The sequence below is a fragment of the Schistocerca serialis genome, chromosome 4 (genome assembly GCF_023864345.2).
Source record: "Schistocerca serialis cubense isolate TAMUIC-IGC-003099 chromosome 4, iqSchSeri2.2, whole genome shotgun sequence".
Lineage (NCBI taxonomy): Eukaryota > Metazoa > Arthropoda > Insecta > Orthoptera > Acrididae > Schistocerca > Schistocerca serialis.
The window spans coordinates 790,203,581-790,275,669 of record NC_064641.1 but is presented as its reverse complement, the minus strand read 5'-3'; the positions used below and the strand labels follow the sequence as shown (position 1 = coordinate 790,275,669).

The following is a 72,089-nucleotide window of genomic DNA, read 5'->3' as shown; positions in this document are numbered from 1 at the left end:
GTTGCTAGAGGCGTTCGCAATCACAAATGCTGCGTTGGGGCGCATCCTGTCGTACAGGGTCCGGCAAAAAGATCTCCCGTATTTCAAAACGTATTTAATTGCAAATAAACCAACAAAAATAAAGAGAAAATACTTTTATTTGTGAACAATAAATATTATGCAATTTTACATTAGTTTGTTTTAAACTTATGCCCAGTGAATGGCGTCCTGCATTGTTCACACATTCCTGGAAATTTTCCTTAGGTCTCCGTGTCATTTTCGGTGGAGTGGCAGCCACATCCTGGGTGATTGGCTCCTTACTTGCTAGCAAGATTGAGGAATGATGTTTGTAAACTTCAGCCTTTTAAAAGTCCCCAAAGAAAAAATAACAAGGTTATAAATAAGGTGACTTTGGTGTCCAGATGATGTCTCCTCACGAAGAGAGAAGACGTCCAGGAAACAATTGTCTCAAAATTTCTGGATAATACCGAGAAGTGTAAGCTGTGGTTCTGTCTCTCATGCAACAGTAGCAATTTGAATTAACCATTACCGTCACGATATGTTCTTCGAAAAAGTAAGGATTCCACACACCTGACCCAGCAACAGTGCAACAAACTGTCCCACGATGTCTTGTTTACCTGCTTGGAACTACCTTAACAAAAAGACATAATAATAGTCTCAACATCGTTTAGAACTGTACTTGATAATGGCACAAAGGGCAAAATCTAGATAGTACAGAAGATAAATATAGTAAAACGTTTACTCTTTTAAACTTTGGATTTTGCTGGACGGGTAGTCTCACACGTGCCACACTTCCTGACTTTTTTACAGTCCGAGGTCAGCCAGCAGATTTTCTTTACGGTGAAGAACCCGAAGCTCTAAAGTTTGATACCCAAACTAGAATAGATTTACTATCAGGAACAGAATCATGTCGGCCAAGTTCGAACCGAGCGCGAAATGCTCACTCTGTACCTATCACTGAACCACCATTTCAAATATAGTCCTTCAAAAGAAACGCATGATGCTCATCTAATGGAGTCAACGCACCTGCTGAAAATGGTACGTACACTGCAATCGATTGATACCTCCTCCGCTTCAGTAACTCCACCACAACTTACGCAGTGGCTTCTCCAAATACGGGAGGTCTTTTTGCTGGACGCTGTACCTTCATGTTAAGACATCACTTGCATTTCTCTTCCAAAGATAAGCTACTCTAACAGACGGATAAGTGACTAAGGCTCTTTGAGCCAGAAAGGTGTTTATCGATTTATCGATACGCGCATGGATGCATAGCACGAAAATTGTCTAACAGCAGAAAAGACTTTTGTCGTGCCATGTATGAAAGGCCGGTATTACACTATCATATTTCTTTGACAATGAAATATGATCGAATATTCGTCAAATGTCTTTGACAAAGATCTTTGACGTGGCACTAAAAGGGGTATTACATTCTCGTTATATTTTAGTCAGATTTCAAGATGGCGAACAGCAAGTACATGTTTTTATGCGCTGCAGTCGGTTGTACCACAATTACGTTGTGCGTGCATTGGGTGCATAACGGTGGAAAAACATGAAATATAATTGGGTGAAGGCATGGGTATTACGTCTAGATAACAAAAGCATTCAGCAAAATTTGTTGCGACAGCTGCAAGTGGAGCACGTCATGTCTTTCATAAATTACTTACGGATGAATGAGAGTGAATTTCAGTATTTACTCAGTAAAGTGGCTTCTCATATTACAAAACATAACACTAACTTGAGAAATGCTGTAAGTGCAGAAGACAGGCTTCCCGTGACACTTCCAGTTCTTGATACAGGAGAGAGCTACTCTAGTAGCACTCGAGAACCACACTGCACTTTAAACAAAACAATTCCAGAAACGTGTGAAGCGATTTATAAAGAACTGAAGGGGGAATATCAGAAGGTAAATAAATGTTTAGTACACTTTAACGGCAAAGGGAACTATTTTTAATTTTAAATAATTTAATTAATAGGATTTGTGTTCCAACAACTACAAATGAATAAAACGTACGAAACAGACGAAGCGCTTTTTAACTTGTGGAATCCAGAGTTCAAAAATATGGAAAGTAAAATGGAGAACAAAGAAATTTCTTTTAAATTTTAGAGTGTGACCACTTCGTCTGTTCTAGCTCTCTGGAAAGCTCCTTGGACGTTTCCAGATGTAGGGGTGAATGGCTGTAGCTGTGGTTATGGATGTCAAGTCGCCTGCAGTGTATTCCACCTGCCCATCAGCACATGATCAATATACAGTAGAATGCTTCGTGCCCCGTGCTCACCCCCTCCCCCCTCCCTCGTCCCTGCAGTCGAAGCAAGGTTATTAAAAAGAGTTCCAACGATCATTGGTCCCAAGTTCGAAGCCATGTTTACAAACACACTACAGAGATGTCCAATATCTGTAGCGATGCCAGCGCTCCAAGCGGTTACATTTCACATTGCAGTGAACAGAAGACAAACGAGTTTTATCATCAAATGCGTGGTGAAACTCTAGATTTGATCATATTTCTTTGGCGTAAGGCGAGATTTGACAAAGTTCCCTATTATACTGTCAAATTTCTTTGACATAAATATTTCCCATATTAAAGACAAAGAAATTTTATTTAGTAAAATTGCAGCCATATAGCTATGTACAGTTTCCTTGCTTAACATTTTACATTTACATTTTACATTTTTGCATATTCATTTATCGATTTCACTCTTTTAATGCACAGTTCTCTGTGATATCGTTCACAGGCTTCGTTACACAGTTCACATACACATGTTGTGGTTGGGTCGTGATAAGTTTTGTTTTTGCAGATTAGATGATGAAAGCCATGAATAGAAAGTCTAGTTACGACATGTCGCTGTTCGAAGTTTGGTGCTGTCCATGAGCGGTTCGTCATTGCTTCGGTGCCATACAACTCGGGCCATCTTTTTTCTCGTTTGTCCTCCGTGATCTTCAGTTGCTTTCTGGAAGCCCTGGTGTGTGGCATCATATATCGAAGTCTGATGTCTTCAATTAGGAATGTCTCTCTCGCTAGCAGGTACACTAGTCTAGATCTTGTTGTCTTTGAGAGACCTAGTGCTCTTTTTAGATAGGTCGATTTCACCTTTTCTAGTGTTTCTAAGTTTTTTTCTGTCAGGTGGTCCCATTGGCAAGATTTTTGTGTTGAATAATTTCATGGCTGTTTCTAGAGTAGGCGGATGTTTTTGATGTCCTGTATTGCTATATTGCTTGGGTTGCACGTTCTCTTGTATGTTTTGTGAAGTATTTGGCTGTTGGTTGCAATGTCACTCCTAGGTATTTAAAGTCTCATGAGATGTTTATTTTTTGTCCTCTGAGCCGGCCGCGGTGGTCTAGCGGTTCTAGGCGCTCAGTCAGGAACCGCGCGACTGCTACGGTCGCAGGTTCGAATCCAGCCTCGGACATGGATGTGTGTGATGTCTTTAGGTTCGTTCTCTTGTATGTTTTGTGAAGTATTTGGCTGTTGGTTGCAATGTCACTCCTAGGTATTTAAAGTCTCATGAGATGTTTATTTTTTGTCCTCTGAGCCGGCCGCGGTGGTCTAGCGGTTCTAGGCGCTCAGTCAGGAACCGCGCGACTGCTACGGTCGCAGGTTCGAATCCAGCCTCGGGCATGGATGTGTGTGATGTCTTTAGGTTAGTTAGGCTTAAGTAGTTCTAAGTTCTAGGGGACTGATGACCAAAGATGTTAAGTCCCATAGTGCTCAGAGTCATTTGAACCATTTTGTCCTCTGATGCTGATTTCCGCATTCTTGAGTGTTTTGCCCCATTTTCTGAAAATTACCATTTCTGTCTTTGTTATGTTTATGTGTAGTTTGTGTACACTGCACCATTTGTCTATTTTCTCAATGATTCTCTGCAGCTTCTGTACATCTGTTGAAGCTACGGCAAAGAAATATACCGGTCTAAGGATAGACACGTCGCTGGCTGCGTCCACACAGCCGGACTGCATGCAGAGAGGTGACGAGGCCGGCCGATACGACACAGAGCCCGGCTGTCTGATGCCTGCGCGCAGCTGCGCCCGGGACGGCGGAGCGAGGCGTTGTCGGCGCGGCCATCTGCCCGGCGGGCACCTGCGCCGATCGGCGATGGCGGGCGCGAGCGCCGATTGGGCGGGCGGCGCGCCGTATGCTAATGCCGGCCCGAAATTTGCAAACAATATGGCCAGCACGTGTCGTCGCGCGCCGGAATGCGCCCGTAATTGGCAGCCGTCGCTTCCCTTCGTTAGGTCCGGTCCTCGGCCCGCGAGTAATTCTATTGTCTCGCCGCCGCTGGTCATCCGTCGTCGGACGCTCCTGCTGGGAGGCTGCGTGGTCTCCCCTGCCCCCCTTCCCCGCCCCCTTCCTCCCCCTTTCCCTAGCGGGAGGCTACACACGTTCGGAACGCGTTTAGGGACTGTAGCGCCGAGTATACGCACTTGTCGCCAGCGCTGTGGAGCGCGGAATGCCAGGCCCTCAACCATTACCATATGACGTGTCTCAAGATCGCTTTCACGGTCTGAAACAGACGCCAGCAAACGTTTCAGTACCCGGCGGGCCACGCTGACAAAGCCAGAATCTTATGGGCCGCACCCACCATAGACTCTATCAAAAGTTAATAAAAGTAGTCGTATGCATCATTTCGCAATCGAAATATCTACATCTACAAACACATTCTACACGGCACCACACGACGCATGATGGAAGATAACTTGTACCACTATTAGTCATTACCTTTCCTGTCCGCCCCCGGTAGCTGAGTGGACACCGGCACGGTAGCTCAGCGTGTTCGGTCAGAGGGTTAGCTGCCCTCCGTAATAAAGAAACTGAGTGAACGGATCAATGAACAACCTGAACGGCTGTCATGAGACATCCGCCCCGAACATATACAACGAACAAAATAGAACAAAAATGAGATCAACAAAAATTAAAAAAAAAAAAAAAGTGGTCAGCGCAACAGCATGTCAGTCCTAAGGGCTGGGTCGGAGATTTTCTCCGCTCAGGGACTGGGTGTTGTGTTGTCCTAATCATCATCGTTTCATCCCCATCGACGCGCAAGTCGCCGAAGTGGAATCAGTGAAAGACCAGCGATGGCGAGGCATGACAGAATCTCTGACCAGAGAGTTATTTATCGTTGCTAGTCTGCGCTTGACCGCGCGAGTGTTCAGTTGTACTCTGTCAGTAGTACCATGTAGCGAGTCGCCAGGTGCAGTTGTACTCTGTCTGTAGTAGTAGTCAGTCGGATACGGTAGTAGCGAGTGGACGGTTGTACTGAGCAGGCGTCGGCATGCGTCGACGGCGTGCTCTTCTCGCGACTCTGATCAGGATTGTGGTGGACGATGAGTATGGTTGTAGAAGGTAAAGAAGCAGCATTGCGCACATGTAATAATGTATGTTAATTGTAATTAATTTCTTCAAAAAAATGCCCGAATAATAATTTCTTTTATAAAGTAACTCATTTAAAGAAAAACAATCATTTCAATTTAAAGAATATTTCCTATGCATTTCCTCCAAGAATCAAAATTAAATATACGCCAGCATTGCACGAAGCTGTGTCGATAAATAAGAGCAGATATAGATGCAGTTTTTATTGAGGTAAGAATTTTTTGGTTTTTGTTATTCAGAATACAGGGCCGAAGGTCAGCGCAGCTGTCCTTATAAAATTTATCAGGTTTCATTATTTCACAGGGCCGAAGGTCAGAGCTGCTGCCCTTGTAAAATTTATCAGGTTTAATTATTTCTGTTGAGATGTTACATCCAGTTCATGGTCCATTATTTAATTAATATTATTGTGTGGTTTATGGTCAATTTTCATTCTTTGATTTCTGCTGAGAGGTTCCATTTGGGTCATGGTTCACTATTTAATTAATATTGTTGTTGGTTTATGGTCAATTTTCATTCCTTAATTTTTGCTGGGAGGTTACACTTGGCTCCAATTTGCATTTTTTATTTAATTATTTGTGCGGGGAGGTTACAATAGAAAGACTTGCACCCGGCGACCGGTCTACCCGACGGGAGGCACTAGTCACACGACATTTATTTATTCCCTTTCCTGATAAACTTGCAAACGGGTTGAGGAAAAACCTACTGTCTGTACGGCTCCCTACGAGCCCTAATTTCTCTTATCTTCTTTTCGCGGTCCTTACGCGAAACGTACGTTGGGAGAAATACAGCTGTTCAACACTCAGCTTCAAACGCCTGCCCTCTAAGTTTTCTCGCTTCGCGAATCTGAAGATTGCTGCTGCAGCATTTTTTTTTTACGTAAATATATTTTCTCAGATATTAGTATATCATACAGTATTTTGATTTTTCACATTTACATAGCCGAAATTACAGTGTTCGAAAAAAAATACAAAAATACGTCCGATCATATCAAGGGTGTCCTTATGACTCCCCCACTCTGCGGATATAACAATATTTCAAAGGACTTACAATTTTTCTTAACAAATGAGTTTCCGCTAGTTACCGTCACATTATTAATTTCTATTATTATTTCAAAACTGAATCCACACATAAATATACAAACATCAAAAAAAGTTTTGCATCACCCCGGTTTCCATAACTTCTGAAGATAGACGTTCACTGTGGATATTTTATCACAGACACAGTTCCTTTGACTGTTCGGAGATGTCACTAAACCCGCCCAAAGATGTAAACAACCATCCATGAGCAGCACCTATTAGACGGAGGGGGTACCACAGCCGATAAGTTAGAATCATTCCACCAGGAAGGAGGTACACGACTCGTATTGTCTGTAGTTCAACCATGCCTGGACGGTCTATATCGCGGTTCGGTCGCGTCCGCATTGTTACTTTGTGACAGGAAGGGCTGTTAACAAGTATCCAGGCGTCTCGGAGTGAACCAAAGCGATGTTGTCCGGGCATGGAGGAGATACAAAGGAACTGTCGATGACATGCCTCTCTCAGGCTGCCCAAGCGCTAGTACTGCAGTGGATGACCGCTACCTAGGGATTATGGCTCGCAGGAACCCTGACAGCAAAGCCACCATGTTGAATAATGCTTTTCGTGCAGCCACTGGACATCGTTTGACGAGTCAAACTGTGCGTAATAGGCTGCATGATGCGAAACTTCACTCCCGACGTCCATGCAGCGCGGTACAGATGGGCCCAACAACATGCCGAATGGACCGCTCGGGATTGGCATCACGTTCTCTTCACCGATGAGGGTGGAATATGCCTTCAACCCGACAATTGTCGGAGACGTGTTTGGAGGCAACCCGGTCAGGCTGAACGCCTTAGACACTGTCCAGCGAGTGCAGCAATGTGGGGGTTCCCTGCTGTTTTGGTGTGGCAGTGCAATCATATCGGCAGCATATTGGCTAGTCATTCGTCCTCATGGACGACAATTCGCGGCCCCATCGGGCACATCTTGCGAATGACTTCCTTCAGGATAACGACATCGTTCGACTAGAGTGGCCAGCATGTTCGCCAGACATGAACCGTATTGAACATGCCTGGGATAAATTTAAGCCGGCCGGAGTGGCCGAGTGGTTCTAGGCCACTACGGTCGCTGGTTCTAATCCAACCTTGGGCATGGATATGTGTGTGATGTCCTTGGGTTAGTTAGGTTTAATTAGTTCTAAGTTCTAGGGGACTGATGACCGCAGACCTTGTCCCATAGTGCTCAGAGCCATTTGAACCATTTTTTTTGATAAATTTAAAAAGGCTTTTTATAGATGACGCGACCCACCAACGACTCTGAGGAATCTACCCCGACTGGCCGTTTAGGAGTGGGACAATCTGGACCTTGCCTTGATGAACTTGTGGATAGTATGCCAGGATGGATACAGGCATGTGTCAATGCAAGAGGACGTACTACAGGGTATTAGAGGTACCGGTGTGTACAGCATCTGGACCACCACCACTGAAGGTTTCGCTGTATGGTGGTACAACATGCAATGAGTGGTTTTCATGAGCAATAAAAAGGGCGGAAATGATGTTTATGTCTATCTCTGTTCCAATTTTCTGTACAGGTTCCGAAACTCTCGGAACCGAGGTGATGCAAAACATTTTTTGATGTTTGTAGTTAACAGTACGGTATTGTGCCATTAATAATAGAAATTTTTAGCGTACCAATAATTCGTAATTTCAGATGTTTCCACAAAGAATAATTTTAAAGTTTACATGCAGAATTAATACTTATGAGTTATAACATCGAAACTAAAATATTTTATAAAGTAATTCCTTTTTATAAATTTTAGCTTGAAATATAACATTATGAAATTATACGAAAGTTTTCAGAAAAACATCTGAGATAACTCTTATCTGTCCCAAATTCGAAAAATGATAATGGTATCTACACGTACTACTGAGGAAAAGTATTGCTAGAGGACTATGTCCCGTTACACCCTAACTCCATGGGTTGCCAATTGGGTTCACGAAGCATCTCCATAATACTCGCGTGCTGATAGAACAAATCTAGCAGCCCGTCTCTGAGTTGTTTCTACGTCTTCCTTTGATCCGACCTGGTGGCAACCCAAACACTCGAATAGTACTCAAGAATGAATTGTACTAGTGTTCTATACACGGTTTCGTTTATCAGCGAGCTACACTTTTCTAGAATTCTCCCAGTAATCGTAGGTCAACCATTCGCCTTCCCTACTATCGACCTTTACGTGCTCATTCCATTTTATATAGCTTCGCAGCGCTACAGCCAAATGATCGACGTCGCTATGTCAAGCAGCATACATTTATACCGTATTCGAACATTACAGGATTGTTTTTCCTGTTCACCTGGGTTCACTTACATTTATCTACATTTAGAGCAAGCTGCACATTCATGACACCAAATAGATATTGTGACAAGGGGTGTCCACGACGTTGGGATACTTTGTACACCTTTGTTAGACCGTTAAAACAAATATGGTGCACTACTCTGGCAATTTCGAGAAACTCGCAAGAGAAGTTTCACGCGTCTATTATGTAATTGATGTATCTACGCGTAGGTACCAGACGTCAGAATTCCTAGTGGGCGATTAGTTAGCGTTAGATCTACATTAAACGAACGTGTATGAAACAACGGTTCGACTCCGGCTCAGACATAATTTTTTAACTGTACTTTTTTCATCACTGGCCATATTATTTAACTTATATGACATTTGAGAGGTAATATAATTTTTAAAAACCACGTGTATTTGCATGGACTTTTAGTGAATTTCATGTTATGTGACTGCTGCCGCTCGGGATTAGCCGAGCGGTCTAAGGCGCTGCAGCCATAGACTGTGCGGCTGGTCCCAGCGGAGGTTCGAGTCCTCCCTCGGGCATGGGTGTGTGTGTTTGTCCTTAGGATAATTTAGGTTAAGTAGTGTGTAAGCTTAGGGACTGATTACCTTAACAGTTAAGTCCCATAAGAACACATTTGAACATTTTTTTGACTGCTGACTATTTTTAATTAAATTTAACTACTAGAACAAACATATTTATAGCTGTCGAGATGTAAATGAAGAAAAGCATAGAGTTTTCCTGAAAACGTATACCTTTCGTGATTTGCGAAATCCCTTATACACGCAAACTGATAATGTACCTGGAACTGCTTTGCACCTCGTCGCATCGTGCTGCAAACACAGGGGCAGGCCCCATTTGGCTGTTGACCTGCGAAGCGGTGAAACGTTGCTAATGTAGCAAGAACGAATAGTGTAGTTGCAAATTTTTTGCATATCACAGCATTTACACAAGAACGTAGGTTTGAATGGGAGTCGAACCACCGCCTCATACACGTTCGTGTTACGAAACTCGAAGCCTAACCACTTCATCAACATGAACTCTAACATATGGCACCTATGCACAGATACATCAGTTAAACATTTTTTTGAGATTTTCCCGGAATTGCCAGAATGTTGCACCTTACTACTTGTACATTACGTTATTTTAATGGTCTATTAAAGGTGTACAAAGTTCGAAGTAAATCGGTGACGGCAACGTCCTGGCTCCCCTTATAAGTTGCGCTTTATCCTTCTAGTCCCTCAACGACGACACTTTCCCATCCACTACAGTGTCATCAGCAAACGTCATAGGTTGCTGCCCACCCTGTTCGCAGATCGTTTATATATGGGGAACAAGAGTGGTTCTGTCACTCTTCCGTTGGGGAACTCCTCCGATACCCTTGCGGCTCAGCAGTTAACAAAGGACGTCAGATAATCAGGGTGTAAATTTTAAGTTGACAAACCAGAATAACTCGAAAAATAAGCGTCACACGAAAAAATGTGTAAAATCCAGAGCCGATTATTTTCGGGGAGGACATCTGATGGTGCTAAAATTAGCCCGCCACCCCAGCCCTATGGGGGTGGAGCTGGAGGCAACCTTAAAATTTCAAATGGGAACCCCTATTTTTTATTGCAGAATCAGATTCTACATAAAAAACTATGTACATTTTGCCTTAAACATTTGTTTTGATTCTTGCTAGTTGGCGCTGTAATTCAAGAAAATGCATGCTCTCATTTTTGCATGGAAAATGGCTACGGATAAATAAAAAAATACTTAAATAAGTTAGTAAGTAGGATGTTTGGTTAGTTAGTTAGTTAGTCACATGATTTGTTTGATAATTAAAAGTTGTGTGGCCTCATGACGACGAAACAAACAAAACTTATCCGAATCGGCGGAAAAAATTAATATTTGGGTCAACATTTGTATAACTCTAATTCCTCTCTCTCAAACCCAAACCTATGGGGAGAGATGGAGGGTTTTAGTTTTAGCGAATCAAAATTTACGAAGTAAATAAGTATTTTTTATCCATCCGCTATCATTTTCCACGCAAAAATGAGAACATGGATTTTATTGAATTACAGCGCCAACTACCAAGAATCAGAACAAATGTTTAAGACAAAATGTACGTCGTTTTTTTTTTTTTTTGTAGAATCTGATTCTGCAATAAAAATGGGGGTTCTCATTTGTAATTTTTAATTTGCCTCTCGCCCCACGCCCAGGGTGCTAAGGTGGCGGGCTAATTTTAGCACCAGCAGATGTCCCCCTCGAAAATAATTGACTTTGGATCCTACACATTTTTTCGTGTGAAGCTTATTTTTCGAGTTATTCTGGTTTGTCGACTTAAAATTTACACCCTGTATAGTGGGTGAATCACCAAAAACTTACACCGTTAATAATGCAGAAATTGAAAGTGCTGTTGTGCAGTTATCACAGAATGGCTCATACTGTTAGCCAATAAACAGATTGTATTAACACTTAGGAAGTGTATTTTTGGTACAGACATAAGGAACAAGGAAATCAAACAATGTCTATTGACATTAACAAACTAAAAATACAATACCAGAATGTCAGTGGTGCTTGTTGCAGGATTCTACTGCGAGTCGTTTACGAGATATTGTATTCTGAAAATTTCCTGCGCCGACACTTGTACAATATCTGTGGTAGTACACATTTCTCTCTCCCGAGAGAAGTGGTGCAAGTGGTAAGACAATGGACTCGTGTTCAGTAGAACGACAGTTGAAATACTCATGCGTATGTCGAGAATTAGTTCCCCCATGAGTTCCTTCAGTCCCTTAAGGCAAACCCCAAAATCGTTCTCTTGAGAGTGCCTGGCTGATTTCTTTCTCCACCCTTCCCGAATACGTGTTTTTGCACCGTCTCTAACGACATCATCGTCTACGGGACGTTAAACACTAATCTTCCTTCTTTCTTCTTGTTGTTACAAGGCTTTAAAATGCGACATTTAAATCCCATGTAGAACAGGTGACGAAATAAATATACATTACTGATTTCGATAATCCGATCATACATAAAATACGTAAATATTATAAACTTATTTACATCAGCCTGTACGGTATCTTCCAGAAGTACAATTAAATGTTGTTCTGCGTCACTGAAGCTGCCTTTGAAAGTAACACACAAGTATTTTTAGAACCGACTTTTTTTCGAAATTTTTCAATCTTTGTGGCATCGCAAGCAAAAATATATCACTGTATGTCCGTATTTTCAGAGATGGTTGCGGGACTCGGCTGTTCGATAGACTATGTTAAATAAAACACCTTTCAGGCGTCTAGGTTTCAAATTTACTTTATTTAGCTGCCAGTTTCATCGATTTGCTACACGATCTACAGGTCCCTGACCAATTTTCAGGAAGATTCCACGTCGGTTCCGATCAAAACAGGGGCCAGCAATACTGGTATTAGTAGATTTCTGTTTACTATAGCGATACTTTCAATCGGCATCTGCAGACAAGTTGCGCAACCGGAAATGAATTTTTCTTCGTCACGGGCCTAGTAATACTAACACCCGTGCTATGCCAAGCCTCGCCAGAAACTAAGTCAAACTACCTTAACGGCTTATTTAAGCGGTTGCGCTACTTAATCCGTCTTTAAGTCTGCTACGAGTTACGGCTCACAGTGACACGTACACACTCACAGAGACACAGGGGCCCAGATAATGGTTGAAGGTATCAAAATGGTTCAAACGGTCTAAGCACCAAGGGCCTTAACATCTGAGGTCATCAGTCTCCTAGAACTTAAAAAATGGTTCAAAATGGCTCTGAGCACTATGGGACTCAACATCTGTGGTCATAAGTCCCCTAGAACTTATAACTACTTAAATCTAACTAACCTAAGGACATCACACACTTCCATGCCCGAGGCAGGATTCGAACCTGCGACTGTAGCAGTGGTGCGGTTCCGGACTGAAGCGCCTAGATGCGCTCGGCCACCGCGGTCGGCTTGAAGGTATCTGTTGTGTACATAGTTCCGTGTAGTTAGCGCGTACACAACTTTCCCACTAGAGCATGCCCCGCTAAGCACAACAGCGCGGGCGCAGCGCTCGTCCGTCTCCGCACTACGAGATGGCGCTGTCTTAGAGACGGACCAAATTCTGCTTCCGCCGATCCGGGTATTAATATGTAACGCAGCCAATGAGATTGCTGGTAACGTAGAGCCTTTTCTCCTCGTGGATCACACTCGCGCAGTGATACCTGAACGCGCGAGGTATTATAACGAGTGTACAGACCTCCGATTAGTCAGTCTGCATTTGTCTGCACCAGCCTGCATTAGTCTGTACCAGTCTATAGTCAAGTTTCAGTCTGCCCTAATAAGATTACCATATTCCTGTACATAGCCATGAAGATAAATGTAGAGACAGTTTTTCAGGTATCAGAGATATGTGAGAATAAGATTAACGTACCAAGACCAAAGGAACTTCAGATTGTCAATTGTAAACAGCATCCAGGATCTAGTTACGTAATGTCTATGCTTTTTATTATTTTAATAAATGTGTGTGAAAATTAATCAAGTTCTGTTTAAAGTTGGTCACCGTCAATCTGCTACTCTAAGCGTGGTAGTGGCATTTCTATCGTCTGACCTAACGGCAGAAGATAAATACGCCACGATAAAACTACAAGACATATTGCTGACACTCGCCTACTTCGTTAGAGCGACAAGGTCTTGCAGTACGCACACCACAGTATCGCTACAGCAAGTAGAAATCTACTAATACCAGTATTGCTGGTCCCTGTTTTGATCAGAAACGAGGTGGAATTTTCCCGTCGGTCAGCGGCCTGAAGATAGCGTAGCAAATCACCGAAACTGGTAGCAAAACAAAATAAGATTGTAAACTAGGCAACTGAAAGGTGGTTAAAAATATAATAGGTCTTTCATTAACAAGCATAGAGTCCTACAGGACGAACTATCTCTCGAGTCTGCTGAATATCTACCCAACACAAAATCTATCCCTTATTAGCTGGACTGTGTTCGTCACCACACTCCTGGGTGCCTGGAACGACACGACATTCGTGCTGCCGCCATACGTAAGGGCCCGCTACGAGATTGCGGCGACTGTACCCTAGGTGAGGGTTAAACAGACGAAGGTGGGGCTCAATTATGGAAGCGCGGATAAGTTTACGCGTTAACCGGCCGGCCGGGCGGCGCGTTATGTATATATGATATTCGTGCTCTTTTGTTTTCGGGGCCGGGGAACCCGTCGGGCGGGCGGCCGGAGCGTGCTCCGCACACCTCGGGCCTGTTTTTACTGCCTCCCGGCCCGGCTTAGGCGGGCTTAAAGCGCCTACTAACCATTTCTCAAAGCCGCCTTCCGCCTTCTCTCGCCCCCGTGCCTGCCCCCGACGCCCCACCTTCCGCGCTTTCTCGCCTTCCTTTTTGTTGGTATCTAAAGTACGGAATTTATAACGTTTATTAAGCCTAAAGAGCCTTATAACCCTTCCGGTCGAAATAAGACCCGCAGCCTTATAGCCGGGGCACGCGACCCACCCTGCACACCGAGACACTGCGCCTCGCACGGCCCCAATCGCACTGTAACCTCCCCTGGGAGACGGTCGATGGCACCATTCGATAACATCTGCTGATGTGTGCTGCGAAATCGTGAGCGCCAAATGTTCAACATTACATAAGTTTATCTCTCTACTTTCGCTGGAGAATGTGCAAGTTAAATATTCGAGTAACTACAAATAATCCTCCGACAATGAAAAAGCTGTCATGCAGTCCAACACTGTTCAGTGGATGGATGGTTGATTTGGGGGGAGCGGACTAAACTGCGAGGTCATCGGTCTCATCGGATTAGCGTTCAAAATGGTTCAAATGGCTCTGAGCACTATGCGACTTAACTTCTGCGGTCATTAGTCGCCTAGAACTTAGAACTAATTAAACCTAACTAACCTAAGGACATCACACACATCCATGCCCGAGGCAGGATTCGAACCTGCAACCGCAGCGGTCCCTCGGCTCCAGACTGTAGCGCCTAGAACCGCACGGCCACTCCGGCCGGCATCGGATTAGGGAAGGATGGGGAAGGAAGTCGGCCGTGCCCTTTCTAAGGAACCATCCCGGCATTTGCCTGAAGCGATTTAGGGAAATCACAGAAAACCTAAATCAGGATGGCCGGACGCGCTGTGCAGTGGCACTCATTTGATTTTACATCTACATCTACATCTACATTTATACTCCGCAAGCCACCCAACGGTGTGGGCGGAGGGCACTTTACGTGCCACTGTCATTACCTCCCTTTCCTGTTCCAGTCGCGTATGGTTCGCGGGAAGAACGACTGTCTGAAAGCCTCCGTGCGCGCTCTAATCTCTCTAATTTTACATTCGTGATCTCCTCGGGAGGCATAAGTAGGGGGAAGCAATATATTCGATACCTCATCCAGAAACGCACCCTCTCGAAACCTGGTGAGCAAGCTACACCGCGATACAGAGCGCCTCTCTTGCAGAGTCTGTTAAACATCTCCGTAACGCTATCACGATTACCAAATAACCCTGTGACGAAATGCGCCGCTCTTCTTTGGATCTTCTCTATCTCCTCCGTCAACCCGATCTGGTACGGATCCCACACTGATGAGCAATACTCAAGCATAGGTCGAACGAGTGTTTTGAAAGCCACTTCCTTTGTTGATGGACTACATTTTCTAAGGACTCTCCCAATGAATCTCAACCTGGTACCCGCCTTACCAACAAATAATTTTATATGATCACTCCAAATCGTTCCGCACGCATACTCCCAGATATTTTACAGAAGTAACTGCTACCAGTGTTTGTTCCGCTATCATATAATCATACAATAAAGGATCCTTCTTTCTATGTATTCGCAATAGATTACATTTGTCTATGTTAAGGGTCAGTTGCCACTCCCTGCTCCAAGTGCTATCCGCTGCAGATCTTCCTGCATTTCGCTACAATTTTCTAATGCTGCAACTTCTCTGTATACTACAGCATCATCCGCGAAAAGCCGCATGGAACTTCCGACACTATCTACTAGGTTATTTACATATATTGTGAAAAGCAATGGTCCCATAACACTCTCCTGTGGCACGCCAGAGGTTACTTTAACATCTGTAGACGTCTATCCATTGATAACAACATGCTGTGTTCTGTTTACTAAAAACTCTTCAATCCAGCCACACAGCTGGTCTGATATTCCGTAGGCTCTTACTTTGTTTATCAGGCGACAGTGCGGAACTGTATCGAACGCCTTCCGGAAGTCAAGAAAAATAGCATCCACCTGGGACCCTGTATCTAATATTTTCTGGGTCTCATGAACAAATAAAGCGAGGTGGGTCTCACACGATCGCTGTTTCCGGAATCCATGTTGATTCCTACGTAGTAGATTCTGGGTTTCCAAAAACGACGTGATACTCGAGCAAAAAACATGTTCTAAAATTCTACAACAGATCGACGTCAGAGATATAGGTCTATAGTTTTGCGCATCTGCTCGACGACCCTTCTTGAAGACTGGGACTACCTGTGCTCTTTTCCAATCATTTGGAACCTTCCGTTCCTCTAGAGACTTGCGGTACACGGCTGTTAGAAGGGGGGCAAGTTCTTTCGCGTACTCTGTGTACAATCGAATTGGTATCCCTCAGGTCCAGTGGACTTTCCTCTGTTGAGTGATTCCAGTTGCTTTTCTATTGCTTGGACACTTATTTCGATGTCAGCCATTTTTTCGTTTGTGCGAGGATTTAGAGAAGGAACTCCAGTGCGGTCTTCCTCTGTGAAACAGCTTTGGAAAAAGGTGTTTAGTATTTCAGCTTTACGCGTGTCATCCTCTGTTTCAATGCCATCATCATCCCGGAGTGTCTGGATATGCTGTTTCGAGCCACTTACTGATTTAACGTAAGACCAGAACTTCCGAGGATTTTCTGTCAAGTCGGTACATAGAATTTTACTTTCGAATTCACTGAAAGCTTCACGCATAGCCCCCCTTACGCTAACTTTGACATCGTTTAGCTTCTGTTTGTCTGAGAGGTTTTGGCTGCGTTTAAACTTGGAGTGAAGCTCTCTTTGCTTTCGCAGTAGTTTCCTAACTTTGTTGTTGTACCACGGTGGGTTTTTCCCGTCCCTCACAGTTTTGCTCGGCACGTACCTGTCTAAAACGCATTTTACGATTGCCTTGAACTTTTTCCATAAACACTCTACATTGTCAGTGTCGGAACAGAAATTTTCGTTTTGATCTGTTAGGTAGTCTGAAATCTGCCTTCTATTACTCTTGCTAAACAGATAAACCTTCCTCCCTTTTTTTATATTCCTATTAACTTCCATATTCAGGGATGCTGCAACGGCCTTATGATCACTGATTCCCTGTTCTGCACATACAGAGTCGAAAAGTTCGGGTCTGTTTGTTATCAGTAGGTCCAAGATGTTATCTCCACGAGTCGGTTCTCTGTTTAATTGCTCAAGATAATTTTCGGATAGTACACTCAGTATAATGTCACTCGATGCTCTGTCCCTACCACCCGTCCTAAACATCTGAGTGTCCCAGTCTATATCTGGTAAATTTAAATCTCCACGTAAGACTGTAACATGCTGAGAAAATTTATGTGAAATGTATTCCAAATTTTCTCTCAGTTGTTCTGCCACTAATGCTGCTGAGTCGGGAGATCGGTAAAAGGAGCAAATTATTAACCTAGCTCGGTTGTTGAGTGTAACCTCCACCCATAATAATTCACAGGAACTATCCACTTCTACTTCACTACAGGATAAACTACTACTAACAGCGACGAACACTCCACCACCGGTTGCATGCAATCTATCCTTTCTAAACACCGTCTGCACCTTTGTAAAAATTTCGGCAGAATTTATCTCTGGCTTCAGCCAGCTTTCTGTAAACGTGCGTACGTTTCTAGTACCCAATACAGATAAATATTAAAGACATATCTGTCTGTAAAGTCTAAGCCATTTATAATATAGGATGGTTACGATTAAAGTTACGCTACTTGAGGGGGCCCCATGCCATACATGTGATAGCAGGAAAGTGAAACTTCGTGAAACATTGTTAAGGACGTGTGGAAGAGATATAACGAATAAACCATTGATAGAAACACACTTAATCTTCCACGTGAGAGGCCATCCATGTTTATCGTCCAAGCTACATATAGTTGCTCATTGTAACGACCATGTGCATCCACGACAGCCTGGAACCGCACTTTGTTTTACTGCTGCCGAAACAACGGTGGACCACGGAATCTTCAGCCTCTCCTAGGCTGAATTCTCAAATCACCAATTAACTGGAACGACCGAATCATTTTTTTTCAACCCTGGTGCGGAAAGATGATCACTCGATATTCCTTTAGTGCGCTGATACTTACAGAGAGCAGCAGCGCTATTGCTTTTGTTTTGTTAAAACAGCTTTGAGTTAAGCCATGCTCACATTGTCCAGGCCTATGTTGACTGTCTGCAACTGTAATGCACGCTGATGTTTGTGTTCCAAATCTACGTCTCCGTACCAGTACCGGCGCCTAACGGCAAGTCACGATACTAGCACAATTAACAACGCAAATTCTGCAGCGCACAACCTGAACATCAATCCTATAAAGTTGAGTAAAGAAACATGCGTTTTCAAATACAGAGATATGTAAACCGGCAGAATGCGGCGTTGCGTTCGGCCTATATAAGACAACAATGGCGTAGTTGTTCACATCGGTTACTGCTAATACAATGGCAGGTTATAAGGATTTTGAATCTGGTGTTGTAGTCGGCGTACAAGCAATGGGACACAGCATCTCCGAGATAGCGATGAAATGGGGATTTTCCTGTACGACCAATTCACGAGTGTACCGTGAATATCAGGAATCTGGTAAAATATCAAATCTCCGTTATTGCTACGCCGGAAAAATATCCTGTAAGAACGGACCAACGACGACTGGAGAGAATCGTTCAACGGTACAGAACTGCAACCCTTCCGCAAATTGCTGCACATTTCAATACTGGACCATCAAAAAGTGTGATCGTGCAAACGATTCAACGAGTCATCATCGATATGGGCTGTCGCAGCCGAAGGCCCACTCATGTACTGCACAACACAAAGCTTTACCGCTCGCCTGGGCCCGTCAACACCGACGGTGGACTGTTGGTGACTGGAAACATGTTGTCTGGTCGGACGAGTCTCGTTTCAAATTGTATCGAGCATATGGACGTGTACGGCTATGGAGACAGCCTCATGAATCCTTGAACCCTGCACGTCAACAGCTGGGTCAATTCCAGCAGGACAATGCGACAGCTCATACTTTCAGAACAGCTAAAGCGTGGCTCCAGGAACACTCTTCTGAGTTTAAACATTTCCGCTGGCCAACGAACTCCTCAGACATGAACATATTGGGGGATGCCCTGCAACGTCCTGTTCAGAAGAGATCTCCACTCCTTCGTACTCTTACGGATTTATGGACAGCCCCACAGGGTTCATGGTGTCAGTTCCTCCAGAACTGCTTCAGACATTAGTGCTGCAATACGTATCTCAGCGCATCCCGCACTTGTTGGATGAAATTTAAGTCGTGGCTGCGGGCAGGCCAATCCATCGCCGAATACCCTCTCGTTCCAAGAGCTCCATCACCTGTGCTGTCACCTGTCGTCACCCATAAAAACGGAGTCAGGGACGAATGCCCCACTGAGAATATGCACATGGGGAAGGAGCACAGTGTCACAATAATGCTGACCGGTGATTGTACCGTATTCAAATATTTGTAGGTCAGAACGCCCACGGACCTCATATCTCCCCAGACCATAACACCAGGCCCACCAAAATAACCGTGTTCAACAATGCTGGACGAACCGCATATGGCGGGAAGTGCGAACACGTAATCGACCCAGAAATATTGTAGATCATTATCATTTGGTTAGTCCAGGTTATATGGCGTGGGAAGGTCTAACGTTGCATTGGATTTCTGACCTCCAAATCTTTCAACATTGTGCACTCATCATCAACGTTACTGTGATCCTCTTCTCTTCCCCATGCGCATATTTTGAGGGATGTGTTCGCCCAGGCTCCACTTTTACCATGACAATGCGCGACCGCACTGAAGAGCATAGATGCATGAGCTCTTCGAAAGAGAAGATATTCGGCGAATGGACTTGCCTTTCAGTTTCCCTGACTTAAATCCCAATCGAAAAGGTGTGGGATACGGTGATGAAAACAACTGAAGCGCGTCCACATGCACCAACGATCATTCAGCACTTGTCAACTACGCTGGTGGACGAATGGGACACCTTACCAACTTTGTGGTCAGCATGGGAGCATGTTGCAGAACATTCATTGTTGTTCGTGGTGATCACACACCCTAATAAAAGCAATCTCTTGTAATGTCCAGCCGGCCGCTGTGGGCAAGCGGTTCTAGGCGCTTCAGTCCGGAACTGCGCTGCTGCTACGGTCGCAGGTTCGAATCCTGCCTCGGGCATGGATGTGTGTGATGTCCTTAGGTTAGTTAGGTTTAAGTAGTTCTAAGTCTAGGGGAGTGATGACCTCAGATGTTAAGTATCATAGTGCTTAGTGCCATTTGATTTTTAGTAATGTCCACGTGACCATCTTAAATCGCAGAGACCTCAGTGTAATTATTGTCTTTGAATAAAAGCGTCATTTCTGTTTGTCCTCATTGCGTTACATTTACCTTCTGTAATATAGTGTAGCACGCCTTTCTATGTATGGTCCGGGTTTCATTGAGCTATGTCACTTGGCAGTGACACATCATGCAAAGGTTACGTTCGTCCTTAGGTTTCGCATACAAATGTGCAAGGTGTTTCAAAAAGAGTGACCTGGTTTCAAGGCCCTATATTTATTCATAAAACCATATTACAAACATGGTATTAATTGCCACACACAAAAAATTCAAGTTTTAGCTGGGCTGTTACATATGTCTACACCAGCAGCAGCATAAACAACATCTGGACAATAGCTAAATTCGTCATAAGCTTTACACAATGTTGTAAGGTTTCCTACCCTTATTAGCAACCCTCAGCTCACAAAAATTTATTATAATTCAAATGGTCAGGATCAATAAGGTACTGAAATGAAATATTGCTCTTTTCAGACTTGGTTTATTATAAAGCCAACACATGAATTCCCAGAAGTAGCACACAGATTTTTTAAAAAAAATCGCAAAACAAAATACATGTTTACTTTTGACGTTCATGGCTTGCAAAGTTATTAAAGGGGGAAAGGGGTCAAGCTAAAACAATGCCTGCTTCAAGGTAATAGCAACAACGCTGTCCGAGATTGTGAACCGCTAGCTGAACGTCAATATGACCTAGGTTACTTGAAATACAAGGCTCCAGGTCAGATGGACTCGCTGCAGTGAAGACTTTGTCCTCAGACAAAGATTGCTAATAGGCCCAGACTGCCGATATGCTCAACACTGAACTGCCCAACGGGTGATGTGGATATTGGCCATAGGTAAGCAAGCACAAAGGCCACGGCAAGCACAAAGGCCATGGCCGGCGTATCCTCGGGCCGAGATGTGCAGAGAATCACGGCTAGCGTGCCGAAAAAACTAAGATTGTTCTCTGTCACGGTTCTCCGCCAATTTGCAGAGCATACAGCGTACCCCGGCAGAACTGATTCCCAGAGTAATCATAAAGCTCGGCGCCTTTCTGTCGGTCGCACACCCAAGATGGACAATACGCCTCCAGGATGTAAGACGCTGGCCATTGTCCTGCTGAAGACTGGGCCACCCTCATGGGCCGACTGTATGGCGAGAGGCGAGGCGGTCAAGCTTTTGTAGCAGCCCGGCCGCTTTCCTGGTAGAGCCTACAGCTGTTTCTTTGACTTCTGCCATCCTGGCAACGTCTCCCTGCCATCTTCGCTGACAGGAAAAAAACCTAATACTCAGCAAACAAACTCTGTCCTTAACTATCATAACTACAATTACTCGTTCTGGTGGCACACTAAGTAGCTGAGATGGCTGTAGTGCCTCTGTAAGGACCATGTAATTAACAAGGGGTGAAAGATGGTGTGCCCAGAGGGTCACCACATTTCACTACCTCCCACTAGCAGACTTTTTTTCGCTTAGGAAGTGTCAGACTTAGATTACAGTAGTAAGACATGGGAAAGGGGGAAAAACCTTTCTTGTTTGTTTCAACTAAAAGGGGAAAATGTGGGGAAGGTTTTGCCAATCATGTCATTCTACTAATATCTAGATATCACTCAACACAGATACATATGCAAAGAGATCACTCCACTTACCACTTTCACAATTATTCTCCGAACACGTGGGATGGAGGCCATGTAGAAATCCGCAGTGAATTAATTCATAGGCCTTCTGGTCAAAAAAAGTACCTCTAACAAAATTTTTCTTGTTGAAAATCTAAATTAACATGGGTTTACAAACGTGTCCAACAAAGCAACACTCATTAACATATTGAGGTCTGTTATAACGAGTCCAGCGCAATCGGACACATTACATTTACAAAAATTCCTAACTCGTTAGATAAAGATCTCCCTGAAAAATCCAAATCAGTACGAAATTAATCCTTGACTGAAAGTCCTTTCGTACCAGATACTCTACACGTAATGGACCCAGGGTCTATTGTAAGTCCACTCACCGCACATTCACACACATACAAACATCTTGCAATAAAGTAATGGAAAATGTGTGAACGTCATCTTTCACTGTGTCACATGTGGGAAGGAAAGCATACACATGATAGGTAAGAACAGGATTTACATAAGAGACAACATGGTTACATCATAATTAATATAAACAGTTTGAAAAATTGACACTCGTCAACGCCGTAGGTATGGTTTTCATCACTCATTCACACGACACACAACACCTTTTTGTGTCTCACTTACTTCCAGCTATCGAAGAAAGTCGCACCTGGAAGCGGTGTCGGAGGGAGAGTGTGAATCTCAGAGGCAGGGGAAGGATTATCTGCGGTTGTACCACAGACTGTGATACACTCCTGGCAATTGAAATAAGAACACCGTGAATTCATTGTCCCAGGAAGGGGAAACTTTATTGACACATTCCTGGGGTCAGATACATCACATGATCACACTGACAGAACCACAGGCACATAGACACAGGCAACAGAGCATGCACAATGTCGGCACTAGTACAGTGTATATCCACCTTTCGCAGCAATGCAGGCTGCTATTCTCCCATGGAGACGATCGTAGAGATGCTGGATGTAGTCCTGTGGAACGGCTTGCCATGCCATTTCCACCTGGCGCCTCAGTTGGACCAGCGTTCGTGCTGGACGTGCAGACCGCGTGAGACGACGCTTCATCCAGTCCCAAACATGCTCAATGGGGGACAGATCCGGAGATCTTGCTGGTCAGGGTAGTTGACTTACACCTTCTAGAGCACGTTGGGTGGCACGGGATACATGCGGACGTGCATTGTCCTGTTGGAACAGCAAGTTCCCTTGCCGGTCTAGGAATGGTAGAACGATGGGTTCGATGACGGTTTGGATGTACCGTGCACTATTCAGTGCCCCTCGACGATCACCAGTGGTGTACGGCCAGTGTAGGAGATCGCTCCCCACGCCATGATGCCGGGTGTTGGCCCTGTGTGCCTCGGTCGTATGCAGTCCTGATTGTGGCGCTCACCTGCACGGCGCTAAACACCCATACGACCATCATTGGCACCAAGGCAGAAGCGACTCTCATCGCTGAAGACGACACGTCTCCATTCGTCCCTCCATTCACGCCTGTCGCGACACCACTGGAGGCGGGCTGCACGATGTTGGGGCGTGAGCGGAAGACGGCCTAACGGTGTGCGGGACCGTAGCCCAGCTTCATGGAGACGGTTGCGAATGGTCCTCGCCGATACCCCAGGAGCAACAGTGTCCCTAATTTGCTGGGAAGTGGCGGTGCGGTCCCCTACGGCACTGCGTAGGATCCTACGGTCTTGGCGTGCATCCGTGCGTCGCTGCGGTCCGGTCCCAGGTCGACGGGCACGTGCACCTTCCGCCGACCACTGGCGACAACATCGATGTACTGTGGAGACCTCACGCCCCACGTGTTGAGCAATTCGGCGGTACGTCCACCCGGCCTCCCGCATGCCCACTATACGCCCTCGCTCAAAGTCCGTCAACTGCACATACGGTTCACGTCCACGCTGTCGCGGCATGCTACCAGTGTTAAAGACTGCGATGGAGCTCCGTATGCCACGGCAAACTGGCTGACACTGACGGCGGCGGTGCACAAATGCTGCGCAGCTAGCGACATTCGACGGCCAACACCGCGGTTCCTGGTGTGTCCGCTGTGCCGTGCGTGTGATCATTGCTTGTACAGCCCTCTCGCAGTGTCCGGAGCAAGTATGGTGGGCCTGACACACCGGTGTCAATGTGTTCTTTTTTCCATTTCCAGGAGTGTATATTCGTAAGCGCTGCCGGACATCCTTCCTTCAGCCGTGGCAGACGGCTCGAGTGGACTGTGTGGCTCTGGGCGGAGGTGGGGCCGCACATGATGTCAGCAAGCAGCGAGGCCGCCAATTTGCGAGGCAGCGCGGAAGGCTCAGCGTAACGGTTCTTTGCCAGTGGTATGACTATGGTCTTGCTATTTCGTGATGTTGTCACTGACTTTGTCTGGGAGTTTGGTGTTAAACTGTCAGATTACAGTGAGAAGGAATGTCTCTTGTACGAGCAGATAGGAAATGGATGCCTGGAATACTTCTTGAGGTGGCAGGATACTATTACAAAATTTGATAAATTTGTTGATAGTGGTGATCAAAAGAACGTCATTATAGTCGATACTAAGTGATTCTTCTGCCAAGGAGGGAATTGATTACTATACTAATTCTACACTACTGGCCATTGAAATTGCTACACCACGAAGATGACGTGCTACAGACGCGAAATTTAACCAACAGGAAGAAGATGATGTGATATGCAAATGATTAGCTTTTCAGAGCATTCACACAATGTTGACGCCGACACCTACAACGTGCTGACATGAGGAAAGTTTCCAACTGATTTCTCATACACAAACAGCAGTTAACCGGCGTTGACTGGTGAAACGTTGATGTGATGCCTCGTGTAAGGAGGAGAAATGCGTACAATCATGTTTCCGACTTTGATAAAGGTCGGATTGTAGCCTATCGCGATTGCGGTTTATCGTATCCCGACATTAGTGCTCGCGTTGGTCGAGATCCAATGACTGTTAGCAGAATATGGAATCGGTGGGTTCAGGAAGGTAATACGGAACGCCATGCTGGATCCACACGGCCTCGTATCACTAGCAGTCGAGATGACAGGCATCTTATCCTCATGGCTGTAACGGATCGTGCAGCCACGTCTCGATCCCTGAGTCAACAGATGGGGACGTTTGCAAGACAACAACCATCTGCACGAACAGTTCGACGACGTTTGCAGCAGCATGGACTATCAGCTCGGAGACCATGGCTGCGGTTACCCTTGACGCTGCATCACAGACAGCAGAGCCTGTGATGGTGTACTCAACGACGAATCTGTGTGCACGACTGGCAAAACGTCATTTTTTCGGATGAATCCAGATTCTGTTTACAGCATCGTGATGGTCGCATCCGTGTTTGGTGACATCGCGGTGACCGCAAATTGGAAGCGTGTATTCGTCATCGCCGCACTGGAGCGATGGTATGGGGTGCCATTGGTTACACGTCTCGGTCACCTCTTGCTCGTATTGACGGCACTTTGAACAGTGGACGCTACATTTCAGATGTGTTACGACTCGTGGCTCTACCCTTCACCTCAGTCCAGCCCCTGTTCTGTAGTGGGCCTGTAGTGGAGAATCTGCTCTACATTAGAACCCTGCCTTGTCACTGTTGAGACATGGGCCGTTCACAAATTTCTCAGATATCAACAACAATAACGTTGGACCACTATGCTTGCAGGGACCAAGTTCTGCAGGCTCACTTTAAGGAATATACAATTCCATGGTGCGGACACACCAAAACACCTCCGAAAAATAAATAAATAAATAAACCAGAGACACGGCGCCTCAGTGACGAGGCCAAATATATTGCCATAAAATGGAATACTAACCACGCTATCAGCGGTAAACGACAAAGTCCCGCCCTTTGAGATCTACTCGAATAATACGCACATCCCTGGCGCAGACGAACCGAAGACACCCACGAAAATCTAAAGTACAACCCCTCAGTGGCGTGGCCAAACGCAACCACACAGCGAAAACAAGACTAAGAAATGGAACATAAACACTTTGGAACGAGGAATGTAGGTCAGAGCAACAAATTCATGTAAGACGTAATGCGAGTAGGATGTAATGGTCCAGCTCACTCTCCAGAAAAGTAACAACAACGACACGTGATTCCGATTTCTGCAACATAACTGTTTCTTTTCTCTACATACAGTGGACAACCTGGTTAGCCACAATTACAACTACCGCGCTGAAATCAGTGCGCTGGACAAATACACAATTTATTAATTACACAAGCACATATTGTCGTCCATAATGGTCTACAGAGAAACCTCGCTTTTTTTATTTTTCTTTGGCTTCCATACAAGCTTGCTTCCAAAACCCATCTTCCACTTTCTCCCTTATTCTACGAAATGTTTTATGTGGCTGACATGGTCGAGGCCAATTGACTTGCTAGATTTCAATGTTTCAAGTTCAACAGCGTTGTAGTGGGCAATTCTTTTGATGCATATTGGTCCACTGTAGACAAAAAATTTATGACACATTTGCTTCTCGTTGTTGGGCAGGCAAATTGGTTAAAGCAAAACTTTATGTCAAATGAAAAATTCTCGCTCTTGGGTTTTCCTCTGAGAGCGCTTCCTTCTCCTTCCTGCACTCCGTTTCTTGTATCCTCTACTATCTTCTTGTGCAGTTCTCGGATTCTTTGAATTTAACCAATGATTTCTCATATCAGGTCCTTAGGCTGGCGATTTTTAAGCACAATAACAGAGAACGTTATGGTTATTCCATGGTGTACCTCGTTCATAATATATTGAAAATGTTTCAGGAAGCTATCCCACATCACGTGTTGTTTTGCGCAGTATATCCAGCACAGATTGCCCAGGTCCTTCGCACGCATACTGATGAGTTTGAGCTCAGAATAAATTCAGGCTTGTAGCATAATAGTCAAGCAGAAGGCACAGATTTGTCATATTGAGCTATCCACGCTTTGGGATGTAGTGTGTTTCCACTATCCTGATAGTTTTGAAGATTTTGCACAGACGTAAAATGTTTGTGGTCGAAAGCCAGGTCTTCAGTTGCGTGTGCGTTCATTTCCATCTCTGTGACTCTCACTCGTTCGATATTCTGTGAAACATCGTCCTGTCGATTAATATGACCATGCACCTTACTGCTCTTGTCACAGTTTTGCGTGTCGAACCTTCTAATCGGCACGCAATTATGCGATTGCTCCACTACTGTGGTGAGGCCCAACACTCGCGTTACGCAAACGTAAGTAATTCACTGCAGTGTGGATTCAACGATATTTATCGGTTCAGTAACATCGTAGCGAGTGCCAGTCCCACTCGTCTCCGGTTCGGTTTGTCTCTGACGTTCCTCGTCCCCTTCTGTCTATTAGCGTCCAGAATTTCCAACTGTTTTATACGGCCACAAGTGTCCAAAACATTCTTCATGGTCTCAGTTTGCCACTCGGCGACATGCTCATCGTCTTGCTCCAGCTTTGAAAATTTTGCCTGTTGATCTTCCAGTGCCTTAATTTTCTTAGAGTGTTTTGAAATATGTTCCTGAGTTTCCCAAATTATCTCGCATCGCTGTTGCTGCATCGTAATAAGCGCTTTCCGTGTTTAATGGGTGACACTTGGCTGTCCTGGCATACTTTTTGACAACCAGAGCCTCTTTTCATGCACCAACTGCTTCCATTCTAGTAGTATAAGCGTTCCTCTTTGCTTCCGTTGCGATCTCTTTTGCTTCACCTGCTTGACTGATGTACGTAACTAACTCTCGTAACAGATTTTGTGTTAACCTATCTTCGAATTCTGCAACCGGCCTTCTATTATCTTCTGATTCTTTGTGACTTTCTTGTGCTTCTTGGCACTTCTCTTCTGCTTCTCATCTCAATAAATCGAGGATACTGACCGCTGCATTGCCACTTGCGGTATTTGCTCGCAGAGATGGGACTGTCCTTCTATCATCAGCCACTGACGGGTTTCTGCTGTGAACTACTAGTTCGACATGACACATGTCTTCCATATCTTCGTCGTCGCTTACTTCACTGTCGACTACCTCTAAGTTTGCTTGTCCGGCGTGAAAAACAACGGTCTTGTCTCCTCATTCACCTCGATCTATAGTCTAAATTGTTCTCCCTGTTGAGAGAGCCCACTACTTCGCGTTTTGCGTAAACGATTCTCGCCCTACTCCTAGACGTCGAACAATCATCTCCAAACACGAACCCATAGTGAACATAATTCCTCCATTCTCTATTCAATCGCCGGCCGCGGTGGTCTCGCGGTTCTAGGCGCGCAGTCCGGAACCGCGCGACGGCTACGGTCGCAGGTTCGAATCCTGCCTCGGGCATGGATGTGTGTGATGTCCTTAGGTTAGTTAGGTTTAAGTAGTTCTAAGTTCTAGGGGACTGATGACCATACCTGTTAAGTCCCATAGTGCTCAGAGCCATTTGAAGCATTCTATTCAATCGCGCAAACACGCGAGGAAAACAACTCTCCAAAAATTCACAACGCCTTTGTCAAATCCAATAATCAAAGAACCACTCGTGGTGCAGAAACCACAAAACACCTGAAAAGAGAGTACCTACACCAGTTCATATCGCGCCATCAGCTTAAGATTACCGCGAGTCTAATTTGTTCACAATCTCATTCCGAAATGTAATATTACAAAGCAAACGCTACCTATCCGACGGCTTATCGTTAAATTCTACTAGTAAGATCATGTCAGGCGTTGCCGTTTTGTTAGGTTTCCTACACTTATTACATAACCTCAGCTCACAAAATTCAAATCGTCAGAGTGAATAGGTACTGAAATGAAATATTACCACGCGAATTTCCAGAATTAGCACACAGATTTAAAAAAAAAAAAAAATTGGTGACAGATTATGTTAATCTGTTACAGGGGAAGGGTCAAGCTAAAACGATGGCTCTCTCAAGGTAACAGCAACAACGCTTTCTGGCTAAATGTGACGTACTGACCGAAATTGTGAACCGTTAGCTGAATGTCAATGCGACATAGGTTGGTTGAAATACAAGGCTGCAGGTCATATGGACTTGCTGCATGCAGTGAAGACCAAGTCCTTAGACAAAGAATGCTAACAGTCCCAGGCTGCCGACACGCTCACCAATGAATTGTCTAACGGGCGATGTGGAGGCTGGCCGCAGGTGCGCAACTGTTAAGGCAGCGGCTAACGTACCCTCGCCCAGATGTGCAGAGAATCACGGCTGGCGCGCCGAGAAAACCAAGACTGACCTCTGTGGTGGCTCCACCAATTACCAGAACGTACACCACACATAGGCCGAAGTGCAAAGACCGCCTGTGTGGTGGACATCCACCGAATGCTGCGAAAATCTCTCCTCTCTTCCCTCCTCGGCACCAGATCCATGCTGAGTCGTCCAAAATTGTCGCCTCCAATGGTCAAGCTGATCGCGTCAATTGCACCATTGACATAATGGCAATATCGCGCTGGAATTTGCTCACTTTCTTCACAGTCAGCAACAGTTGTGCCAGAGTCCATATGCTTAGCTATTACAGTTACTTGTTACGGCCATACTTCAATTAATCTCTAATTTAACCTTTAATTCTGTGTCAGAAAAATAATTTGTACGGTATTTACTATGGTTCAACGTAAGCTCCTTGAATAATTAAATCGATTTTCGTTTGTGTCTAATTAATTATATAAGTAACATCTTAAGAAAAATTTCAAAGTTGTTATTTATTCACCATATTTAGTGAGCTTCTGTGTGCAAGCATGGGACAAGCATGTAATGGCAGTTGTGGGGAAGGTGGATAGTCGTCTTCGGTTCATTGGTAGAATTTTGGGAAGATGTGGTTCATCTGTAAAGGAGACCGCTTATAAAACACTAATACGACCTATTCTTGAGTACTGCTCGAGCGTTTGGGATCCCTATCAGGTCGGATTGAGGGAGGACATAGAAGCAATTCAGAGGCGGGCTGCTAGATTTGTTACTGGTAGGTTTGATCATCACACGAATGTTACGGAAATGCTTCAGGAACTCGGGTGGGAGTCTAGTGGAAAGGAGGCGTTCTTTTCGTGAATCGCTACTGAGGAAACTTAGAGAACCAGCATTTGATCCTGACTGCAGTGCAATTTTACTGCCGCCATCTTACATTTCGCGGAAAGACCCAGAGATTAGGGCTCGCACAGAGGCATATAGGCAGTCATTTTTCCCTCGTTCTGTTTGGGAGTGGAACAGGGAGAGAAGATGCTAGTTGTGGTACGAGGTACCCTCCGCCACGCACCGTATGGTGGATTGCGGAGTATGTATGTAGATGTAGATGAACTCTCTCCTAGACACAGCATAGCGATATTCTTCCAATGATAAAGTTTGGTGCCAAGGGGTATGCTCTCCCTCGCTATACTTGGCGCCAGGGAAACTAGCGTGCATTCCACGTCTGCAGCGGGCAATGTTCTCCTACCCAGAGCAATCATAAGGCTCGGCGCCCGTCAGTCGGTTGCACACCCGAGGTGAACGATACGCCTGCAGAATGCAGGCGACTGGTCATTGTCTGCTCAAGACTAGGTCGCCCTCATGGGCCGACCATAGCAAGAGGCCACCGCCTGCAATCAACAACGTGGTCGCGGCTTTGTAGAAGCCTGGATGCTTTCCTGGAAGAGCCTATGACTGTTTCGTTGTCTTCAGCCGCTCTGGCCGTGTTTCCCTTCCATTCTCGGCGACACAGAAAAATATTGGTGACACAACCGTTATTACTAGCGGAAATAAACCTGTCATACCTACAATTGCTCGTCTTGTGGCTCGCCGTTATGTGAGATGACTACAATGCCTCTGTAGCGACCGAATAATTAACAAGGGGTGAAAGACTGCATGCGCAAAGGGATCCTATCTTTTCATGTATCTGTTTTTACAGGAGTTACGGAAATTATTATTCTATTCTTCACTTCTTCTGTGTGACTAGGTGAAGACTAAAGGGGACATGAAATCAATATTCATAACATATCCAGGAAGAAAAAATCACATGGGGTCATGCCTGGACATCTTGGAGTGCAGTGCAGTGAGTCAGGGTATCATGCACCCTACCCAGCACTCAGTTATCTTCAAATGCTGCAGAACCGGGTTTTCCCACAACGTGCTATGATGACTGCATTGCCCAGCAGGACAGAGTTCTGCCACTCTGGCACAACAGTGAAGGTCAGTTCCTCAATGACACTCTGCACCAATGCTGGGTGGGGCACACAGAGCCCCGAGATACTGTCCTGCATTCTTGGCCTCCAAGATCCTCAGACACTTCCCCATGCGATTTTTTCTCGTGAGCATATGTGAAAGAAACTGTGTTCACCTCCTCCTTAACATCATCACACAGGAGAACTCAAAAACAGAATAACAGCCGCCATAAATTCTGTAAAAGCATATACATCGTACAAAGTTTATAATGAATTTAACTATCGTCTAGATGTTGTTTGCGCTGCTGCTGGTGAACACTTAGATCTGTTGCAATGGCATAGCAAAAACTTTAAGATTTTGTGAATATTTTGCAATTCATCCCATGTTTGTCTTATGTCTTATCAAAAAATTTGAGGTTTTCAAATCAGGTCAACCTTCTTGAAACACCCTGTACTTTAGCCGATAAACTAATACCGTCTTCATCAGGAACTAATGAATGCCGCCATGCTGCCAGAGATTGTGTCAACATCCGCAATGTTAGCGGCATGAAACTACGTTCATAACTGACCAAGTTTGTTATGATTAGGACCATGGGTAAATAATACACTCATCGCCGAATTTGCGCTACTGGCCATTAAGATTGCTACACCACGAATATGACGTGCTACAAACGTGAAATTTAACCGACAGGAAGAAGATGATGTGATATGCAAATGATCAGCTTTTCAGAGCATTCACACAACGTTGGCGCCGGTGGTGACACTTACAACGTGCTGACATGGGGAAAGTTTCTAACCGATTTCTCATACACAAACAGCAGTTGACCGGTGTTGCCTGGTGAAACATTGTTGTGATGCCTCATGTAAGGAGGAGAAATGCGTACCATCACGTTTCCGACTTTGATAAAGGTCGTATTGTAGCCTCTCGCGATTGCGCTTCATCGTATCGCGACATTGCTGCTCGCGTTGGTCGAGATCCAATGACTGTTGGCAGAATATGGAATCGGTGGGATCAGGAGAGTAATACGTAACGCCAAATGATGGATCCACACGGCCTCGTATCACTAGCAGTCGAGATGACAGGCATCTTATCCGCATGGTTGTAACGGATCATGCAGCCACGTCTCGGTCCCTGAGTCAACAGATGGGGACGTTTGCAAGACAAAAACCATATGCACGAACAGTTCGACGACGTTTGCAGCAGCATGGACTATCAGCTCGGAGACCATGGCTGCGGTTACCCTTGACGCTGCATCACAGACAGGAGCGCCTGCGATGGTGTATTCAACGATGAACCCTGGTGCACGAATGGCAAAACGTCATTTTTTCGGATGAATCCAGGTTCTGTTTATAGCATCATGATGGTCGCATCCGTGTTTGGCGACATCGCGGTGAACGCACATTGGAAGCGTGTATTCGTCATCGCCGTACTGGCGTATCACCCGGCGTGATGGCATGGGGTGCCACTGGTTACACGTCTCGGTCACCTCTTGTTCACACTGACGGTACTTGGAACAGTGGACGTTACATTTCAGATGTGTTACGACCGTGGCTCTACCCTTCATTCGATCCCTGCGAAACTCTACATTTCAGCAGGATAATGCATGCCCGCATGTTGCAGGTCCTGTACAGATCTTTCTGGATACAGAAAATCTTCGACTGCTGCCCTGGCCAGCACATTCTCCAGATCTCTCACCAGTTGAAAACGTCTGGTCAATAGTGGCCGAGCAACTGGCTCGTCCCAATACGCCAGTCACTATTCTTGATGAACTGTGGTATCGTGCTGAAGCTGCATGGGCAGCTGTACCTGTACACGCCATCCAAGCTCTGTTTCACTCAATGCCCAGGCGTATCTAGGCCGTTATTACGGCCAGAGGTGGCTGTTCTGGGTACTGATTTCTCCGGATCTATGCACCCAAATTGCGTGAAAATGTAATCACATGTCAGTTCTAGTACAATATATTTGTCCAATGAATACCTGTTTATCATCTGCATTTATTCTTGGTGTAGCAATTTTAATGTCCAGTAGTGTAACTGATGTCGAGGTGGAAGATGAACGATTGTTTCACCCCACTGCAAGAACTTTCTAGAATTTTGGAACGTTTCTTTACGAGGAAAGAGCGTAAGATCTTCTTTTCTTGGCTACCGTTGACGGTTCAATCACGCTGAGCACAGGCTGGATGCTGACTGTTTCGAATGCCAGAAAAAGCCCTGTAGCTATTTCTATGGACGTTGGTATTACCGTGTCCAACTTGTGTACGACCCCGACGTCTGTAGACTGGGCGTCACCTCGGGGGCAGTTGTAAGTGAAGGCGCGGGCGGGCGATGCGCAGTGGTGATGGCGGGCGAGCGAGCAAGCAAGCCGTGAAGGCGAGAGGCGTCCCGCGGCGGCGGCGGCGGCTAATGTATGCGGCTGCTTAATTACCGCGGTCCCCGCTAATGCGGTGCCTGCTTCATTAAGGCGGGAATGCGGGGCGTCGGGCGGCGTTGCGGTGGAGCCGCCGCCGCCGCTGCCGCCACCACCGCCGCCGCCGCCGCCTCCACCTCCACCGCCTCTGCCTCCTCCGCCCCCACCGCCACCCCCACCTGCAGTCGCGGCCCGACTGCCCGGGCCCGTCTGCGCTCTCCGAAAGCACTTCTGTCAACGGGCTGGCCGGCGCGCGCGTAGGCACCTTTTAACGTATGTTAATTCAATCCGCTCGCAGCAATGTTTTCTTGTTTATTTCGAAACCGCACCCTCCCTCAATCTCAAAACACACACGCGAGGAGAGGAGCGGGCGAGTGTGTTAAAGCCGCCAACAAATTAGGAGGCGCAAGTGGAGGGACGGTGCGACGGTGTCGCCAGCGGCGGCTGCCCGCGATTTACGAGTCGGAGGGTCGGTCCAGGCCACGCCACGCCACGCCACGCCGGTACGTCCCCACAGTCCTCCTCACCAGCTGCTCGCCGCCGACTCGGTGCGTTCCTTAAAAGCCGTTCTCACGCGGCACGAGGCAGCTAACGTTGACGTGGACGCGGGCGGGAAATCGAGTCTCACGGGACGCAGCACCTGCGTCGCGTGGGACGTGCTAGTTAACGTACTGGCTAACGTGATTTGCGACTTTAGTGCTCCCTAGCGGCAGCTCTCGGCTGTGTCTGACTCCCACTCCACGCAGTTCTTTTTGCGAAAATAGACGTGCGTAAAATTCCCAATTAAAAAGCACATTTCCTCTCGTGTCCGTATTTTAGTCGTTTTGTACTGTCTGCACTATAACGTACCACGGGACTTGAACTGAGGTGTCTCCGCCAGACACCACACTTGCTAGGTGGTAGCCTTTAAGTCGGCCGCGGTCCGTTAGTATACGTCGGACCCGCGTGTTGCCACTATCAGTGATTGCAGACCGAGCGCCGCCACACGGCAGGCCTAGAGAGACTTCCTAGCACTCGGCCCAGTTGTACAACCGACTTTGGTAGCGATGGTTCACTGACTACATACGCTCTCATTTGCAGAGACGACAGTTTAGCATAGCCTTCAGCTACGTCATTTGCTACGATCTAGCAAGGCGCCATTACCAGTTACTATTGATACTGTAATAATGTAGCGTCAAGACCGACGTTCTTCATTAACGGATTAAAGTTAAGTATTCCACCATCTACGTCCGTTTTTCTAAATTCTAATTTCCTTGTCCTGTTCCAGACCTCACGCCAGCCTGCGTGAGCTAAAAAGCGTGCCTTTCGGCTTCCTCTAGTAAAACGGTGTTGGCTCTCCTGCCAACCACAACATGAACTACTCAGATTAAACTCGGAAATGAGCACAGAGTGACATTTATTGAAACATGAATGTTACGTTTATCCAGTGTATTACCAAATGCCTCGTAACATAACCTTCACAGAAAAGACAATACGATTAGGCTCGAAGCAGGAACAGTTTATAAGCAGTAAACCATTACAGAAAGAAAGTTCACTCGATTCTCCAACTCCATTTATATTCGAAAGCAACAAAAAAATGGCTCTGAGCACTATGGGACTTAACAGCTGTGGTCATCAGTCCCCTAGAACTTAGAACTACTTAAACCTAACTAACCTAAGGACATCACACACATCCATGCCCGAGGCAGGATTCGAACCTGCGACCGTAGCAGTCGCGCGGTTCCGGACTGCGCGCCTAGAACCGCGAGACCACCGCGGCCGGCCGAAAGCAACACCTTGCGGGTTCCGTAACAGTTAATTCCAGACATAATAGTTATTCCACATTTCACTGTGATAATAAGAACCCCGTAATGCTAAGAGAAGATATATGGCTGCAAAAGGAGTTGTTGATGTGAAAAATCAGAATGTGAGAAAAACAATGGAAAATATACTTGCGTAAATAAATTCTGCAAAAGCAATCTTCCAGTTATTTAGTTCAAACCAACCATGAGGACCCGATGTTAGATTTTCAGCTTCAAGAATCAGACCCCTAGACAAGAAGAACTCGAGCCAGCTCAACATGACAAGCTAAATAAACTTGAGAGTTTATCGTTATCTTCGCTCTTCTGATATCTTCAGAAAAGACTTTGCTTACTAATTTTTTGGACTGGGTATTGTTTAATGTGGACAATAGACGGAAGAAGGAAGGAGAGGGGAGACTAGACACTGTATGTTTTTATTTACATCACGAGCTGTGCCCCTCGTTGTTTCTGTATACGGTTTTCAAGCTGATGCACTGTTTAACCGTAGTTGTGACTATGCTGTACTCTGTCGTTCCTTGGATTGCACTTCATTGTGTTGGTCTCTGACTAAACGCCTCTCTCTCCCTTACAACAGGAATGTGCCTGTTTAATGAGACATTGACATTCACAGGTTGAGGGCAGTCAGTTGACATACGAATTTCGTAATTCAAAAATGGTTCAAATGGCTCTGAGCACTATGGGACTTAACTTCTGAGGTCATCAGTCCCCTAGAACTTAGAACTACTGAAACCTAACTAACCTAAGGACATCACAAACATCCATGCCCGAGGCAGGATGCGAACCTGCGACCGTAGTAGTCGCGCGGTTCCAGACTGTATCGCCTAGAAACGCTCGGCCAACCCGGCCGGCAATTTCGTAATTACTGCGTGTGCAAGGGGTTTTATAGAAGATAGCGCTCTGCTTGTGAAGGACGTGAATTGTTTGTGCGAAGCATTTTAAAAATGTTCCAGCAGCGAGACAATGCGGTTACTTGTAAAAGATGTGGATTGCGTTTAGTGGTTGGTGTCTGAAGATCAGTGACGTATTGTATATTTGAAGTACGGATTGTAGAGCGTTGGTGCGATGGTTGGATGAGAGCTTTTAGTAAATGAACCCTTTCTCTTCGAACTTCGCGCTGAGGCGGCTTTTGTTATGACTGTGCTGCTCGACAAATGCTGGTGCCCGTATTGAGAAAAGGCGTTCCCACATATATGAAATACTTATCATGCGATTTTTCGAAAACTATTACGTGAAAAAGTTTGCTTTTTGCACCTCTTACTGGCTGATATCTTATCTCGATAAAATACTGTATTTCTTTTCGTATTGTTGATTCTCGATCATGCACTGCAACAAATTAAATGTAGATAAGGTATCGAAATTTCTTCTAAAACTCATAGGAGAATGATATATGACTTCTCTTTCGAGATATTGGGTTTAATGTCTGATGGACGTCGCGCACGATACGCCTATTCAAATTCTTGTCTATCTCGAATCGTGTGGTCCTTACAGTCGACACATTTCATAAACGATTGAATATATAGAAACGAAATTTTTTCGAAACTGATAGAACACAATGACGCAGATACACTATGTGATCAACAGTATCCGGACACCCCCAAAAACATACGTTTTTCATATTGGGTGCATTGTGCTGCCACCTACTGCCAGGTACTCTATATCAGCGACCTCAGTACTCATTAGACATCGTGAGAGAGCAGAATGGGGCGCTCCGCGCAACTCACGGACTTAGAACGTGGTCAGGTCATTCGGTGTCACTTGTGTCATACGTCTGTGCGCGAGATTTCCACACTCCGAATCATCCCTAGGTCCACTGTTTCCGATGTGATAGTTAAGTGGAAAAGTGAAGGGACACGTACAGCACAAAAGGGTACAGGCCGATCTTGTCTGTTGACCGTCTAAGACCACCGACAGTTGTGTAATAGGCAGACATCTATCCAGACCATCACACAGGAATTCCAAACTTCATCAAGATCCACTGCAAGGTCTATGAAAGGTAGGCGGAAGGTGAGGAAACTTGGATTTCATGGTCGAGCGCATGCTCATAAGCCACAAATCACGCCGGTAAATACCAAACGACGCCTCGCTTGGTGTAAGTAGCGTAAACACAGGACGATTGAACAGTGGAAGAACGTTGTGTAGAGTGACGAATCACGGTACACAACGTGGCGATCCGATGGCAGGGTGAGGGTATGGCAAATGCCCGGTGAACGTCGCCTGCCAGCGCGTGCGGTGCTAACAGTAACATTCGGAGGCGGTGGTGTTGTTGTGTGATCGTGTTTTCCATGGAGGGGGCTTGCACGCCTTGTCGTTTTGCGTGGCACTATCACAGCACAGGCCTGCATTGCTGTTTTAAGCACATTCTTGCTCCCCACTGTTGAGGAGCAATTCGGGGATGTTTCAACACGATCCAGCACCTGTTCATAACGCACGGCCTGTGGCGGAGTGGTTACACGACAGTAACATCCCTGTTCTGAGCTGAATCCTATAGAGCACCTGGGATGTTTTGGAACGCCGGATTCGTGGCAGGCGTCATCGGCCGACACCGATACCTCTCCTCCGTGCAGCAGTCTGTGAAGAATGGACTGCCATTCCCGAAAAAACCTTCCAGCAACTGATTGAAAGTATGCCCGCGAGACTGGAAGCTGTCATAAGGACCAAGATTGGGCCAACACCATACTGAAATCCAGCATTATCGATGTAGGGCGCCACGAAGTTGTAAGTCATTTTCAGCCAGGTGTCCGGATACTTTTGATCACATAGTGTATGTTGTACGACAAACACTAGAAATATTTTTCTTCACTGAGCAATGGAAATAACTTATCCGCAGCTGTGAGAGATGGGCAGCTACGGACCCACACAGATATCAGTAGCAATGTAGGAAAACCCAAGAGGGCGCATAGCAGGGCGTGTATATGTTACCGGCCAAACCCAGTTTCAGGATGAACTAGTTTCGCCTAGGTCAATCTCGTTCATCCTGTTACCGATAGGATAAAACAGTTTAGCCTTGGTCGAATCTTTTATCTTAGTTAGAATTTACATACCGTACTTTAGAATAAACTGAACTAATTTCTCGTAGATTGTCTCTTCTAAAAGCTTTTCAAAGTAAACTGAATAAAGGAATAGAAATAAAATAGTCAACATGATTCATTAAAGTTTTTCATTAACTAATCAGTAATTTTACATCTATCACTAGATCAGTTTACATATATCCTTCCAGAAAAATTACCTTATTTACTTATTTTTGGAAGGTTTACTTTGGTGGTGCTTAGAAATGCATAGTACTTTGTTTTTCTTACAGTTGCATTTGTTTGTTGTACAGTTTTTCACGAAGCCTTGCCCTGACCCAACAGAACGTTTTGGGGCTGCAGTCCTTAAAGATATTTCAATATCCTGGTTAATATCTCCCACATCTAAAAACTTCTGAATGCAGACGTCGAAACTAGTTCAAAAGAAAGTAAAATAAAATATTTTTTACTATTGTATTACAAAAAATCATGGAAACTTTAATAAAATTATACCTGCAATAATGTTTTTGAAATACCCCATGTCTGGTGCCAACTTTGTTGAGGCTCTCATCAGTCTTTTGAAGTACTACTCCAATTACGTTTCGCAGATCACCTCTGCCTTTATCTACATCTAGCATAGGTATGGTTACGTTGCCTCCAATGTCAGCTGATGGATGGGATTTGTCAGAGGAAGCTTTCATTATTTCAGCTTGTTTATTTAAATTTTCTGTCGCAATTTTTCTACCATTTTGAATGTCGTTTCTGTCAATTTTCACAATGTTATCATCAGCACTGTCTTCGTACTGTTCAGTACTGCTGACATCTTCGATTACCTTCTTTAGGTGATCCTCATCTTGAATGTCATTTACGATTTCTTGAGGCAAAGAGGAAGTGGGAAGTCCTACTCTATGTTCGATTCCGAATAATGCTTCGTAAGGTGATTGTTTTATGCCAGAGTGGTAAGCTCGATTTTTCTTGAGTTGGACATACCTTAATTCTTCCAACCTCTTCGTAGAAATGTTGTCCTTTAACCAAGAACTTATCATTTTTTTCAAAGTCTTGGTTGGCACGTGCAACATAACCCTGACTTTGGCTGTGTCTTTTTCATGCACAATTTTCAGTTCTGACCAAAGATTTGTGAGTTCACTTCTAACATTATTGACTAATTCTCTGCCATTATCAGACTGAAGAACGCACGGCGCCCCTACAGTTAGGAATATCTCATTCAAATGATAAGCCACTTCTTCAGCCCTCTTTCATGTTAAAGTACGAAGAAGAACAAATTTTGTGAGCTGGTCTTGATAAACTAGAATGAATTTGAAACTCCCGATTGGTTGTGTTTGGAAATCAATCAAATCGACTTGGCATCTGCTATTCATTTCACAATGGAGAATTGGTTTTGAAACTAGCCCTCTTTTCTTTTTTGTCTTCTTTTGTCGACAAGCATCACACATTGATAAATAGAGGCATATAATTTCCTTTGTGATACTGGCATATGTTTTTGATGTCTCGGCTAACATCCTGTCGCGACCACCATGACCCACAGCTACAAGAGTTGCGTCAATCACATCATTAAGTTTATCAGCTGGAACAAAGTATTTTATATTCCCTTCACACCGTGCAATGAGTTTTTTCACATCACCAATTTTCAAAACAGCAGATCGTTTTAGTCTTCTTTTTTCCAACTTTTCCGCGTCTTCTACTTGTTTAACCAAATCCGCATATTCGTCTACTTATAACACATTACAATGAAAAGACCTTTTGTTTTCACTCTGCAAAATTTCCTCCAGAAACTTTTCTCTCCACAGCTTTTGATTGGCTTGTCTACTACACAAAGGCTCATCCGTGATGAAACACCTCACAAGAATTATACTAGGACTATAATAAAATCTTTTAAATGCAACCAGCAACTTCACACGCGTACTTTTCGATGTAAAATACCGGTCAAAACAAAGAACAGGGCGAGCGAGGAGCGGTTGAGAGGCGCGAGGGGGGAGCCAGAGATGATTCGGGGATTCCCCGTTCGTACAGGCAGCGACATGCATTCCGACTAGGCAAAATTAGTTCAGACTTGGACGTACCAGAGTATCCTAAAGCATGTAAATTCTAACTAGGATAAACCGATTCGACCAAGGCTAAACTGTTTTATCCTGTCGGTAACAGGATGAACGAGTCTGACCTAGATGAAACTAGTTCATCCTAAAATCTGGCGCCGGCCGGAGTGGCTGTGCGGTTCTAGGCGCTACAGTCTGGAGCCGAGCGACCGCCCCGGTCGCAGGTTCGAATCCTGCCTCGGACATGGATGTGTGTGATGTCCTTACGTTAGTTAGGTTTAATTAGTTCTACGTTCTAGGCGACTGATGACCTCAGAAGTTAAGTCGCATAGTGCTCAGAGCCATTTGAACCATTTTTGAACCTAAAATCTGGCCGCTAACATATACATGCCCACAGCACGAAACGGAGAAATGCTGCCTCTTTGCCGTATTTCACTGTGTTATCTCATGTGAGAACAGCGAGGGCATGGGTGGGTGTGTTGTTCTTAGCATAATTTAGTTTAAGTATTGTGTAAGCATAGGGACTGATGACCTTAGCAGTTAAGTCCCATAAGATTTCACACACATTTGAACATTTTGTGTTCCGAGACTCTACAACAGTGGGTGGCAGTAGTACTGAACGCTAGTTTCGTGGGCTACCTCTGCTGCGCTTCTTATAGACGGGCCCTTTCTTCCAAACGCAGGGCACAGTATTCTGTTCGGACTGTGCACGTTACAGGTGCAGCAGCAGCGACAGGCCTTCGCTTGAGCGGGGCCCCGTGCCGCCACTTTCGGCCCTCCCACGCACATCAGCGCACCGGACTGTACCGATTTATTTTCGCTCGGCAGGCCCCGCCGGCCTCGGCGACCATAAATAATCAGACATTCTCGCGGCGTCCGCGGGCTGGGTTCGCACGCCGGCCGACCGTATCCCGCAGCGAGCCGTCTGAGGACACCTCTCCCGCCCCCACCGCACCGACGCCCATTTTTGCCATTTCTCTCGGCAGCTCTGGCCTGTGTTTTCCCACTATGCTCGCTACAGGAGCAGCAGTTGCGCGGTTCTCACAAATCAAGAAACCTTTCACGTTACAGCGGTCGCGAGGCCCTTTCATCAAACGTGGCGGTCTGCTTCTAAATTTAAACGCTATAAAACAAGACAGCGCAGAGAGTTTCATTTAAACAGTTGGCCATTAAAACTGCAACACCTTGAAGACGGCATGTAAACAATGCCTAGTGTCCGTGGCATACCTAGGCGCTTAAGTAAGTAACGAAACATTATTTTGTCGGCCAATTTCCGTTGAAAAATCTACATATACATCCATACTTCACAAGCTACCACACGGTGTGTGGCGGAGGGTACCTTGAGTACCTCTATCGGTTCTCCCTTCTATTCCAGTCTCGTATTGAACGTGGAAAGAAAGATTGGCGGTATGTCTCTGTGTGGGCTCTAATCTCTCTGATTTTATCCTAATGATCTCTTCCCGAGATATAGATAGGAGGAAACAAAATACGACTCTTCGGTGAAGGTATGTTCTCGAAACTTCAACAGAAGCCCATACCGAGCTACTGAGCATCTCTAGGTTCATATGGTTCAAATGGCTCCGAGCACTATGGGACTTAAAATCTGACGTCATCAGTCCCCTAGAACTTAGAACTACTTAAACCTAACTAACCGAAGGACATCACACACATCCATGCCCGAGGCAGGATTCGAACCTGCGACCGTAGCAGTCTCGCGGTTCCGGACTGCAGCGCCTAGAACCGCGTGGCCACCGCGGTCGGCGAGCGTCTCTCTTGCAGAGTCTTCCACTGCAGTTTATGTATCATCTCCGTAATGCTTTCGCGATTACTAAATGATCCTGTAACGAAACGTGCTGCTCTTCTTTGGATCTTCTCTATCTCTTCTATCAACACTGTCTGGTACGGATCCCACACCGGTGAGCAGTATTCAAGCAGTGGGCGAACAGGTGTACTCTAACCTACTTCCTTTGTTTTCGGATTGCATTTCCTTAGGATTCTACCAATGAATCTGAGTCTGGCATCTGGTTTACCGACGATTAATTTTATATGGTCATTTCATTTTGCCGGGCGGAGTGGCCGAGCGGTTCTAGGCGCTACAGTCTGGAACCGCGCGATCGCTACGGTCGCAGGTTCGAATCCTGCCTCGAGCATGGATGTGTGTGATGTCCTAAGCTTAGTTAGGTTTAAGTAGTTCTAAGTTCTAGGCGACCGATGATCTCAGCAGTTAAGTCCCATAGTGCTCAGAGCCATTTGAACCATTCCATTTTAAATCACTCCTAATGCCTACTCCCAGAGAATTTATGGAATTAACTACTCCCCGTTGCTGACCTGCTATATTGTAGCTAAATGGTAAAGGATCTTTATTTCTATGTATTCGCAGCACATTACACTTGTCTACATTGATATTCAATTGCAAATGATGAATTTTTTCGGTATATCGTGGAATGTTCCCGCCTTCGCCCCAATAGTTTCATTAATTTCCGATGGGTGGCGCTTCTATAAATAGCCTTCAAAGTGACGTCTATAGCGGAGGTGTGTTCCAAGCAGAGACTAGTCGCTGAGTTTGTTTTGTTGGAAAAACAGAGCTGCATAGATTTTCTTAGACGCTTGCAGAATGTCTACGGAAACCTGGCAGTGAACAAAATCTGGTGAGTCGTTGGGCGAGGCGAGGCGTCTCCATCATCGCAACAACGTCGCGCAAACATGTCCGATCTCCCACGTGCCAGTCGGCCGCCTACAGCTGTGACTCCTACAATGTCAGAACGTGCGGTCACCCTCATTCGAGGTGATCAACGGACCACGGTCAAACACCTAGCTCTTCGACTGGGCGTCTCCGTTGGTAGTGTTTACACTCTCGTCCACCTGTCGGGATACTCAGAGGTGTGGTCCCGTAGGGTTCCTCTCCGTCTAACAGAAGATCATAAAGAGTAACGAAAGACCATTTGTATGGAATTGTTTGTGCGTTACGAGTATGTCGTGATAATTTTTTGTCGAACATCGTCAAACCCGATGAAACATTAGTTCATCACTACAAATCGGCGACAAAACGATAATCCATGGAGTCGCGCCACATGACATCTACTCCAAATAAAAAGTTGAATGCCGCACCCTCAAGCGGTAATGTGATCACGACGGTCTTCTGTCTTCTGGGAATTTGTAGTGGTTATTTTGTTTGATGTTCTCCCTCATGATGCAACGATCAACTCCGAAGTGTATTGTGCTACCATCAGGAAATTGAAGAAACGATTTCAGCGTGTTCGTCGGCAGAACAATGCAAACGAACTTCTTCTTCTCCCTGACAACGCAAGACCTTGCAAAAGACTGCGCACCAACCTAACCTAACCTAACCTAAAACTTTATAGAACTCTTCGCCCTCATCCACCTCATAGCCTGGATCTCACACCTTCGATTCCCATCTGTTTGATCCAATGAAGTTTTCAGTCCGTGGGAAGCAGTACGTGGATGATTGGGAGGCTATTGATGTAGCGCGACGTTGGCCCCGACGTCCACCAGTAGATTGGTACCATGCGGGTATACAGACACCTCCGAGTAAGGAGGCGTAAGGCCGTCGCATTGAAACGAGATTGTGCTGAAAAATAGGGTTTTGTATCCAAAAGGGTGGGAATGAAATGGCGTATTGGAATGCTGAGTAAAATCAACCTACTTGCAGAAAAATTGTGTTGTATTACTTACTGAACTGCTATCGCACTAGGTCTACAAGTTTGCTTCCGCCGTTTTGCAATAGACGGCAGTAGTGGCAAGTGGGGTTCAGGTGCTTGGTTATAGGTGTAATACAATAAGCTTAGGCATCTGTAAACATAATGCCATAAAATATTAGTCGATTTGTGATTACGTCATAAGGTTATTCCCATTAAGTACTTCAACTTACGTACTCATTTCTCGCCATTTGCGGGAAGTTTTAATTTTCTGCTTTAACATGAAGAAATCTGCGTCTGTGGCTCTTAAAATGCTGGGTAAGACCAAAGGTGAGGGAACTATTAGTGAAAGAACGTTGAAAGAATGTTTTCAAAGCATTAAGAAGGCGATTTTGATATCTAAGACCGGCATGGCGGTGGAAGACAGAATGTTTTCGTAGCTACTGAAACAGACAAAGACATTCACAGGACATCATTATCGAAAGCAATTGATGCGTTCGAGCCCAGCACTGAAACACAAACGGCCACAATACAGCGATAGACACGTAAAGGTAGTTTTGCAGCAGGTCAGTGCTCTACCACATGTCGCATAACCCGTCAAAATACACATGGAAACGTTGAAATTAGAAGTCCTACCCCTCCCGCCGTATTCTCTATACGTTGCTCTCTCAGACTACCATCTTTTTCGATCAGTGGCATACAGTCTGGCTCACCAGCAATTCCGATCGTATGAACAAGCGCAAAATTGAATCGATTCATGGATCCCCACAAAAGATGCCCAGTTCTTCCGCCACGGGATTCGTATGCTATCCGAAAGATGGGAGAATGTAGTGGCCAGCGATAGGCAATTCTATGAATCATAATTTTTTGTAAGTTTTTCACAATAAAGCCCCGAACTTCCAGAAAAAACGGCGGAAGCAAAGTTGTAGACCTAGTACATCACGTATTTTGATATGCAAATGATTAGTGTTTCATCGCTAACGCGTTAAGGAGATAGGAGTAAAGCCATCTCGTCGTCGACGTCGACTGACTTAATTCTTCCTACATAGAGTGAGCATTTCAACTCATGTTATGGATGTGTTTCCTATGACTGAACAGACCAAGCCTGATATGCACCCACGCAAATCGAACTGAATGTCTGGAGGAGTGCAGGTTGTAATTGAAGAGCAACTAACCACGAGACCGCTACGGTCGCACGTTCGAATCCTGCCTCGAGCATGGATGTGTATGATGTACTTAGGTTAGTTAGGTTTATCTAAGTTCTAAGGGACTAATGACCTCAGAAGTTGAGTCCCATAGTGCTCAGAGCCATTTGAACCATTTGAAGAACAACTTGTTTGTCGCTTGGCCTCTTCATGTCTGCGGCGTTCTCCCTCAAACAAGTTGGCAGCGGTGGATGTAGTTTTCCTTCACAGTAAGCGATCCACAGCACATTCTTCCTACGTTTGTAAATTTATGCCAATTGCCTTCATAATGTGTATCAGCTACTCCTTAAGGTGCTTAAAAGGGACACCACGAGGCTCCTGCCAGAGTAGAGTTCGCCTTAAAGGATTTGGTGGGGAAGCCTGGTGTAACTCATGCGGTGAACGTGGCCTAACAATGTTGATGAGTGACGATGGTAGTCTCAGTGCTATTCAGGTGAGCTTTCACGACAACCGCTGTGTTGACCACATAGTCCTCGCACTCAATATTCAAGACGTATCTCAGTTTTTGTTGGTGAAAACGCTCAATTTGGTATCTTGACGACAGAGTGAAAAAGCTTTACAACTATACAGGAGCATTGAAATAACAACACCATTGGTCTTTATTGATGAAGTATCTGTGCGTTAACCATCCGAATACTGCGTGGGCAGCCCCAATTCTGTTATTAACGTCCTGTTTGCGGGTACACCGTTGAGACATGTGCTTCCAAGATATAAAAACTGAGCAACCAACTCTAATGTTGTACCTAAGATGGAGATCTTGCATCCAGAATTACTTGATTCCGAGGCAGGCTGTGTGAGTACCTTCGGTTTCTTTCGTTTTTTTTTTTGCGTTGATGGTAAGATCAAAGCGATGACATGAAATTTTACAGCATTGACCGACTGTTGTAGCTTTGCAGGTATTGGAGCCTAAGATGCAGTATCGTTGGCATACTGTAGATCTATCACCCGGATGACCTGGGAAGATCTCTGCAAACAAAGTCTTCCCAGATTCAAGAGGTCTCCATCAAAACGAAACGTGATGTCTCTGCCTTGATTGTTGAAGCGCAGATGATTCATGCAGCTAGGCAGACACGTAAAGTGCAAAGAGTGTTGGAGCAAGTACACAGCCTTGTTTCACTCACTGAATGACTGGAAACGAATCCGGAGCTGAATTACCGTGAAGAACCCCCCATGACATACCGTCATGAAGAGCTGGAATCAAATTTGTGTAGCGTTCGGGACATCCAAAGTGTCTTAGCACTTTTCACTTGGCGGATCTGGATTCTGAATCAAAGGGTTTTCCAGGTCATAGAGAACTAAATACAGGGGCTTCTGTTTGCTCTCTCAATTTTTCCTGGAGTTGTCTAGCACAGAGGGTTCACATCCATCGTGCTTCTGGAGGTTCGGGAACCACACTGCGATTCAGGCAGAATTGTCTGTGAAATGATGTGAAGCCTTTTAAATAAAAATCTTGCGAGGATTTTACCTGCAGTTGACAATAGCGATATACCACGGAAGTTCCGAATAATCGCTAGATGTGATATACATGCAAGGATAAACAAATGATTAAATTTCAGAAGTAATTTAATGATTTATTCAAGATAAAGACCGTCACAAACTGAGCATCTCAGTAACGCGTTGAACCATCTCCGGTCCTCATGCAAGCAGTTATTCGGCTTGGTATTGATTGTCAGATTTGATGGATGTCCTCCTGAGGGACATCATGCCAAATTATGTCGAATGGCGCGTCAGATCGTTAAACTCCCGGCTGTTTGGAGAGTCCCGCCCGTAATACGCCAAAGTTACTAAAGTGAGGGGGGATCCGGCGATCTCGCTGGCCAAAGTATAGTCTGGCAAGAAAGAAGAGAATCATTAGAAACACTCGCCTTGTAGAAGCGAGCATTATCTTGCTGGAATGGAAGCCCAAAAATGGTTCAAATGGCTCTAAGCACTATGGGACTTAGCATCTGCGGTCACCAGTCTTCTAGACTTAGATCTACTAACCTAAGGACATCACACACATCCATGCCCGAGGCAGGATTCGAACCTGCGATCGTAGCAGCCTCGTGGTTCCGGACTGAACCACCTAGAACCGCTCGGCCACAGCGGCCATGGAAGACCAAGATGGCGTGGTATGAAGGGTAACAAACGGAACGTAAAATATCTTCGACGTACCAGTATGCTGCAAGGGTGCCGTGTGGAGGGCAAAAACCAGGCTGGTATCCTACTCTCTCGGGTGTCTCCAGACTCGTCTTCGGACTGGAATTTCATTGACGGGAGCCGAACTGTCTTCATTGATGAGTCCCTCTCCGAAATGACCCCCCAATGACCAGCGAAGACGTGTGTGGAGACGCCCCAGACGGCAGTGGGATACCAACTTGACTGTCGCCTGCCATCCGGCCTGAAAACCCGTATTGACGCTCTGGTATACCATTTATTTCCTTGGTTGTTATAAGCGGTCCCAGTACAGCATAGAGGCCTTGACGATATTCTACGCCCAGTTTTATTACCTCCGTGGCAAGTCATCTTGGGCTTACATTTCGGCAAGATAGTTCCTGCCCTCACTGGGTGAGAGATTTCACTTCTTGTCTTCGTGCTTGCCGAATCCTCTCTTGACTAGCAAGTTTGCTGGATCTCCCTCAGTTCTGGCAGACAAAATCTGGCACAACATCCCGCATGACGATGCCTAATAATTCTGTCAAACAATACAAATCCGAATAATTGCTTGCATGAGGGCCAGAGGTGGACTTTCTCAGTTTGTGAAGCTGTTTCTCTTGAATAAATTATCCCATTTTTCTGAAGTTGTAATCATTTGTTTGTCTGTACATGAATATCGCATTTACGGTTTTCCGTCCAATTATGACAATTCCCTCGTTGTGCGTCGTTTTTTTGGCTTTGAGTGAATAATTGAAGCAGATTATTACAAAGGGCAATAGCGCCATTTCTTTTCCAGTGTTTTTCACAAAGCACTCCATAGCGCCCTGTTCCGTAGGCACGATCTGATGGTTTTTTGGGCGCTATTGAGGGTGTTGTGGTTGAATCTACCTTTCCTGATGTCTGTCGACTCCCTGGTTACTAGGGACAAGTCCCTTGTTCCGAGACAGCATCGATGCTGCCGGTGAGGAGCACACGTAGATGCTCACCCACGTCTCTCGAATCTTGCTTTCATTTCCATGGAATTGGTGAAGCGCTAGCCAAACCTTTCTTGAAACTGCGTCAGCAGTATTGTCCAGAATCTGCCATTCTGTCTCTCAACGCAGTGACACCTTGACATTGAGTCTTCCATGCTGATTCAATTGCTGTCAATTAGTGTCAGCAATACCGACCTACAGCGATCATACCAAGATTTACAGACCACCCGCCAAAAGCCTGAATAAGCACCTTTTGCAGCGCTGACCATTACGAGACATGCAGGAAGTGAGTCAGTCATCGCATCTACATGGTTACTGTGCAGTTCACTTTTAAGTACCTGGTAGAGGGTTCATCGAACCTTTTTCATACTACTTCTCTACCATTCCACTCTCGAATGGCGCGTGGGAAAAAGGAACACCTAAATGTTTCCGTTCGAGCTCTGATTTATTTTATTATGATGATCATTTCTCCCTACGTAGGTGGGTGTCAACAAAATATTTCGCATTTGGAAGAGAAAGTTGGTGATTGAAATTTCGTAAATAGATCTCGCCGCAAAGAAAAGCGCCTTTGTTTCAGTGACTGCCACCCCAACTCGCGTATCATATCTGTGACACTCTCACGCCTATTGCGCGATAACACGAAACGAGCTGCACTTCTTTGGACTTTTTCGATGTCCTCCGTCAATTCTACCTGGTAAGGATCCCACACCAAGGAGCAATATTCCAGAACAGGACGGACAAGTGTAATGTAGGCTGTCTCTTTAGTGGGTTTTCGCATCGTCTAAGTGCTCTGCCAACAAATCGCAATATTTGTTTCGCTTTCCCCACAATATTATCTATGTGGTCTTTCCAATTTAAGTTGCTCGTAATTGTAATTCGTAGGTATTTAGTCGAATTGACAGCCCTTAGTTTTGTACGATTTATCGTATATCCAAAATTTATCGGGTTTCTTTCAGTATCCATGTGGATGACCTCGCACTTTTCTTTGTTTAGTGCCAATTGCCACTTTTCGCACCATACTGAAATTTTCTCTAGATCATTTTGTAATTGGAATTGATCCTCTGATGATTTTACTAGACGGTAAATTAGAGCGTCATCTGCAAGCAATCTAAGGGGGCTGCTCAGTTATCACCTGGATCGTTTATGTAAATCAGGAACAGCAGAGGGCCTATGACACTACCTTGCGGAATGCCAGATATCACTTCAGTTCTACTCAATGATTTACCGTCTATCACTACGAACTGTGACATGTCTGAGAGGATATAACGAATCCACTCACAAAACTGAGATGATACTACATATGCATGCAATTTGATTAATGGTCGGTTGTGAGGAACGGTATCAAAAGCCTTCTGGAAATCCAGGAATATGGAATCGATCTGAAATCTCTTGCCGACAGCACTCATTACTTCATGGGAATAGAGTGCGTTGCAAAAGAACGATATTTTCTGAATGCGTGTTGGTTATGTACCAATAAGTCATTTTCTTCAAGGTGATTCATAATGTTCGAGTACAGTATATGCTCCAAAATCCTACTGCAAATTGAGGTCCGTGATATGGGTCTGCAATTCAATGGGTTATTCCTATTTTCTTTCTTGAATATTGGCGTGAGCTGTGCTACTTTCCGGTCTTTGGCAACAGACCTTTCGTCAAGTGAGTGGAAGGACGCTATTGTGTCTGCATACTCTGAAAGGAACCTGATTGGTATAGCATGTGGACTGGAAGACTTGCCTTTCTTAAGCGATTTGAGCTATTAAGTAATTCAGCTATTTGAAGGTACAGATAGCGACGCGGTGCTCTGCCGACTGCAGAGCCGTGGTGAGCGGCACTAGGTTTCTCGGTTGAGGATCCACGGCGCAAATAGCCCTACCGATGTGATCCCACAGATTCTCGACTAGGTTTAAATCCGGGGAGTTTGGTGGCCATGTGACTACGGCAGACCCATTCAGGTGCTCTTAGAAGCACTTACGTACGCTGCGAGCTGTGTGACATGTTGTGTCGTCCTGCTGGTTCATGCGATTGAGGCGAGGAGAATCAGACTGAATGTAGGGGTGCACATGGTCCCCAAGGATAGATGCATGCTATTGTTAATTCATCGAGTCTTCCGAAATGACAAGCTCACCTAGCAAATGCCACGAAAACATTCTCCAGACCACAATGCTCCCTCTTTCGGATTGGGCCCTTCAGTCGATTGTTGCAGGATGTTTGCCACATCTTCGTTTGAGCATGAAACGTGAATCATCTGAAAAGGTCATCTGTCGCCACTCAGTGGACATTCAGTTGCGGTTGTTGTTGTTGTTGTTGTTGTTGTGCTGTCTTCAGTCCTGAGACTGGTTTGATGCAGCTCTCCATGTTACTCTATTCTGTGCAAGCTTCTTTATCTCCCAGTACTTACTGCAACCTACATCCTTCTGAATCTGCTTAGTTTATTCATCTCTTGGTCTACCTCTTCGATTTTTACCCTCCACGCTGCCCTCCAGTACTAAATTGGTGATCCCTTGATGTCTCAGAACATTTCCTACCAACCGATCCCTTCTTCTAGTCAAGTTGTGCCACAAGCTCCTCTTCTCCCCAATTCTATTCAATACCTCCTCATTGGTTATGTGATCTACCCATCTAATCTTCAGCATTCTTCTGTAGCACCACATTTCGAAAGCTTCTATTCTCTTCTCGTCTAAACTATTTATCGTCCACGTTTCACTTCCATACATGGCTACACTCCATACAAATACTTCCAGAAACGATTTCCTGACACTTAAATCTATACTCTATGTTAACAAATTTTTATTCATCAGAAACGCTTTCGTTGCCATTGCCAGTCTACATTTTATATCCTCTCTACTTCAACCATCATCAGTTATTTTTCTCCCCAAATAGCAAAACTCCTTTACTACTTTAAGCGTCTCATTTCCTAATATAATACCCTCAGCATCACCCGATTTCATTCGACTACATCCCATTATCCTCGTTTTGCTTTTGTTGATGTTCATCTTATATCCTCCTTTCAAGACACTGTCCATTTCGTCCAACTGCTCTTCCAAGTTCTTTGCTGTCGCTGACAGAATTACAATCGGCGAACCTCAACATTTTTATTTCTTCTCCATGGATTTTAATACCTACTCCGAACTATTCTTTTGTTACCTTTACTGCTTGCTCAATATACAGATTGAATAACATCGGGGATAGGCTACAACCCTGTCTCACTCTCTTCCCAACCACTGCTTCCCTTTCATGCCCCTCGACTCTTGTAGCTGCCATCTGCTTTCTGTACATATTGTAAATAGCCTTTCGCTCCCTGTATTTTACCCTTGCCACCTCCAGAATTTGAAAGAGAGTATTCCAGTCAACATTGTCAAAAGCTTTCTCTAAGTCTAAAAATGCTAGAAACGTAGCTTTACCTTTCCTTCGGTACTTAAGTGCAAATGCCAGCCTTTGTCGCCGATGGACGGCAGCCAGCACGTGTGCTTGTGGCGGAGGTCCATATGCAACTATGTAATAGCATGAATGGTCATTGACGAGACACTGTTGGTGGCCCCTTGGTTCGTCTGCCCAGTCAGTTTCTCAACAGTTGCACGTCTGTTCTCCCGTACACATCTCCGCATCCGACGTTCACCTCTGGCATCGATGGCTCGTGGTGCGCCAAAGTTGCCTCGGCGCCGGTTTTGGATAACTTCGTTTCTCCATGCACGGTATACTGTAAGCAGGGTGGCACGTGAACAGTTTGCAGACCTGGCCGTTTCCGAAATGGGTCCACCCTTGGACCGAAAGCCAATGACCATGCCCTTTCGGACGTCAGATAAATCGCTACCCTTCCGCTTTACGACAATGACTGCACTGTCTACCGAGTCCCCACGAAACGCTTATTATACTTTCCACTACTAGTACCACCACCTGTTGTTTGTGAATGGTTGTTGTACGATGGCGACGAACATGGGCGGCAGTCACGTTACTGAGACTAAACCGTGTAGTATGTCCTGGTGTAACTTATTCACCACAGGCACATTCAGAGGGCACTTCTCGACCAAATCGACGCCAGTAGATGGCATAAGGTCCAAGACCCTTTAAGAAGTGTGTCAGGCGTCTTGAGGGATTCAGGTGGCTCTTTCTCGGTCTCTCTTCAATGAGTAGGAGAAAACCATACGTACATGTCGCTGTTTCTTTTGATGCCAGTTTAAGCTGATTTTTAAAACTACTCAAAATAAGCGGTTACTGAAATATGCGGTTTTTTGTTCCTATTATTTCCTGAATAAAAGTTGCAACTCAACAGTGTTTAGTTTTGACTCTCTCAGTTTCAGGATACATAAAATCAAAATATTTCATTAAATAGGCGAATAAAAGAAAACTTCGTCTATTCGTTCGCTGCTCTCCTCGAAAGGTGATAGGTGGCTGAAGACTAGAAAAAAGTCACCAGTACTCTCCCACTGATTCTAATTTTTTGAAGCTACCCTTCCGCATTACGACAGTGACTGCACTGTTTCCCGAATCCCCACGAAACGCTTAATATTCTTTCCACTACTAGTATCACCACCTGTTGTTTGTGAATAGTTGTACGTTGGCGACGAAGATGGGCGGTGGTCACGTTACTCAGACTGAACCGTGTAGTATGTTCTGCCGTAACTTATTCACCACAAGCACATTCACAGGTCATTTTCCAACCAAATCGATGCCAGTAGATGGCATAAGGTCCAAGACCTGTTAAGAAGTGTATCAGGTGTCTTGAGGGATTCAGGTGCCTCTTTCTCAGTCTCTGTTTAATGTGTAGGAGAAAACCATACGTAAACGCCGCTGTTAGCGACTCATCCGATCGTTACTGTCACAGGTGGAGGATCTAAGTCCAATTTGCTGCTTTCTTGTGGCCTGTGTTCCTGTTACATTCAGCACTTCATGATGTTCATTCTTCAGAATCACCAATGTTTTGCCGGCCGCGGCGGCTGAGCGGTTCTAGGCGCTTCAGTACGGAACCGCGTGACTGCTACGGTCGCAGGTTCGAATCCTGCCTCGGGCATGGATGTGTGTGATGTCCTTAGGTTAGTTAGGTTTAAATGGTTCTAAGTTCGAGGGGACTTATGACCTCAGATGTTGAGTCCCATAGTGCTCAGAGCCATTTTAACCATTTGAACCAATGTTTTCAGTATCTGGAGATCGAACTTTCGAAGTATTATCCGCGATGCCTGACCTGAGGCTGTACCGCAAGCTAGGTGAGATGGTTATTGGTGAAACCGCAGGTTTTCGGTTATTTCGATTTATTTTGATGCCCGGTTAAGCTAATTTTTACAACCACTCAAAATAAGCGGTTTCTGAAATATCCGGTTTTTTGTTCTTATTATTTCCTGAATAAAAATTGCAACTGAACAATATTTAAACAGTTTTGACTCTCTCAGTTTCATGATACATAGAATCAAAATATTACATTAAATAGGCGAATAAAAGAAAACTTCGTCTGTCCGTTCGTTGCTATCCTCGGAAAGTGACAGGTGGCTGAAGACTAGAAAAAAATCACCCGTGCTCTCCCACTGATTCTCATTTTCTAAAACCCTGCAGGAAACTCATGTTGTAATCAGGGATCATGTCAGTATTTTGGCATTAGGAATGATCAGTGTTAACGGGTGGAAACAGAGGCTGAAGAAGTCTGTCTTTTATGTTAATTTGTCCGTTTTCAAGGGGTAGTAGGAGATGGTGGTGGTGGTTAGTGTTTAACGTCCCGTCGACAACGAGGTCATTAGAGACGGAGCGCAAGCTCGGGTTAGGGAAGGATTGGGAAGGAAATCGGCCGTGCCCTTTCAAAGGAACCATCCCGGCATTTGCCTTAAACGATTTAGGGAAATCACGGAAAACCTAAATCAGGATGGCCGGAGACGGGATTGAACCGTCGTCTTCCCGAATGCGAGTCCAGTGTGCTAACCACTGCGCCACCTCGCTCGGTGGGTAGTAGGAGATAAATGCGTATTATGTAGACACCGGCAGCAAAACACTTACTTTCTGTTTTTATTGTGCATGACGAGTGAAGAGTTGATAAGGTTTTAGTTTATTACTGTTACCACACTCTCCTTCCTCTTCCACTCTCCTTCCTCCTTATTTCATAGAAATGGAAGACAAATCTTCAATCTTTTAAAGCAAATGGAACAATATACTTCATTGTTACATCACTTCGTAAAACTATTTCAGACTAGGGTTGCTGCCATTCTGCAATACAATGGATATCTGGCGACGTCAGCGAGAAATAACGTATGGACGAGGTGGGGGCAATGATGCACCAACTATTATGCCACGTATCTGTTGCTCTTTTCTGTCGTCAATGTTATTAAAATAGCACTGATCGCTTTTCTCATTTTCTGTAATAACACAATAGTTCAAAGAAACGCAACTTTTACATATAACTTCTTTTGGAAGGTTTATTTAAAAACTAAAAATTTTTTCACTGTTGCTATGGCTAACCGATATTTACGCTTTTCTAATCGGATGCTAGTAAAAAATGAAACCCGTTGTAACCAGGACCAAGAAACACCAATTATTCGGGACTAAAATACTGGTATCGATTTTAAAACGTCGGCTTTTTCATCCTCTGTCAACCGAAATAGTATTTCACGTTGTACCCTATTAACTATGTAAGTTTCCCATTGGGGTATTTTAGCATGAAATTTATCCCAAATTTACCTCCCACCCTATAAGATGTCTACGTACTATCAAAACTATGTACTCTCAAATTGTTATCCAACTTAAACTCGTATGCTAACCTTTGACTAAACAGAACCTAATCTGCAATGAACTGCGACTAGTCTGATTACTACTTGTTTTTATACTAAATGCGCAACTGAAGTAAAACAATTATCCGGCCCTAATCAAAATTTCCACTTACCTCGCGTCTTGACAACATCTGATTTCTCGAAAGCACAACAGCAAATAGCAGGCAGACAGCGGCTAAGTTAGACTTATATTTTTAAATAAAGTTTCCAATCAATATCCAAACTGTTGTGTACATAGTTCCGCGTAGTCAGCGCGTACACAACTTTCCCACTAGAGCGCGCCCCGCTAAGCACAACAGAGGAGGCGCAGCGCTCGTCCGTCTCCGCACTACGAGATGACGCTGTCTTAGAGACGGTCCAAATTCTGCTTCCGCCGATCCGCGTATTAATATGTAACGCAGCCAGTGAGATTGCTGCTAACGTAGAACCTTTCCTCCTCGCGGATCACACTCGCGCAGTGATACCTGAACGCGCGAGGTATTATAACGAGTATACAGACCTCTGATTAGTCAGTCTGCATTAGTCTGTATCAGTCTACCTTAGTCCGCATCAGTCTGTATTAGTCTGCATTTGTCTGTAATCAAGTTTCAATCTGCGCCTAATAAGATTACCATATTCCTGTACATAGCCATGAAGATAAGTGAATATACACTTTGTCAAGGATCAGAGATATGTGAGAATAAGATTAACATACCAAGACGAAAGGAACTTCAGATTGTCAGTTGTAAACAGCATCCAGAATCAAGTTACGTAATGTCTATATTTTTTATTATTTTAATAAATGTGTGTGAAAATTAATCAAGTTCTGTTTAAAGTTGGTCACCGTCAATCTGCTACTCTAAGCGTGCAAGTGGCATTTCTATCGTCAGACCTAACTTCAGAAGATAAACACGCCACGATAAGACCACGAGACATATTGGTGACACTCGCCTACTTCGTTAGAGCGACAAGTCAAACAATCTGATGGTGTGTGTACTGAAAGTCTTACAGTACGCACACCGCACTTACAAAAATCAAAATAACCTGCCCATATTAGAACTACACGTGCTATCGCAATGAGCAGAAATCTCTACGCTGTCCATCCAGTAATATGAGGTCCAGCCGGTAGGCACGTATCAAATATCAGGCGGGCAGTACTTCCCACGGCCCAGTGCGCTATCGCAGATCTATCCCGGGCCGCGTGCCCTTCCGCACAAAGCGCGTCCAGGTGGTTCCTACCCACTCCCCACTCCACCCCCACCCCCCCAGGCAACCTCTTCCACCCCCAGCGGCTTAATGAGCGGCGGTCCTCCCGCAGGCTGCCAGGCGCCACGCCACACCTCACCGCGGGTGCCCTACCGCTGCGGCCGCCATTTTTAAATACGCTCTATTCACGAACATTTGATCATCATTAGATAGTCTATTCTCTAAAACAGGGCCGTGGCACAAAAGGCCCGCACCGGGGAGTAGAAAGAAAGACTAAAAAAAATACATACATGTAGGTCCGCTCCAGTGAAGGGCATTGAAATTTGAATGGGTAATTAGTAGCATCGGTGGTGAAAAACTGGCCCTTTTTTTACAGCGTGATTCTTTTATCTCTCCGGCTCGCGATACAATACGAGCGCAGGAGAGGAGGCGGGCGAATAAAAACGTAACGGTTGTGTGGGGGGATGGGGTGCAGTGCTCCTGGAACATCAGGGCAGATGACGGGTGTCCGATGAGCGAAGCGGCAGGAAGGGGCGCGTCGAAAATACTGGCGCGCACAAAAGGTGGCGCCAGCGGCAGCGCACAAAGCCACGCCAGCGGCCGTCCGTCCGTTCGTTACCTGCCGCCCTGGCGCTAACCTTATTTACATGATTCCACGCGGAAGCCGGCAAAATTTTTCTGGCTGCCCTCCACTGATGCCGTTAGCGGTAACAGATGCGCCGAGAACGATGAGTGGAGAAGGAAATTATAACGTATTGTGTAATGTACAGCTACTATGAAATTCAATTGCGAGGCAAAAAATGGAAATAAATTACGTGAATAGGCTGAATAAGCGGAATAAAGCCAGATCGATATATTACAGGTTAATGACAGCGAACACGTCATTAATGGTCGATTACACTGTTATTATCAGTTTCACCTCCTAAGGGGAAAAAAAATCCATGTGCACACACACACATTCACCATTCAATGAGAGAGAGAGAGAAAGAGAGAGAGAGAGAGAGCAAGTGAGAAATAAGGCATAGAAGATATTCTGAAACTGACACTGATAACTGAGTGACAGGTTGGAAGACAGTACCAAGAGAAACACAACATTTACAAAGACCGGCACTGTTATTAAGGAGATAGTGCTCTCAGAATCCAAGTTAAATACGTGATTGTGAACGTTTTAAGTAACATAAGAAGTAATGCTGAACCTGATGATACAGTTTTATTCTTTACAATTTTGCCTCTAAAAATGTTTTTATGTTCACATATGACGTTCTTTGTAGCTGCTGCACCCAGTGGATGTTCCCGTTCCAGCCGTCAGGGGAACATCACTCAGCATGATTGCCTTCGTTGTAACTTTGTTTTTTACAAAGATATTAAGAGCGGTTTATTCGGTAATTCATTTCCTCTACTCAAGGATTATTCAAAAATGTATCACAGTGTACCATTCACTGAAACACAACGTTATTGATTACATAACACAACATTGACGTTGACGCTCCCGGCGCTTAGTGCAAGTACTCGAGGTAACGGAACACATCCACGTACTGACGTTAGGACAAATGTAAACATAAGTAGAATGAACATCCGTCATTTCGTCAGTTGAAAAGTTGTTGTGAGTAGAATGTACACCAACGAAGAGAAGGTAGAAACGCCACTCGTCTGCGGGAAATGTAAGTTAGCAGAACAGTAATTGCAATACTTTTTTCTTAAGTACAGGTAGATTTAGTTCAGTAGTTTAGTCCTTTTAAATACTGTTGTGCAGAATAGGCATACAGTAAAGGCTGTCCTTCCTACAAACTGCATCAACATAACGTTTCTTTTCTTGTTGTTGTTGTTGTTGAAGGTGGGCGAAATGTTATGCAGGCAGCGAAACTGTACAGGGATCGATATCCTGACAAGAACCCACCTTCCCGACGGATGTCTTCTTGCCTTGTTGCGACGCTTCAGGAAATGGGAAGTTTCAACTCACGACAACGCAATCGTCGTAGTACTCGCACAGACGAAGCTGCCGAAGTTCTCGCTTCCGTTACTATGAATCCACATGTGAGCACACGACAGATTGAACACGAGATTGGCATTCCTAAAATCTGTGTACATCGTATTCTTACACGTCTCCGGTTCCATCCTTACCATGTACTCCTACATCAAGAACTGCATAGGAATGATTTCCAGAATCGTGTACAATTCTGTCGGTGGGCGCAGCAGAAAATCCTCGCCAACCCGAATTTCTTCTCCAGTGTTCTATTTACCGATGAATGTTCTTTCTCAAACAAAGGACGGGTAAATACAAGGAACATGCATTATTGGTCCAGCGACAACCCACGATGACTTACACAGGTGGAACATCAGCGTCAGTGGAGAGTTAACGTCTGATGTGGGATGCTTGGTACTACAATTATTGGCCCTTATTTCATCAATGGTAGTCTAAACGCCACAGCGCATGCCAACCTCCTCAGACGAATTCTTCCTCCTCTTCTGGATGAAGTGCCGCTAAGAATCAGAATTCATATGTGGTATCAATACGATGGATGTCCAGCATATAATGCCTTGCGTGCACGTCGTGTTCTGAACCGAAGGTATCCTGCCAGATGGATTGGTCGAGGAGGAACAGTTACTTGTCCTGCTAGGTCTCCTGATTTAAATAGTCCCGACTTTTTTTCTTTGAGGATGCATTAAAGACGTCGTCTATCGTGATATTCCAACAACTCTGGAGGACATGCAGGAACATATCGTGCTTGCTTGTAATTCTTTTCAGCAGGCAATACTGGAAGCAGTAAACAATCCTTTCATTCAACGAGTGCTCCAGTGTATCGGTGTCTAGGGTCATCACTTTGAGCATCTTTGAATGTTCTACACCAGGGCAATGGTACAGGAGAGCCAAAGTCAATTTTGTGTTATGTTTTTACCCCGTTTTCATTTGTTTTCTGACAACTCCAGCAAGTGGATGAGTTTGTGATCCCGGGCTCAAAGTAAATGTTGTGTTATGTAATTAATAATGCTTTGTTTCAATGAATGGTACACTGTGATACATTTTTCAGTAGGTCTTTAGGAGAGGAAATGAATTACCGGATTAAAAATACAGGATGCCATTTAAAAAAACCATACCACTGTACATATCTTTGTAAAAAAACAAAGCTACAACGAAAGCAATCATGCTGATTGATGTCCCCCTGACGGCTAAAGAACAATTGCTTGAAACATTTTATAATTTGTAAATGGGACACCATATGACCATGGTGATCCACTTACCACTTGCCCTGGACGCCTCGGTTTCAATCCCGCATGGGAGCTGGGATTTTCCTTGTTCCAGACCCTCCAAGACTGACCCAGGTGCACCCAGCTTGTTATCAAATGAGTATTGGGATATTTCCCGTGGGTAGAAGGCGATTTGGGGCCATGGGCTCGTCATCCTCCCGCTCCTAGTGCGGCGGTGAAGAAAGGCTTCATTTTATCTGCCAGTGAAGACAATGGTCCGGTCACGGCTGACGCCACAAACTTTACTTTTATTTCTTATGTATAGGTTATCACAGTTGTCCTTTATGACTGAGCTACAGAGCAACTATAGTGTCATCACAGCTTCCACAGCAAGGAAGATCGACAGCAAAGACCGTGATACTGGCAACATACAGAGACGTTATGATGTTGCGAGGTCTCCTGATTTCCGAGTTCAGTCACACAAGTACGATGACAGTTGAGTGTTTCCGTCGCTGGGTGGCGAGCACAATGTAATTAACTGTATCTTGCTATCTGCACTTAAAACATGACAAGTCAACCCTCCTAATTCGGTGCAGATTTTGTTCAATGCGTCTATGAATTTTAGCAGAGCCAGTTTATTGTAAAATCTGCATCGTACGACTCGATTAGTGTACCACTGCGATGCAATTTTACATGAATGTACTTCACTTTAACAAAGTCCTTTGATAGTGCAAGACCTTTGGCTTTTGATTCTTAACGCTTTCTTATGGTGGATCGGTATATCTGAGTATCGTATGGGGTCTGAATGTAGCCCTGAAAGCCCACGCTAAGCTTCTTTCGCAAACTTGTCAGCTACATTATTTACTTGAAGGCCGGAATGGCCTATTTCACAAATAATAGTTACTTTGTAGTTTCTCTCTTGCAAATACCCATCGCGCTGGATTACCTGTAGACCTTGTAGTTCTTTTGGCGTTGTCTGAGGAGGGAGGTACACTGTTGAAAAGAATTAGCGGAACACGGCCATCAAAGTCTTAACGTCCTCTATGTTAAATCTGTATTGATACTGGCGGTAAATGTGGTAGTGAGAAATGCTCACGGTGGGTATACACGTTATTTAAGCTTTCTACGTCCAGTGAAAAGCATTGTTGATGACAATATGAATGATCGTTTCCATTTTGTCTTCGTCTCCTGTCGGATACCTCTGTTCCTTTTATGTAAACTGTCGAGGATGTAATGATGTTTTGTTGTGTACTTAATTTCTGAAAGATAACGGTATAAGTCGGTATTATACCCAGTCCTAAATTATTACTCTATGGAATACGGCAGATGCCTAAAGTCATGTTCCCATTAAATTTTGTCAGTACTTGTAATGCTGCTTCAGTGTCTAACAATACAGTACTATTCACTCCAGTTACTTAGACATAAATTAAGCCGTAATGTGTATCCCTTACTCTTACTTGAACACCAAAAAGTGATTACTGCGATCAAGACTGAAAACACAGTTGACATACAAATTTCCATGAACCGAGTGATGCATTTCATACATTTTTTTTTTTTTCAGAATGGCTAGCGTAGTATGAAAATGTTAATCTTATTTCGTGGTGGAACCTGAGGTATCCAATGATATGGCTGGGCTTCGTTTCCTATTGACATCATTCGGGACATAAAGCTCAGAAATTCATTTGAGTCCATGTGCAGTCTGGCTGTCGGGCCCATTAGTAGTGAAAATAAAGCCCTAAGAACGACAAATTGCCAGCCTATGTACATACGACAAAAACCATCGTTTCAGCCACGGTTTCAGTGGCCTTCTTCTGGGTCACCCGTAGACCCAGAAGAAGGCGTCTGCAACCTTGGCCGAAACGTTGCATTTTGTCCAGCAGCATGGTATGGTATCACGTCACAATGTATAAAACTAATGCTGCTGGACAAAAACCAGCATTTTGGCCATGGTTGCAGTGGCCTTCATCTGGGCCACCAGTAGACCCAGCAGAAGGCTGCTGCAAGTGTGTCCGAAACGCTGGATTTTTTCCAGGAGCATGGTATGGTGCCGCATCATAAGGTATAAAACTAAAACTAATGCTGCTGGACAAAAACCAAAGTTTCGGCCACAGCTGCAGTTGGTGACCCAAAAGAAGGCCGCTACAACCGTGGCCAAAACGTTGATTTTTGTCCAGCAACATGGTATGGTACCACGTCATATATATAAAACTAAAACTAATGCTGCTGGAAAAGAACCAACATTGGTTTTTGTCCATCAGCATGGTATGGTACCGTGTCAAATGTATGAAACTAATGCTGCTGGACAAAAACGAACGTTTCGGCAATGGTTGCAGCTGGTGACCCAGAAGAAGGCCGCTGCAACCGTGGCCAAAACGTTGGTTTTTGTCCAGCAGCATTAGTTTCATACATTATGACATGTTACCATACACAGAAAAATTTAAGGTCGACTGCCTGGCCACAGAAACCTACGGAACTACGTAAATACGAGGTGCGGCTAGAAAAAAACCGGACTGATGCTGGAAAAAACATTTATTTACAATTTCTTATAATTTCATGTTACCTCCTTCAATGTACTCTCCTCCTCGGTCTCTACACCGCTCCATACGAATTTTCCACTGTTCATAGCAATGCTGCAGATCATTTTCGGTAAGTCCATACACTACTTCCTTCGCTTTTTCTTTTACTGCTTCAACAGTCTCAAATCTAGTTCCTTTCAAAGCTGACTTGACTTCAGGGAAAAGAAAAAAGTCACAGGGGGCCAAATCAGGTGAGTAGGGTGGATGATCTAAGATGGGAATGTTGTGTTTTGCCAAAAACGTCTTCACTGACAACGCACTGTGAGCTGGGGCATTGTCTTGGTGAAGGATCCATGACTTTTTTCTCCACAAATCGTTCCGTTTTCTCCGTACTCGCTCACGTAGGGTAGCCAGGACGCTAATTTAGTAATGCTGATTCACTGTTTGTCCCTCTGGTACCCAATCAATGTGCACAATCCCTTTGATGTCAAAAAAACCAATCTTCATTGCCTTGAATTTCGATTTTGACATTCGTGCTTCTTTTTTTCGTGGAGAACCAGGAGTTTTCCAATGCATCGATTGGCGTTTAGTTTCGGGATCGTAAGTAAAAAACCACGATTCATCGCAAGTAATAACATTTTGTAAGAAGGTGGGATCACTTTCAATGTTTTCCAGGATGTCATAACAAATCATTCTTCGGCGTTCCTTCTGTTCAATTGTGAGACACTTTGGAACCATTTTTGAACACACTTTGTTCATGTTGAAACTTTCATGAAGAATCTGCCTAACACTTTCCTTGTCAACTCCTGTGAACTCAGACACTGCTCTGATTGTTAAACGGCGATCTTGTCGAACAAGTTTACCGATTTTTTCAATGTTTGCATCAGTTTTTGCTGACAATGGTCTGCCAGTGCGAGTGTTATCACTGGTGTCTTCGCGGCCATCTTTAAATCGTTTAAACCACTCAAACACTTGTGTTCGCGATAAACAATCATCGCCGTACACTTGTTGTAACATTACAAACGTTTCACTTGCAGATTTTCCTAGTTTGAAACAAAATTTGATTTAACACGCTGTTCTTTCTGTACACTCAACATTTTCCGACGCACAGACAAAACGTCAACTACTTCAAACAGACGCCACGGGCAGACTGAGTGCAGGAGGCAGATGAAACTCGAGCAGTAGACGGAGCGAGAGTCACGTGACAGGCCACGCGACTTTCAGCCTTATTGCATCCGTTTTATTGTTTCACCAGTACTAGTCCGGTTTTTTTCTAGCCACACCTCGTACCATCCACATACTTTCGCAACTGCCGGAACTGGATAGCCATTCACAAAGTATACACAGTTGGGCCCACAGGTAGTTGGGATCTGCTCCCGCCCACCTGCCCACTTTGGTTTGTAATTGAAACTGGAAAAAAGTGTCCCGAAGGTACCAGCCCGATAGTTCAACAGGCAGTAAATTAACCTCATCCGGTTTGGTGGCAAAAAAAGTTTCCAGTACCTTGTTGCCGAGTAATTGTAGTTCCCGAGATACTAAATAAAGGCATCGATAAAATGTGAACTGAACACTCCTTCTTCAGATTTTGCAAGAGAATCCGCAGGAATTCGTTAATCTGCTTACTAGGAACTTGACGGAACACCAGGATATATAGCACAGAATATTAGGGAACAGCCCGATGCATTGTTTGGGAAAAGGTCGGTTAATCGTGCTGTTCCACAGTCATTTCTGTCAACAGAAATGATTACAGTTATACACATTTTGTATGTTCATGTTCTTTGATGTTTGCATGGACCTACTTGTTGGAAATTCCGCAGCTAAAATGATACACTGAGTCTCACTGGCTGTATGTTTGACAGTCCACTTGCGACGCTTTGTTGAGAGCCGCGCGGGATTAGCCGAGCGGTCTTGAGCGCTGCAGTCATGGACTGTGCGGCTAGTCCCGGCGGAGGTTCGAGTCCTCCCTCGGGCATGGGTGTGTGTGTGTTTGTCATTAGGATAATTTAGGTTCAGTAGTGTGTAAGCTTAGGGAATGATGACCTTAGCAGTTAGGTCCCATAAGATTTCACACATTTGAACATTTTTTGAACAAATTTCTAGAACTCTCTGAAACTTACATCTCCTCAATATATGTGTGAGTAATATGATTTACATTTCTGAGGTGGACTGTGACCTAGCATGTCGAAAGGAAAACATTTCACAAATGATATTTTCCGAAGTAAGCTCTGTGTTAGTGATTGTATCGGTTTGCTGATTTGCATATGCAAGCGGGGTATGTACAATTTATGGCGTTGTTGTCGCACTGTGAAAGACATAACAGCTCTGCATCAAAACGTCACTCGAAAGTGTACTGTCCCAATAGTACGGCCAATATCTAGAGATCTGTGTGGATATACGCCAAAGTAACTATTTCGCGGTAAAAGCCTGCGCCATGCGGATAGCTGTGAAAATACACCCTCAGTCCAAATAGTTCTGAGACTGATTATTTTCCTGCGTATAAGCGACGTCAGCTCGGTAGCTATGGTGACACCTAGTACTAACAATTTTAAACAACAGATGTGCGTTCTACCAGTCAATTGTAAGCGGACAATGTAAAAGAACGGGCTTGCAGCTGTAGTGAGTCAATGATGTGCCATAAATCGCAATGTAGCAACGAACTGAACATCGGTAAGTCAAGTGCTCAAGACATTTTCCTGAGTGTTTTCAAAAAGAGTAAAATGTGTACTAAGTTCGTTCCGCACGTCTTGACACCCGGTCAAAAGCTACGGCATGTAGATGCTTGCTGTGACTTGACTGGAATCCAAAACGTGGAAATTCTTTACTGTCATGGGTGACGAGACGAGGAGTTATCAATACGAACCTACCAACTGGGCGAGGTGGTGCAGTGGTTAGCCCACTGGAAATTTGGAAGTTTGTGGTAAGATCCTATGTGACCGAACTGCTGAGGTCATCGGTCCCTAGGCTTACGTATTACTTAATCTAACGTAAACTAACTTACGCTAAGGACAGCACACACACCCATGCCCGAGGGAGGACTCGAACCTCCGACGGGGGAAGCCGCAAGGGAGCTTAGGGACTGATGACCTTAGCAGTTAAGTCCCATAAGATTTCACACACATTTTTGAACAGTCTGTTGAGAACAAATGTACACAGTCACATCATCTACAGTCAACATGGTCACCTTTAGAGGGGTTGAAATGTCCCTGCTGCTGAATTTGTGGCATCCAATGACTAGCGCTCTCAATCGACTGGTTCTGCTGCTAGTGCTTTCTTCCTACTGACCGCACAATACTACCCGCCTTTTTTATATTGGCTGATCCACCTCTCGTGACATCCTAAGGGTGACCAGATACTGTGGGTCAGACAGTGCAGAACGCGTGTTGTAGTGGGACGGGGACGACTCGGAGCGCCGGCAGAGCCGCGCAGAGTGCGGCGGCCAGCAGGTTTCTGCGGCTGGCCGCGTTACGGCTCCATTGAGCGACGGGGTGGCCGCGGTATCGGCGTGCGGCGATCACGCGAGGCGGCCACGTGGGCGTAATGAGAGCGCGGCGGCAGACGCAATTAAAACACGCCCCCAGCCCCCAGCCGGCACCTCGCCTCCTCCCCTACCGCCCAGAGTACAGTCGCTGTTCGAGCCGGCTGGCCTCGCCGCTGTCCACCGTCGCTGCCTGCCTGGTCACTCAACTTCACGGTCGTCGTACACTGCTGCTGTACGCACTTCCGCCTGTGGAGAACGTACTGTGGAAACACTCCCGCCAACTAAATGAGTTGCTACATTGTCCACTTGATTGGAACCATCTGAGAGGGTACTAATATTCAATGTGTTCGAGCTGGAGGTATATACACGCACATCCTTACAGCGAAATAACTCCGCATTTTGTATGTATGCGGCGTCTGTTCTTTCTGACATGTCCAAAACAACAGATATCGGCGAAATGCCCAAGTAATGAGGATAACGGGCAAGGACACAAATTAGTAGTGTTTTCAACTTACCCCTCTCGCAGTCAATGTCTGTAATTCCTTTGTGTCTATATTTTCTTGGGTAAATACAGAGGCAGTGGAGACACTCTCCAAGATGTGATCCTCACCATTTCATGAACTACGGTCAACCGCATGAAGCATGCGCGCCAGCAACAGGGCACACCAATCTGGACATGTTGGCGAACTATGCATTCCCACAAATGCCATCCGACGGCCGTCTATTGTGACCGAGCGGTTCTAGGCGCTTCAGTCCGAAACCACGCGGCTGCTACGGTCTCAGGTTCGAATCCTGCCTCGGGCATGGAAGTGTGTGATGTCCTTAGGTTAGTTAGGTTTACGGAGTTCTAAGTCTAGGGGACTGATGACCTCACATGTTACGTCCCATAGTGCTCAGAGCCGTTTGAGCCATTTTTGACCTATCCGACGTCATATTCCAACAGGATGGTGCCCCCACTTCCAATCCTTCTTATCAAGAGGGTGTTACCACATTTCTCCATTAGACGTTTCCTGAGTGCTGGGTCAGAATGAGGGGGGGGGGGGTCCCATTGCCTGACCCCCTCTCTCTCCTGTACCCCTCATCCTCCCGATCTGACTCCGCTGGATTTCAGTGCAAGGTGGTGTATCAAGGGCACTTTGGTTCGAGATCTGGCAGATCTGAGATGTGGGACCTACGCTGTAATAGAGGTCATAACACTTGTCATGCTTGAGAACACGCGCCGAGAAGAGGTGCCCACATTGAGCTGTACCAACCAGCATAAAAAGTTTGAACTTCTGTATACAATGCTGGACAAATGAAGATATAAGCCTCAATAGGTCCTGAAAAATACGCAAATGTTGTTGCATACCTCTAGCCAAGACACCATGTATACCAAAACATACCATCATTCAATGTCCTCTAATGAGCAGATACAAACAGAAGATGATCTGTAAGCAAATAACCTTCTAAAACATCGTCTGTTCCGAGGATAATACGTAATTTATGTAATTGTTGTTGCTATCAGTCCGAAGACTGAATGATGCGTCTTCCTACACTAGTCTATATAGTGTAAGTCTTTTCACACATGTGTAGCTACTGCAACAACCGTCCACTTGTAACCGCTAACTGTAGTAACACTTTGGTCTCCATCAACAATTTTTATCCTCCCCCCTCCTCATTTTCTCCCTTACTTCCCCTCCCCCACCCCCATCACCAAATTAACTGTTCATTAATACATCTGGATGAGTTTGCGACAGTTGTGGGGAGATGTATTGTCTTGACATTTTTTCAGAGTCTAAGACAATTTATGTTTCGTTTTCTTCGCCAGCTCCAACCAAACTTTCACATGCCAGCCTATTTTCCACCTGAGGCTACGTTACAGATTACTCAGTCACCACAATCACGTTATTTCCTTTCAGATTCGTAGGCTTTACCAACAGACAACCAAACTATCACATTCCAACTCAAGCTGGACGTTGGCTAATAATGTATCACCAAATCTGCATGTCGCAGGTTTTCAAACTTTCAACTAATTGCTAGCGACATGTGAAGCATACTGCTATACAGGAAACAGACTCTTAATTGGTCTGTATGCTGCTGGTGAGAAGCCACTTATCCTAGCAGGAACTCCAGGCTGTACAGAAATTTCAGTGCATTCTTCACTGGCGCTACATTCATTAAACTTCTAATATCTCTTTGTCTGTGCTGTACGTTTCACTTCCACATAACGCTGCACTCAAGACAAATAAATCAGATAACAATGTCTGATACTTAAATTCATATTCGATCGTAATATATTTCTCCATTTTTGCTTTTGTATTTTAAGTATTTTATATTCTTGCTACTTCTCCCATATGCTAGTCTGCCATCTCCATACGTACACCTCGGATGTGGTTGCACCTACGGTACTGCCATCTATATCAATGAGATACGCACGCAAGCCTTCACACCGGCGTAAGGTTCTTTGGACTTACGGAAAGGGGAAGGAGGGGGGGGGGGAGGGGGGGGGGTGCAGGGAGCATGAGATATAGAAGCGATATGTTAAGCACAATTTGTTGGAACTCTAATATTGAGTTTAGCTAAGAAACATATTTTTTGGATAACCTGGTTTCCAGGTGATATACAAATATATCTAACAAGGTACGAGTTATAGGCTTCGTAGCGTTTCACCTAAATCGCTATACCTGCAAGCCATTGGAACACACTGAAACTGCCCTGCATTAGTAACTGGTTTTTGATTTGAAATAAAAACGTGCGAGCGCAACCCATTCGTGAACATAATTAAAAGCCTTGCGTATTATGCAACATTACATTCATAGATTGACCTCTGAACACAATGGAAACACCGCCGTAATTTAGCACTGCACACATCGAAAACACAATTACGCTTAAGCACATCTTGGTATATTCATGACTACATTCCTTAAATAAGGGTCGCCCAGTCAGGTGAGAAGCTGTAGGAAGCAGGGTTCATATATGGAAGACAATTTGACAATTATCAAACTTTTAGTCAAATTTAAAAACTAACATGATACATTACAACAGTGTTACTCTTACAACCACTCAAAAACTATTATGAAAAGCTGGAGCTAATTATGCGGGATTTTGACACTGTCAGGATGACTGAAAGAACAAAACCATATTTCGTCATAAGGCAAGTTTGCACCTTCAAATAAAAAAGATAAATAACGAAATAAACTATGCATCAAAGATGCACAAAGAATCAATTAAATGAGAGGTGTTCAGGATAAGGACTCTGAAATATGAAACTAACAGCTCATGCTATTAGCAAAAAGCAACACTTATGCCTTCAAATTACACAGTCAGCACGAAACGATAGCCGGAAAGGGACTGATAAGAATTTAAAGCTCTCTGTTCTCAGCCCAAACTCTGTTGGAGGGGCTACAGAATGCTTGTAGCAAATGTGACGAATGTGAAAATAGCTTGAGGCTTGGAACAGAGGGGAGCAATGCAGAAATGTCCCTGATATGGCAAAAAATTATGCATAAACAATGTATTATGTTGGTACCGAGTCTGAACAGTCTTTTACGTTTGGTTGCTGTAGAATACACAGTGTCTAGTAGCGAAACCAATTGACAGTACTGATCAGACAGGAATTCTGCAGGACAGAAATTCTAATGAGATGGTACGAAAGCTCTAAGATTTCATGGGAAACAAAAAAAGCTGCATTGTTGTTGATATCCATGCCGAATAGAAACCTGCTACATCACACCTGGACACTTGGGTGCTGAGGCATTCTTGCAGACGCGTATAAAGGATAAACGCTTGGAAACCGCTACTTCAGAGCGTTTTGAGCAGGCCCTGGGAGCCTCCCACACTGCCACGCAAGGCTTGGATAAACGTTTCTGCCTCTACTCGACAGTAAACGTAGGACGTACCGGAAACCGTTTGCCTGCACGAGAACCTTTCAGCCACCACACAATAGTCCGTACAGCCTGCTTTTATTCATGAAATAGATGTAGCTGAATTGATATAGGATCGGAAGTGATATATACCAGTCATAATGACACAAACAAAATAATTCTGCGCCCGCATCTCGTGGTCGTGCGGTAGCATTCTCGCTTCCCACGCCCGGGTTCCCGGGTTCGATTCCCGGCGGGGTCAGGGGTTTTCTCTGCCTCGTGATGGCTGGGTGTTGTGTGATGTCCTTAGGTTAGTTAGGTTTAAGTAGTTCTAAGTTCTAGGGGACTGATGACCTCAGATGTTAAGTCCCATAGTGCTCAGAGCCATTTGAACCAAAATAATTCTGCGGTACGCTTAAAATGCAGCCCTCCATAAAACTGAAAATGCAAAGTCAGTTACTTTCTTGCTTACTTTTACAGTTGAAGCTTGATACAACGGGGACACTGACAAATGACTTGAGCTCTCAGTCTTGGGACTTTGGGATTCATTAAAACGCATCTTTTTGCTTGCTTTTCTGTGAAGAGGAAATTGCATTTTTTTTTTCTTTCGAATAACCCATTTGGAGGGTACGATGAATCAACTTTGGCTACTCTTCATTGTATTAGATTTCTTCAGTTTCCAAATTTCCTTCATCCTTTTAGAGTGTTGTTCCCTTTCTTCTTGAGTCCACTTTCGTCTACTTATTTTCTTTCTCTCCTGAAATTCTGCCTTTTGAACTGCCTTTCTGAAATGTGTTCTGTTTTCTATTGTGTCTATTGTAACTCCAGCATTTATTAACCATTTTTCTGATTTTGTTTCCGAATTTTATAGTTGGATCTTGCTTGAGCTCTGTTCTGTTATTTTCAGGAAAGAAAGTTAGTCTTTTAGTGATGTATTCATCTTTGTTCATAATGACTGCAGAATTGCTTTTGTCAGCTGTCAGCATCATGGCATTGTTATTATTGAGTTTCATGTTTATGCTATTTACTAGCTTTCTCTCTTGATAAACTGCTTTGGGGGTTTCGTTATGGTTACTTATGCTTTTCTGAATAATTCTGATTATGTTGTGTGCTAGGACTGTCTGTTTAGTGTTATTTATATCAGCTAAATCAACTGCTTGTTTAGTGTGTATAATGAGGTTTTTTAGGTTATTGTTACTTAATATGGGTTTTACATTGTGCTTTAGCCCTTTCCTAAATAGATGTTTTTCTCTTTCACTGAAGATGATATCAGTTTGGTTAATGACTCCTTCATAAAACTGTGTTTTGTTGGATGGTTGGTTGTCGTGCTGCTGATGCAGTTTTAGTTGCATGGCTTCTAATTTCTTTTGGTGTCTGCGTGTGATTTCAGTTTGTATTTTCTTTACAATACTTTCAACATACTCCTCAGCTGATTTTAGTTCTAATTATGTTGTGTATTAGCCAACTGTTAATATGTATTATAACAGTACTTAGCAATATCTTCTTTCTTCTTATACTGAGATTTTACTTCTGGCTTCATCCACATTATCTCACTTTTCCTTTTGGCAATCTGGGCGGCAGAAGACTTGTTTTTGACCTTTTCTTTGACATAATTAGGACGAAAATCACACGCTAGACATTATTTGGGCAACTTAATACTAGCACTGGCATTCTTGAGTTTTATTTTGTAGTTCTTGTATGAGTATACTGCTTTCAGTGCCTGGCTGGGCAAATTCAGTTTAATTTTATTCATATTTTGCAGCTTAAATCGTGACTGTACTCAATAATCTTGAGGTGTGAAATAAAAAACGACTTAAGTCACAATTTTTCGTGTTTTATTCAGTATACCCTGCATTTCAGACCCTATGGGTCCATCTTCAGGTGTAATTCGTCTTAATATATGCTTTATTTGTTCTCTTTAATGAGATGAAATGCATATTCCTGCCACGAAAAGGTTTGATGTTAGGTTATGTATTTCGTAAGTCAGACGCGGAAAATATGTGCGAAACAGTGGAATTAGGAGTACAGTTACGTTTGAAGCTGTAAAATATGGATAAAATTAAATTGAATTTGCCCAACCAGGCACTGAAAAATTATTTTAGAGCAGTTTAGAGTAACGTCTTAGTATTAGTCAATAAACAATCAGAAATTGCCGTAGGAAGGTTATATTTGTTCTGTAATGAACCACGTGGAGAGCAGTTCCACTAATCGTTTGAATTACTGCGGAGAGAAATCCCATATAATCGTAAATTCCTTCCTGTTGTAATGATGCATAAATGGGCTAGTCATGGGTACCATGGGCTACATTCATAAATGAATAAATGGAATACCGATATTTGAACATGGAACAAAGCCTCTCTCTTTGAAAAATGAATTTAACCTTGGTCACAAAGATGGTACATCTATAAAGCTGAAAACTCTGTTAATGAAATGTTAAGCCAATGCTCGTATCTAAGTTACAGTCTCACCATGAACTCCTGTAGTCTGCAGCACAGAAAATGACCATAAAGGCATCAAAATAGTGCAGGAAGCGTCCTCGTAATGCATCTAGTGCCATCGCTCGCCGACGTACAGGTTCACTTGGTCTGGCTATGTATTCGGACACGCTGCTCAAACTCTGCTTGCACTGACACCAAATTCGTCAGAATAGCTACTCCTCCAAGGTACAGCGTTTAGGTCACAGACGTTGTTACTAAACTGGCAAAGGCGCCTCTGTCACTGAACCATGAACCCCCATATTACCTTACCAAATGTCAAGATGTTTGTGTACGATACGATTTCCTGAAACGAAATGATTTTGTAAGTTTCACGAGATGGTCTAAACAAGTTCTGTAGTTGAGCTAATATCTGAGTACTGGTTGAGTTTAACACACATATTGTAGAATCGTGTTATGAGGAGAACATCATGTCACATAGATACACATTGAAAGCAGGCTGTAGTTTTCGTAAGAACGCTAAAATGAA

General features: G+C 44.6%; 1 protein-coding gene across 1 annotated transcript; it reads left to right on the top strand.

The window, feature by feature from the left end:
- Positions 1–33,261: 33,261 nt before the first annotated feature.
- On the top strand, positions 33,262–65,572 carry LOC126474769 (WAS/WASL-interacting protein family member 3-like). Its single transcript, XM_050102245.1, has 4 exons — positions 33,262–33,341; positions 33,398–33,616; positions 33,744–34,011; positions 65,192–65,572. The coding sequence occupies exons 1-4, from the start codon at positions 33,262–33,264 to the stop codon at positions 65,570–65,572; spliced, it is 948 nt and encodes a 315-aa protein (XP_049958202.1).
- The last annotated feature ends 6,517 nt before the right edge of the window (positions 65,573–72,089 follow it).

Coding starts and splice junctions, on each gene's coding strand:
- LOC126474769 (XM_050102245.1), top strand. CDS start 33,262: ATGCGCAGTGGTGATGGCGGGCGAGCGAGCAAGCAAGCCGTGAAGGCG. Junction 33,617..33,743: donor GCGCGTAGGCACCTTTTAAC/GTATGTTAATTC, acceptor CCAACAAATTAG/GAGGCGCAAGTGGAGGGACG. Junction 34,012..65,191: donor CGTGGGACGTGCTAGTTAAC/GTACTGGCTAAC, acceptor CGCGTGTTGTAG/TGGGACGGGGACGACTCGGA.